Raw genomic sequence first — 72089 nt, 5'->3', positions numbered from 1 at the left:
TTTCTGACTACAAAGGAATTAATTTAGAAAGCAAGGCCACAAGGTTTTACTGGTGAAATCTTCAAAATATTTAATTAAGAATAATGTCAAGTTTATACAAAGAAAACTGAATAAGTAAAAACTTCTTTACTCATTCTGTGATTCCAACATTACCTTGATATGAAAACTAGTCAAAGACATTACACAAAATAATCTATCAATTAATATTCTTTATAAATGAGTATATAAAATTCTTAATAAAATTTAACCAAATTAAGTTCAATGTACATAAAAATGATTATACAATGTTGGGGACCACCCTGCCTGGTCTCAGGAAGCTGTAAACCCCCATGACTTAGGCTGAGTGAAAGACCTCCGGACCAGGAGCCACTGAAGGAGACAAAACTTATTCCCCTGGCATGAATGCTGCCTGTTCTGTGCCGAAACCTCCTAGCTTGATCAGTTAGCCAATGACGGGTAAGATTTCCCAGGGAGGGAATCGCCTAAGACAGGCATGATCATGTGGAGGCTTCTGGGAAGAAACTCACGGGGCTGTGGATATGAAGGAGTGATCGACATCAACCCCTGCCCCCTTGGCTTTGTCAAAGCCTGAGTCTTTGTTCTTGGATGTGAGAAATCCAAGTCTCCTGGCTGCCTTTGTCTTCTCTGTTAACTCAGGCCTGCAGGGGCAGCCCAGATCAGAAATGGCGGACCCCCGGGGTGATCAGGCCTGGGACATAGAATATGCAAGATCCTGTGAGATCTGTTTGCTGGAGGATGTTGTTAACTTGGAATTTAAAAGCACAGGCAGGAAACTTTTGGAACCTGTAGCCCTTTCATATGTTAAAGACCACAACCCTTGCCCAGAATTTCAGCAGGAGTTCTGTCCCCGCCTTTGTAAGTTGCCTACATCTTTTGATCTTTCCAGACTGTGAATCCACAAACTAAGTCTGTTTTCTCAATAAAAATCTGCTTGGGTATGGACATGGGGCACCCTCCAGGAGAGAGGGTGGCCAAAGGTGCCCTCCAGGAGAGAGAGTGGCAAGGCATCCCCACATGAGAAGTGGCCCTTCTGTTTCTATTCCCCCACAGGACCTGATTGTCTCTGTGCATGTTTTTCTCATGTTTCGACGAGCATCCGCAGCTGAGATGGATACTGCTGAACGGTACCATCCACAGCACAACATGATCAAGAGGTATGGATTCCAGGAATATAAGTTAGGTTCAACATTCCAAACTAAAGCAATATATTTCACTATAGTAACAAAATTTTTTAAAAAGGGGAAACTACATGATCATCTCAATAAATGCAGAAAATTTATTTGAAAAATTCAAATATCCACCTAATAAAAACTCTCAGCTAACTAGAAATAGAGGGATTATTTTCAACTTATTAGAAAGAAAACAAAAACAAACAACTCACACCTAACATCATACCTACTAGTAAAAAACTGCATATTTTCCCAAGATTAGAAACAAGAGAAGAATGTCCATCTTACCACTGCTGTTCAACACTGTACCAGAGTTTCTAGACAGGATGATTAAGCAAGGAACAAAATAAAAGGCATCGAGATTATAAAAGGGAAATAAACTGTCTGTATTTGTAAACAAAATTACTGTTGTGTGTGATGTTCCTACACAGTGACATTCCCACATATATTTGAAGTGCCATCCTTTGCCTGATACCCCTACTCTGTGGTCAAGTTCCTGGACTAATTCTATCTATTGTGCGTCCTGCAGATGTCATATGCTGTGTGACTCACACTAGCACCAGCTAACTCCTTGCTCACTGGGCTTGTGTTTCCTCCTATTTGGCATCTTATTTAATGACATCATTGCCCACTGTTCTCTTTGGCTGGACCCTGGATTTCTCTTTTAACTTGTGTCTCACTAAATCCTTCAGCTTCTATCCGTTTTTCTAATCTGGCCACATCTTTATATCTTTACTGTCATTACCTATTAAAATTTAAGAAACACAAATCTTTCAGTCCAGGAATCCTACACCTAAGGATCTATTGCATATAAGTAAAAGCATCAACATGTAAGAATATGATAACATAAGTTGTTGTGGTGTTCTTCCTATTACACTCATGGTCTTTCTGCTTCACCCAAGGGTCAAGGGTCAAACAAATCAAAAAATATTATGGCAGCTTGCAGCCCTAATAGCCCACTGGCCCTCCTCCAGAAGAGGTGCAGGTTGAGGACTCATTCCCATGCCAACGGAAATGTTGACTGTGGACACTTGCAGTCCCCAAGGCAAAGGAATTCTCTGAGGCAGCCTGCATTGTGTGACAAACTAAACAATCTTGCTCCATTCAGGATGACTCCAAAGGGCCATCCCAGATTCAGGGCTTTCAGTGGTGTTAGCCAACATTTCTTGTGTTGCAACTGCATCTCAGTTTAACTTCTGCTCTTAAGTGTTGAAGTCTCAACTTCAGGAAATCTGCTCTGCTTGATTCCCTGAAACATTTAACAGGTGTGGTACCTGGGTATACTTCCCAGTAACTCCCCACATACAAATCTCTGCCTCAGTATCTCCTTCCCAGAAAATCCAAATTACTGCTATGGTAATTGTTTATGTGTCATTTGTTTTGTGCTGGGAACACTGTTAAGGGCTTTACATCTCTAAATTCATTTAATCCTTACAAAATCCTTATGTACTAGGAAACATTATTATCTTTAAGATGAGAAAGCTGTTTAGTGGTTGAACCAGGATTTAAAATCAGAATCCTGAGCCAATTTCATTAACCAAAACATCTCCTTTGTAATATTAAATATATTAATAATTGTTTTTAAAATTAAAAAGATAAATAAAACATAATAAGATGAATATAGAGGTCTGAAAAACACCATAACGTATCTGAGACAATGAGAGAAACCCAGAAATCGCAGATACTGCAAAGTCGACAGAAAGAAGTTTGGAGATGGCTTTCATCTTAGTTCAGGAAAAGTTTTCTGACTCTGAGTTACTGCATTCCATGGTTTCCTGTCCAAGGAATCCAAAAATGTTACTCTGCCTAGACACAAAGGCAATTTTGACAAATAATTGCCTATGCCTTATAAGTGATATTGGACTGCCTGATTTGGTGTATCAGTGCATTTCTTTTGGTGTCAAGAGACTGGCTGCTTTCCTAGATGCCTGCCTACCTGATTAAACTGCTTTAGGTTTTCCAGATGAGGAACAAAGTTTCTCTAAAACATCTTGGGTTTGGGGACTTCCAACCAAGATGGAGGCATAGGTAGATACATTTTACCTACTCTAACAATGAAAAGAAGGACAATCACAAATTCAAAAACAAAAAACAAACAGAAGTGCCAAAAAATTGAACTGTATGGAAGCCTAACAACCAAGGCGCTAAAGAAGAAACATTCACCCAGACTGGTAGCAGGGATGGAGACAGAAAGCTGAGATGGAGAGGATGCACAGTAAGGCAGCAGCTGGCAGTCCCACATTTGCATGAGGATAAACTGAGAGGAACAACTGGGGAGCAAGACAGATCATGCAACTCAGGGATCCAACATAGAAAACTAAAGCCTCAAAACCTCTGACTATAAAAACCTGCGGGAATTGCAGTGGTGGCAGAAACTCCCAGCCTCACAGGAGAGTTCATTGGAAAACCCCACAGCGTCCTAGAACATACATAAACCCACCTACTGGGGAATCAGCACCAGACGGGCCAAATTTGCTTGTGGGTAGTTGGGGAAGTGACTGAAAGCCAGCCAAGAGTCAAGCAAGTGGCATTGTTCCCTCTAGGACCTCTCCCCCACAGACAGCACTGCGATGCAGCAACCTGGGTTGCCCCATCCTGGCAAATACCTAAGGCTCCACCCCTTACAACATAACAGGTGAACTGAGACAAAGAAATATGCCCAAATGTAAGAACAGAGCAAAATTCCAGGAAAAGAACTAAGCGACAAGGAGATAGCAAACCTATCAAATGCAGAGTTCAAAACACTGGGTAGCAGGATGCTCACAGAAATGGTTGTGTATGGTCGCAAAATAGAGGAAAAAGGGAAGTCTATGAAAAGTGAAATAAAGAAAAATATATAGGAAGTCAACAATGAAGGGAAGGAAACCAGGACTCAAATTAACAATTTGAAACAGAAGCAAGAAATAAACATTCAATCAGAACAGAATGAAGAAATAAGAATTCAAAAAAATGAGGAGAGGCTTTAGAACCTCTGGGACAACTTTAAACATTCCAACATCTGAGTCATAGGGGTGCCAGAAGGAGAAGAGGAAGAGCAAGAAGTTTAAAACTTGCTTGAAAACACAGTGAAAGAGAACTTCCCTGATCTGGCTAAGGAAATAGACTTCCAGGAAGTCCAGGAAGCTCAGAGAATCCCAAAGAAATTGGACCCAAGGAGGAATACACCAAGGCACATCATCGTTAAGCTACCCAAGATTAAAGATAAGGAGAGAATCTTCAAAGCAGCAGGAAAAAAGGAGACAGTTACCTACAAAGGAGCTCCCATAAGACTGTCAACTGCAAAAGACATATTGCAGGCAAGAAAGGGCTGGAAAGAAGTATTTGAAGTCATGAAAGGCAAGGACCTACACCCAAGATTATTCTATCCAGCAAAGCTATAATTTAGAATGGAAGGGCAGATAAAGTGTTTCCCAGAGATGGTAAAGGTAAAGGAGTTCATCATCACCAAGCCCTTATAATATGAAATGTTAAAGGGACTTATCTAAGAAAAAGACCATAACTATGAACAGTAAAATTACAATGAGCATACAACACAATTATCAGCAACTGATCCTAAACAAAAACAAAACAAAACAAAAAAGCTAAAACAAAAATGAACTAAGCAAACAACTAGGACAGGAAGAGAACCCTAGAAATGGAGATCACATAAGGGTTATCAGCAGGGAGGGGTGAAGAGAAGAATTGGGGAAAAGGTACAGGGAATGAGAAGCATAATTGGTAGGTACAAAATAGACAGGGGAAGGTTAAGGATAGTATAGGAAATGGAGAAGCCAAAGAACTTATATGTATGATCCATGGACATGAACTAAGGGCGGGAGGGATGCTGGTGGGAGGAGGAGTGCTGGGTGTAGGGGAATAAAGGGGAGAAAAAAATAAGACAACTATAATAGCATAATCAATAAAATATACTTTAAAAAAAACATCCTGGGTTTTGAATGGTCATTCCCTTTTGTGATGCTGCTAGCTGACTACTCATTTCAGCGGTCTGAATTCCTTCTACTCTTCACTGATCCCTACCTATCAACTAGTCTTGGAACATGTAATTCTGTCTCTAAAATTAGGCCTCTTAAGTCTTGCACATTTAGCTTCTTTCAAGGCCTCTAGCTATCTATGTATCTGATAGTTCTCTTTATATGTGATATCGTATCTCCCTTTATATTTGATAGCTTTTCCAGGACCTTCCACTACAGCAAACCCCAGGGTCAAGGGTCAGGCCCACAGATGATTCCATGGCAGTTGGCAGCTCAGACAGCCGTGTGGCCCAGATAGAAGCATGGGGAGGAGTGGTACTTATCTTCTCTTTTACATAGGCTACTTCAGCTCCTGCCACTGCCAGTGCCTTAGCAATCACTGAAAGTCTAGATTTCCCTTCTTCCTGTGACTACGCAAATCAGAGAAAGGACATGGGAGATATGGGTGGTGGGTGGTCTCAGCTTGGCATCTCCACTCCAATGGTGCAGGTATCAACCAGGAACATCCAGGCCCTCAACATGCTCTTCTCCTCCTGGGCCTTAGTCTTCTTATCATTCGGAATTATGGTCGATGAATGGGTTACACTGAATTTTGAAACAAAAACAAATATGCAAAGCCACAGTCCATGGATACACACCACTATTTGGCCAAAAGGTAAGAACCATACCGTGGAAAGATGGGTGGGGAGGGAGGGCTCATCTTTCCTTCTGTTTGCCTTACCAGCTGACTCATTATTCTCTGGTGCAGTTTCCTCAGGTTGCAGTGTGCCCACTTCCATAATCAACACAGCCAACCAAGGCAGAATCCAAAACCCCACCATTTCTGTTTTGGTGAAAAGTTTAGATGTTTGCAGACTTACTTGCTGGACAGTTGAGAAGCCTTGGCAGGAGGGTGACCAGCACAGCAGGAACATAAGGGTATAAAAGAAAGAGAACTGCCAACAAGGAAAGCAGGTTATATAGGCATCAGAGATGAACAGGATAAATTGAGAAATGAATTCTGATAAAAGGAAAAAGGAGAAAGAAGCTTACAGAGATATCAAGACAGAGAACGGTTTCTTTTGGCCCTCTCTCACATTCAGCTTATGGTTCTCTGCTTCGTTATTTCTGCCCCATTTCTCTTCATTGTTTAATCAAATATTTCTCCCCATTTTCATTTTTACTTAGAGATTTGTGGCCCTTGGCCCTTGGGTGGAAATGAGCCTACAAGAAACATCTGACCTCTCAATATAGCTTCTGCTTCCCAACAGATGACCTGAAAGTGGTCAGGATCATGATGATTTTGGTGATCAGCTTTTCCTTCTTCCATAACTTATTCCTGGGATTGGAATTCACCTTTATGATTCCTCAAACTAAATGTATCTTCCTCATCACTGTATTCCTCAGTTTCTTCACAGGTAACATCCTAGCTCCCCTAACATGAGCTTGAGGGTAAATTTGGTTTGTGGTCCAGCCTGTGGTTTTTGACTCATGTTGCCTTCTCAGATTTCTGGCTCAGATATACAGCTTCTGAGTTGGATCAACCACTGAAGTGGGACTGGTTCTTGGATAAGGTGCCTTTGTATGGTGTGGAGGCTTAGAGTTATGCATATCTGAGATTAAGATGAATGAATGGAAGAGTTGAGGTTCCCCAGAAGGGGCTTTTTCTCCTTTTGTTTGGACTTTAGGCATCCTTCTGTTCTGTGCACTCCTGCTGTATCACCTGAAGCTGAGGCGAGGGCAATCCGTGTACTATTCCGGGTACAAAATCACCTGGATCATTTCCACTGCCTACTTAAGTGTTTTCTTCCTTTTTGCCTCTGGTGAGTGTCTTCAGGGCCTTTGATGGGTTATAAGAACAAATTCACACCTGATAGAAGGGAAAGTGAAAGGACAGGAAACAATGAAGTAAAAGGTGCCAACCCTTGGATGTTAAAGGGCTAGAGTTCAACTGGACTCACTCCCTGGTGACAATTCTTGTAAGGAGAGAGCTGGATATTAGGACTGCATGAGTGGTTCAGTGTGCTTGCCTCAGAGGGCAGCTCCTTATTTCTGCCTTTTCTATTGTCTTTCATGCCCTCCCCATTTCTAGGAAGAGATAACCATCAAAGTCAAGACTAAGGAGAGGGCTAATATGGAATGCTCACTCCTGTGGAGAGGGGCAGTAACCCTGGGTAGGCAGTGTAGTGCCAAGGCAGCTTTAGATCAGAGCAGAGCAATATCTAATATTAAATGTCCAGGCACCAACACCAGAGACTGTTCTTTAAAATAGAAAGGTTTAAATTTTTATTTAGAAATTTCTAACATGTAAGCATGTCCTTTTTCAAAAAGAATCCTCAATTTTGTTAAGAAGCATTTAAGCTATTCTGCATACTTTGGTCTCTTACACTAAAGCACCCACCTTCCAAATGGCTTGGGAGACAGTTCAAAAGAAATCCACTGGACTTGGGGTCAGGGACTCCCTGCCAACACAGAGGGATATGTTTTTGTGACTATTGTTCCTTCATTGCCCTCCCCTGGCTTCTCTTTTCCCCAGGAATCCTGTGTCTTCTACAGTACAAGCAATACATGAATTCTGCCAAAGAAAGTCATAATACACAGCAATCTGGGAACTCTATTGAAGTGATTTCATTGCAAAAACTCGCTGTAATGCCTCGTAGTATTGTCCGCGTACACCCCAAAAACTTAGACCAAGATTCTCTAAGGAAACCACAAAGCCAAAAACGTCGTGTAACCTGGGCTCTGTGATTTGATACGATATAGCTTGAATACGCTCATGTGAATGAAAACAGTTTCATGTGCATCTCCAGTGGTGTCGTCTGTGTGTGGCATTATGCAAATGACTGGTTGGGTCCATAAGTAGGTCCAGAATATGATTTTTTAAAATCCCTGTCTGCTAAACAGTTTCTTCTATTTGTTCTCACCATTTAATCACATTTGTTAAAATATAATAAATGTCTTAAAACTAATATAATAAAATTTAGAGTACTATATAATACCATTCATTTCTTTTGTTTATTTTATTGTACAATATTTCCAACATTCACAAGAAATACAAAATAATATAATAAACACCTGTGTACACATCACCCAACTTTATGAAATGTTAACATTATGCCCTATTTGCTTTATTTTCTTTTGTTTTTTTCAATTATCGTTGACATTCAGTATTATTTTATATTAGTTCAGGTATACAGCATAGTGGTTAGACATTTATATAATTTGAAATATTATGAAATATTATGAAATATTCCCCATGATAGGTCTTGTGTAACCACCTGGCACCATACATAGTTATTACAATATTAATAACCATATTCCCTGTGCCATATTTTACATCCCCATGAGTATTTTATAACTACAGAATTGTAGTTCTTTATTTATTAAGTATATTTTATTGGTTATGCTATTACAGTTGTCCCATTTTTTCTCCCCTATATGCCCTTCCTCCCTGCACCCTCTTTCCACCAGCATTCCCTCGCCCTTTAGTTCATGTTCATGGGTCATACATATAAGTTCTTTGGCTTCTCCATTTCCCATACTATTCTTAACCTCCCCCTGTCTATTTTGTACTTAGCATTTATGCTTCTTATTACCTGTATCTTTTCCCCCATTCTTTCCCCTCCCCCTCCCCACAGATAACCCTCCAGGTAATCTCCATTTCTGTGATTCTCTTCCTGTTCTAGTTGTTTGCTTAGTTTGTTTTTGTTTTAGTTTAGGTTCAGTTGTTGATAGTTGTGAGTTTGTTGTCATTTTACTGTTCAGAGTTTTGATCTTCTTTTTTTTCTTAGATAAGTCCCTTTAACATTTCATATAATAAAGGCTTGGTGATGATGAACTCCTTTAACTTGACCTTATCTGGGAAGTACTTTATCTGTCCTTCCGTTCTACATGATAGCTTTGCTGAATTTCTTTAAAATAGTAAATTTTACACTAAATTTTCTATACTAGATTTTTGTATGGTTATGTGCATTTTATATACCAAAGGTAGAATTTTTCAAACTACATTTATTTCTCCCCACAGAATATGAAAAGTACTTTATCTAGTCTACCTCCACCTGATTTAGGTTTTAAATGCTTCATCACAATGTACCACCCCATCTGTACATAAAAATGAGTGTATACCTACATCACAGCACTTATTTGCCCTGCAAAAATGATGCTTTGTCTGGAAGCCTGAGCCACGCTTCTTCCCTTCCCTGTTCCTCCAGTGCACACCACAGGGCTTAGACACGGGGTCAGCAAGTGGTGGAAAACTGCCACGGCCCTGCCCTCGCACGCTTGGAATCGGCCTCAAGTAAATGGAAACACAGGGAACAAAAAACAAAGGGGAGGCGCAGGTCCGAGAGGCTCTGTGTCTGCCCTCTGAGGAGCAGGTGTTCTGGATGGCGCAGACGTGAACACATGGAACAAGTCTAGTGTGCGGAAGCAGCTGGAGGGCACTCCTGGGACGCTGAGGAAGGCCACGGTCAGAGGGCAGGGGTGTCTGCACAGGCCAGTTTGAGGATGAGCGATGCTCAATCCGGCTGCATCCACAGCAGGATAGACAGAACATCAGTTTCTCTGGACAGCAGACTGCAGAGAGCCCCTGAGCCACGTGCTTATGGCCAGGAGGGCACATGTCCTCCCTGCGTCAGGTCGGCCATACCTGCACTGGTAAGCGATGGCCTGGCCGCGGTCCTAGGACATGACTCGGTGCTTCTCAGAGAGTGCAGGAGGTAGAGCTGGGCCACACAGCTGTGAAGGGAGCTAGTTCTGCTTCCCTGGGGAGACCAAGGTCTTCAGCGTTTTGGGGACAGGGACCCAGAAGAGCCACGTGTCAAAGAAGAACAGGTTGGTCAGGAGGCAGGGCATGGGGTTGTGAAGGTGGGGATACACTGTGATCACTAGCAGGGTGAGGAGGGTCCCTACTGCTGTGAGTACATAAATCAAGAAGGTTCCAAAGAGAAGGGGGTGTCCAGCGCCGGTGCCTGGGGGAGGTTTGTCTTTTCTCCAGAACTTTGGTCCCTTTCCCTATGAGAATATAAAGAACACTCTCCATGTGCCACCTGCGCCATCTGTGGTAGATTACTCCAGACTTAGTCCTGACTTTACTTACTACAAAACTTTACTTATTACATCTTTAGAAAAGATGATGGAGTGACTTCATCATCATCATCATCATTCTCTTCTCACACACAACAAACACAAAAGAGGCTCCCACACATATATACAAAAGGAGGTAGAAGAAATCCTTTGCATTTGTTTATACTGGTGTATCATAAACTACCACAAATTTAGCAGCATAAAGCAATGCGAATTTACTATTTGGAGGTTTTTGAGTCAATGAGTTGGGTCCTCTGCTCAAGGTTTCACCAAGTTGAAACCAACTTGTCACCTGGGTCTGTAATCTCATCTGAAGCTTGGGATCCTCTACCAAGGTTATTGAGGTTGGTTGCACAGTTCAGGCCTTTGCAGTTTTAAGATTAAGGTCCTTGGTGTTTTGTTTTGTTTTGTTTTGTTTTACTGACTGCTGGCAGGGAACATCACTTTAGGCTTCCAGAGACCACCTTCAAGTCCTAGCCACCTGGTCATCTGATAACATGGCAGCTTACTTCTTCAAAGCTACCAGGAAAATCTCTCTCTAGCCTGCTATGACGACGACGCTTTATATAACAGAATGTAATCACGAGGGTGACACCCCATTATATTCACAGGTTCCACCCACACTCAAGGGGAGCAATTTAACGGGGGGTATATACCAGGGAGTAGGGATCTTAGGGGCTATTTGGAATTCTATTTTCTCTCCAGAGTTCACAGGGAAGTTAAAGAAGCAAGAATTTAATCATTTGTTATGTGAGAGAAACAAAGATCTTTGCTCTTAGCTCAGACAAAAATGTGTCTTATCTCCAGGCAGTGTGGCTTGAGCTATATTAAAGTTACATTTTTCAAATAAGAGAATAAATAGCAGAGACAGAATTACCCTAAATACCTACATGAATATCAGAATTCAAAAATGAGACACATATAACTCTGAAATTTTTACTGCATCAACAGAATCCCATCATCAGTATAATATCCCATTCAAATTAAATAAACTATGAAAATTTTAGTCACTTGAATCGCAAGACAGCCTGAGACTTAATGCAGGAGTTCCAGTCTGCACCTGAATTCTCTGCCGTGCTGCAGTAACTTAGCTCCGAAGTGAGTGTGTGTGTCTGTGTAGTCATGCACCACTGGATGATGAGACCCACTCTAAGAGATCCATCCTTAGGCAATTCTGTCATTGTGCGAACATCATAGCATGCACTTACACAAACCCAGATGGTCTAGCCTACTACACATCTAAGCTGTGTGGTAGAGCCTATTGCTCTAAGATTACAAACAAGCCTGTACAGCATGCCACTGTCCTGAATACTGTAAATACTTTTAAACAACAGGGAGGTATGTATGCATCTAAACATGTCTAGACATCAAAAGGTACAGTAAAAGTATGGTACAGTAAAAATAAAAGATAAAAAGTGGTGCACCTGTATAGGGCACTCACCAAAAATGGATGACAGGACTGGAAGTCGCTCTGGGGGAGTGACTGAGTGAGTGGAGAGTGAATGTGAAGGCCTAGGACATTATAAGATATTATAACACTGTAGCCTTCATACATGCTGCAAACTTAGGCTACACTAGATGTATAAAACAACATAGATTGAATCAAGCACAAGAGGAAATGATGCAGTCAGAGTAAACACAAAATCTATGAGTATGCTGGCACAACATGGCTTACTGTTTAACAGCAAACTTTTTTCTAAGTAGAGTGTGCACTCAAAAAAATTAAAAAATATGTAGTCAATACATAAGCCACAGGGTAGTAAATACATAGTATAGTAAATACATAAAATATATATTATCATCACCAAGTTTTATGTACATAACTGCATGCTCTGTACTCTTTGTATGAATGGCAGTGTGTGGATTTATTTATACCAGCCACACCCAAACGCAGGGGGAATATGTGGCTGTACATGTTACAAGACCTAATATATTTTGGGGGGTAGGAACTAGAGAACCAACTGTGGAAGGAAGTGTAACAAACCCAAATGTCTTATCTCTGAATAGAAATTTAAGAGGAAAGCAGGTGGAAATAATAGAATTCTAGCTTTCTAAGAACTGACCTTACATTATGTGAATAATTTCAGTAATACAACTCATCTGTGTTTTGTTTCCTGAATCTTTCGCTTTCAATGTGCTATGATGAAGCACTACTTTGCAAGTAATTACTCAAAAGCATAGACACACCTGTCATTTTTGATGAGCAAGGGTGGTTCATGTGGAGAGCCAAGCAGGATAATGCATGCCAAGGGGGTTGGAAGCAGGCCTCGGGTTCAGCACAACTGCCCTAGGCCACAGAAGACTGCCTGATAGATTGTTGTAAGAAAATAATGACTTGGATGTTTGCTATATGAGCATACCAAGAAGGAGCAGCAAATGTTCTTAAAAAACAAAATGTACCTAGCCTTGCAGTTTTTCTTTCTGACACTCTGCTTCAAAGCTTACTCAATACATACATCCTGACTTCACCAATAAACAGTTCCCTCCTCCGCATCCCAGAGAAGGGACTCCACCTGACCCCACTTTGACTCTCTCTCTTTATTTCTCAGTCCCTGGTCCCCTTCTCTCGGGACCTGACCAATCTAGCCACGTCGCTGCAGTTCATTTCTATTCAAAGACCCAAGTAGTTTAAGTTCAGGAAGTGGAAACTGTCAGAGCTAGCTACATAAGCCCTTCACTTAAATTAGTGTCTCAGAGGACAGGGTTATTCTTGGGTCTTCAGGTTCCCTTGATGAGCAGAAAAATAACAGGAAGAGACTAACTGAAAGTTTTTAATAATCATGCATGTATTTTTCTATGTGTTTGGTATTTGAACTCTCCTGAAGATTTCATGTCTTTCTGAAACGAGTAATTATACCTAAGAGAGAAGAAGGAGGACTCAGTTCACTGTTTCCACATCACTGATGTGGGTAGACTCATGACTTAGCGTTGTCCAGAATCCATCAACAACCATCACCTGCTTGCACTCTCCGTCTCGATATCATTCTTTCACAAGTTTAAGGCAGTTTAAAACATTTATATTTCCCAACTTTTTTTTTTTTGCTTTTTAAAGGTTTAGAGTGTCTTTTTCTAAAGAAATACCTAAGGATACACAATTATTTCCCATTTATATAAGTAATAATTAGATTCCATTGCTATTACAACTTTTATTGCTTTTATAAGTAACACATAATATTTCATAATGTATCTTATTTTATAAATTAGCTTTTCATAAACTTTATTATTTCTTTTAATGTAATGCTCATTTCTTATTGATATGTGTGAACTTTTATAAATTGACAATACTAATTCAAGTTGCTAATATCAGAATCTATTGTGGGCTTTATCTCACATATTATTGGAGTAAGTGTATATAGTTCTCTTTGGGGGAAAGCAATACAACAATATTTATTAAATTTTACACACACACACACACACACACACACACACACACACATATATATATATATATACACGGAGGGACAAAAAAAAAAAGGAATTAAAGGAATTATCTTCTGGAGAACAGGCCCCTTGTAGCACAGGCTTCCCCTGCAAGGTGAGTGTTCTAGGAACCCATCTGTATCAGTGTACCAGCTGGCATTGTTGTGAGGGGTGGTGTTAAGATTCAGTGAATTTTTTTCGAAGACTATTTCAACACATTTGCCCATTTCGTGATGGGTGATTTACGAGCATCCCTGCCCACACTGCACTGAGTGTTCAGCAGTTTGACCAAAAACAACACGACCCCTGTGTCCCACACTCCCTGTTCACGTGATTTCTTCTGGGGCGATTTTTTTTGTTGTTTCCCCAGATGAAAACAGTCTTCAAAGAGAAATGTTTTGTCTATGTGGAAGAGGTGAAACAAATAACAGCAGAGGTACTAAAAAGCATCAAAATCGATGAGTTCAAAACTATTTTGAGCAGTGGAAAAAACATCTTGATAGGTGTATTGTATCAAATTGTGAGTACTTTGAAGGTGACCGAAGTTTAAACGTAAGAATAAATACACCATGTAAGGATAATTGCACCATTTTTTAAAATAAATTCCAGGGGGGTTTTGGTGCCCCTGCATGTGTATGTGTGTGTATATTTTTAAATCCAGTGACTTCACTTTAGGAGTCTATCTCATGAAAATAAAAGCATAAGTATATTTATTCAAATGTGTGTTGATACATGGTTTATAGTGACAAAAAACTGAAAGCCAAGTGAATATTTCTAAAAAAGAAATGTTGAGTTAATCATGGTACCCTTACATCATGAAATATTAAGCAACTAGTTTAAAAAGTTGAGTTATAACTACAATAATTAAGTAGTTAACTTGGAGTAGTTTTATGAGATACCTTCATGGGCAGAAACACGATGCATGGAAGTGTGGTTGGCATTGAGACACTTTTTGTAAAATGAACAATGGCAACTGTATAGTACAGAAGAATAGAGAAACAAGCAGAACATAAAGGAAGTTAGTTTGGGTTGAGGGGTGGTGGTGATAAAAAAAACTAACAAATATTTTAAAAGGTGAAAATAAAGTAGCATACATGATATAATCTAATTACTTTTAAAAATATACACATTATGTATGCATAGAGAAACCAGAAAAAATAAAGGAATTGAATATTGATCTACTGACCTATAGGGATGTCCATAATACATATTTTCAGTGGAAAAGCAAGTTAAACAAAAATGTATATTTTAGTTAAAACATACACACCCTGCACACTCAAACAACCCAGAACAGCCAAACCATCAAACTTGCAAAAGGCACAGGAAATGTGAGGCCAGGCAGAATGACTGAAAAACTAGGCGTAATCAGTATCTCGTGTGCTCGTCCACCGCTGTTTCCATGGAATCCACAGAGGGACCTCCCGCTAGGACAGACAGGAGCCCCTTAGAGCACCACTGGTGTGTTGGTGGCCTTGCACTTCAACACTCTGCTGCTGGCATAGCCACAGGAGGACACAGACAAGTTCGTCCTCCCATGTATGTGCCTTTTGCTGCTGCTTGCATCTAATCTAAAGGCTAAATTGATATACTCGTATTGTAACAGTCCAGCCTAGATCCCATGTTCCTGTTACATATTTGCCAGAGTGAGTCTCAGCCTCTATAGCAGAAGTCAGCCCCCTTTACAAAAGGAGAGTTTAAAAGATACACAGCCAAATACATGATTAAGTAAATATACCAGTAAAGACCCATGACAGTGTACCACATCAACCACACATCATTTGCATACATCCTTCCCCCTTATTTACACACACAATGTCAGTGCCTAATGCAGTGCAACATTATTCCTCTCTCCCTTCAAGAGACAGCCATTCCAATACATCAGTATCACCATTTATTTCATCCAGAAGTAGACCTGAGTGATTTCGATTACACCTCTGGTTCTGAGATAATTCCAAGTATCATGTTACCTATGGGCAAAATCATAAAGGTACCATTAATGTTACAGTAGGAAGCTGGTTAAATATTCACAAAAAAGAAGGGAGCCAGGCATCTAAGTAAGCAGATTTGATAAGGGGGCTCAAGACTTCGAAAATTTTAACTTAAGGTAAAAAGTCTAGCAAGTAATGTGTATGTTAAAGCTTTTGTTTCAGAAAGTACAGATAAGGCCCATCCTGGCTCCTGGGAAAACAGCCAGCCTCCTGGGGCACTACTACAAGATTACCACCTGAGGACAAGTGGAGGTACCCAGGCCTTTGTGCTCCAGGGAAAGACAGATGACCACTGCCCCTGGGAACAGCTAACTGCCCAGGACAGGAATGTTGTGGCTTCTATCACCTAATCCTCCCCGAATCTCAGAGCCCTCACTGCACCTTGTTTATTCCCTGTCTGGCCTGGAAAGAAAAGGCAAGATGGACTGTTAGCGTATGAACCCGCCATCTTCTCAGGTTGACTGCCACCTGAATAAAACACCCATAAAGATTCAATGGCTGCCATTGCTTATTGGGTTTGGTAGTGACAGGCAGCCCGAATGCCGATCAGTCTTTTCCAGTTTCAGATTGATTAGGAAAGGGGCAGTGTCACAGACCCTCCAGAGGACAGCAGCATCCTCTGCCACACTGACACGGATGCTAGTCCCCCGGTGGGCAGAAAAGGCCCGCTTTCCAATCTCCCTGGGGGAAAAACTGACACATTCCCCCCTGTTAAGGAGGGGGATGGGGGGGGGAGAAATAGTGAGGAGAACATCCTTCCCTGAGACATACGCACTAGGAGCAAGAAATGGCCACCAGAAAGAGGGGAGGTTGTCCTGGGAAAAGGAACTCTGGGCCGCACTGGCATGGCCTGGGGAGATGCAGGAAAGGAACTGGATAGTTTTAAAGAAAGCCTGCTCTTGCCCAAACCCAAGGAATATAATCAAAGCTTAACAAAGGCCTAAGGCATTCACTCTCCCTCTCACATCAGCAGCAGTGGGGGCCAAAGTGCAGCACTGATGGCAAGCGGAAGGGAACAGAGAATGTACTGAATTCCCGGGGCCTCAGGTGCTGGGCGATGGCCCTCCTCCTGGGCTCAGTGCAGACAAGCTCAGACCTGCAGCCCCAGAGGCTGGACTTCCTCCACAGCTAGAGTTGCTGAGCCCCCTGGCCTGGATGGGCCATCGCCTAAGCCCTTCCTTTGTTTTTGCTCTGATAAATCTTGCCACTATAACTCGAATTCTCTTCTGTGTGTATCTCTGAAATGCATTTCCTATGTTACTGAGGAAGAATCCTATTTCCTTCAGCTACATTAATACATCTTATACCTAACAACAGAGTGCATGAAGGAGAGAGAATTAAAACTTGCACATACATATATGCCAAAGCAATGCAGAAAATACACATAAACTTAAAATAATTATTTTGCAGTGGCTATGAGGTAATAGCTAACATTCATTTCTGTCTTAACACATTTTCTTATCAGGAAGCACATCAATATTGACAAATGGAGTGAATCAAACCATTATTTTTGCAAGATACAGACATGTTTGAATCTTGCCAGTTTAGGTTGCAGCCATTTATTTTTACCTCTGGATATAGTTGTACTCATGCAATGGAATTACCTAGATTCACTGTCTGAGTAGAGGACAAATGAGCAAAATTATGGCCTTATACATTAGGACAAATATTTTGTTCAGTAGGGAGATAAAGGCCAATAATTCCACAATTTCGTGTTGACATGACAGGCCAGATATTTCTCACTGAGCAGTGTGCTGAGAAGATGAAAGCTTGGTGACCCGTCCCTGTGAAAAGAGGAAGGCCGCCAGAAGTCAGCAGCTCCTTGTCCTCCAAGCACCTCAAAGATCCCAGAACACGCACCTGGCGCTCCAGGGGCACCATGACGTGCAAGACCCTTCAGCACCACGCAGGCTGCTGTCCTTCAACATAGTGAAAACTGAACTAGACTTGGGGACCAGCCTAACTCGCCTCGAGGTGATTAGATTACCAGATATGTCATGGAGGTGACAGTTTCTTCATTTCCATAGGCTTTTCTCCCACAACTGGGTACAGATATGCATTTGCAAGGCATCTGAGATACTTTAAGTGTTCTGTGTATCAAGTCCTATTGGTGTGATGTTACCAATACAGTCAACCAACATATTACCCTCTGTTAGTGAGTGGAAAAGTTACTACCAATTGACTTGTTACTGAACAACCAATGTCCAAAATACTGCCTGTAATAAAGGCAAGAGGTAGTGAAAGATTACTCTTTAAAAGACAAAGAAAAGCAAATAGAAACTCTTTGTTTTAATATGGTTGAAGTATCAAAGGCATCATAAAGAGAAAAGATTGTTATACATAAGATATTTACTCCACATACACTAAAGAGAAAATAAAAATTAGTATTTTAATATAGAAAAATATTTAAATCAAGAAGTAAAATAAAAAATAAAGTCACTCTGCAAAAGTCACACGCAGACTTTTCGGAGAATGGAAAACAAGAAAGGCTGAAGACCAATGAAAGCATGATCAACCTCATGAGTAATCATGGAGCTGTATATTAAAACTACAATAAGATGTAATTTCATACTTTTGATATTAGTGAAATAAAATTTTAAAATCTGAACATACCAAGTACTAGCAAAAATGTGAACCAAAAGAGTTCTCTTACACTCTTAGTTAATGTGAAAATTAATACAAACACTAGACCTTCAATATGATTATAGACTTGTATACCCTATGGTCCAACAGCCCCTTTCCTGGAATCTACATAAGTTTTGTACATGTGCATTTCCTATCATGTATGAAAAATATTTATAGCAGCTCTGCTTGCATAGAGCAAAAACAGTTAAAAATTCAAGAAAAAGAAGATGTAAAAAGATAGAGAGAGACGAAAGAAAAATGTGTCTTATTCATAAAACAGATACCACATAGGTAAAAAAGTGAATAAACTACAGCCATCAAAATCAGTGAGTTTCAAAAACATAACTTTTAGGTAAGAATACTTCTACTGATTCCATATATACAAAGTTCAGATAGGAATAAACTCATAAGTGGTATACTTATAAAAGAAAGTCAAAAGAAGCATTAGCAGAAATTTCAAAACAGATATCATCTCTCATAGGGAGAGAAGAGGATGCTGCAGGAGTGAAGTACAAGCATGCTGTAGAGTTTCTTGTAGCATTTTGTTCTTGCACTGGGTTTTGGTTACACATATTTTGTTATGACATTATTTATATGTGTGTATGTATGTATTTCATACATGGAAATTTTTACCTACAATAGTTGTATTGTCTCTGAAAACTTTTCCAAATTCAAATCATTTATCAGTTGGAGATTGCTATACTAATGGTTGTACTGTTATATTCTATTAAGAACACATCTAAATCAAGATATTAGTCACAACCTCATCAAACTTACAGTTCTTTTTCATTTGCACCTGTCCTACTTTATTGGAAACCTCCCTGCCTGGTTTCAGAAGCTGTAACCCCTAATGGCTAAGGCTGAGTAAAAAGACTTTGGGACCATAAGCCACTAAGGAGACAAAGCTTATCTTCCTGGTAGGGGCACCACCTCTGTCCCCTTTTACTTCACCCTGCTTGGCCCAGGGAGGATGACTGGTTAGCCAATGATGGGTCAGATTCCTCAAGGGGGGAATGACCTAAGACAGGCATGGTCTCAAAGGGGACCTCGGGTAAGGACTTGGGAGGCTATAGAAAAAGGGGGCTATAGAAAAAGGGAGGCTATAGAAAAAGGACCCTTACCCCTTGGCTTTGACATAGCCTGAGTCCTCATTCTATCTGTAAGAAGTCTCCTAATCTCTTGGCTGCTCACATCCCCCAACTGACTTAAGTCTGAAACAATGCCAGAGGTGGGTGCAGCCCTGTGCTGGAAGGGACAGGTTCCCTGGGGCCATCAGGCCTAAGAAAGAATGCATAAAATCCTGTGAAACCTGCTTTGCTAAGAATACCCTCAACTTAAATTATAAGGGTCCAAGCACAGAATGAGTTTGTTTCCCCAAAGTTTTATGGCCCTTTAGCTAACTGACCAGGACTCAGAAGAAGCCAGTCATAGTTCTTTGAATGTTATCTATTGTTTGATCCTTACTGCCTGACAATGACTGGTGCACTTTACCTGTATTCCTGTGCAAATTGAACCCAATAAAAGCTCATTGAAGAAAAGGCTACTGGTCCTTCTCCTTTGAGAGATCGGCCACCTTTCTTCCCAAAGCAGATCAGATCTTGGTAGGCTTATTCTCATTTATGGTGAACAGGGGTAGGGGGGTCTGCAGGCACACTACTACTACTGCACTACTACTACTACTGCTGCTGCTGCTGCACTACTGCACACTACTGCAGAGTTAAATGGGATGTGGTAAAAAAATTTTCATCCTGAGTCTTTTAAATCTCTGATAGTAGTATGAATATCTGTGAGCCTCCCCAAAGACACAGAAGTTCTTATGACTCTTTTATCGGAAGTAGGAAGACCGAGGATTTCCACACGGCTCTTCTATCAAAACAGTCTCTACTTTCTCCTGGGTCAGGACAACGGTGTGGAGATTCCCAGTTGGTGAGAACATCAATTTCAGCTCCACACTCATGACAGAGGAAATAATTGCAGGGTAATTTGACACTCTGCCAAAATGGACTTGATTCAGAGCCCCATTTACCACCTGACAAAGCCAGAGTTTAATAAATTAAAAGTGGCCTGGATATTTTCCTTGACTAGGTACTCTATGGTAGGAGCACACGCCCATTTGGGGAAGACTAGGAAGAATATGCACAGGACATGCTTCTGACATTGCTGTAGGGTAAAACCCTGTCCTTCCCTTCTCTAAAGTGGCACGGAAGCAGTGAACCGACTCAAGCAGGAACTGGCTAAGGGCGATGGGCCTCATGGTGGCTCACTTGGGGCCTCTAGTTATGAGACCTGGTAGAATTTTGTTATAATAACCATGAAGGAAGCACTTTCTGGTTTGGCAAATTCATTTGCTAACTGGCCCATTTTAGACAACCACATTGCTCTGGCTACTCACCCTGATAACCTTTCCCAGCTCTTGTTTGGCAGTTAAGGCCTTACTCATAATTGTTAAAATATTGTAAAAATTAGAAGCTCATTTCATCAGAATCAGTTCCAACTACTATTCTTGGCTCTTTATGGCGACCTTTCTCAACAATTCTTAGAGCCTCAGTGAAGGTAATAATCGGCTCCCTCAGGGCACATGCTTTGCCCATGAGTGGTCAGGCTGCACATTTATGATAAATCCTCTCCACATTTCCAGTTTCTCAAGTCATTCCATTCCTTTCCCTATGTCTTGGTTCAGCAAAACCCACTGTTGAGTCCAAGTGTCAGTCACCCAATCAGTAAGTAAGCAGAGTGAGGCTACTACCATCTGACCAGCTAGCACACTGAGTGCAGAACTTCTGAAAAGGGCACATTGATAACTTATTCAAATAGCTAATTACATTCTTTTCTCCTTGGTCAAACTCCTTTGCAATTCTCTTTCATCTGACTAAAGCTAATGAGGGGGTGGGTCATGGAATGAAGAGGAAGGAAGGAGGCTTGAGGGGAGTCACTGAGGAGAACTCTCCCTCTTTGAAGGAGAGGCCTTTTGGATCCCCAAGCAAGACAAGAACAGCCTCAGCAGACAGGGCAAGAGGGGTCATTTTTTCCTGAGTAGACAGATTCAGTGTGGGGTTGGGGACTCAGGCACAAACAATATCACCCACATCTTGCCACTAATCCCTATTCCATTTCTTAGAGCTCTGGGGGTTTTTTTCTTTCTTTTTTTTCTTTTTTTTTGTTTTTTTTTTGTTTTTTGTTTGTTGTTGTTGTTTTTATTTCAATCATTGTTCAAGTACAGTTGGTTTTTTTCCTAATAATTTTCTAATTTATATGAGAGTACTAGCAAAAGAAGAAGTTTATCTGATATTATAACTTAATAATCCACATTCAAAATATGTGTTTTGTTTTGTGCTATTTTAGCCCTGTTGCTACAACAAAATAAGACATTATTTTATCATAGTCATAGAATTTCCCTAGGCTTCAGTATGTCTTTATTTGAAAATGTGCAGATTTCAGATTCCCAGACCATGCCTGTAAGTTTTTACTTGCATTAGAAATTGCCATCCCCTCCCACAGACCTTCCATGACCCCATCCACAGAGAAAACCCAATGGAAAGCACAGGAAGGTCTAGAGTGAAAAGACAGCCACTTAGCCTCCCTTATATGGATGAAAGGTTTTTTCTAACTTCCCCAGGCCAAGGATCAGCATTGGAATTCGGAACCAAAGCCACAGTTTGTAACCGGGTGTTCTTTTGCTTCATATTATTCTGGGCAAATATGTATTCCCATCAGGAATATCACAGAACTGGAAAGCCTCCTGTGATTGGGGAAGATTAGGTGTTTAAAGTCTTAAGTTTCTTCCATTTCTCTTTCTACATGTAAAATTACCTCTTATCAGAACCTTAAATCTGACTTAAATTTAATATCATGGAAAGTATTTAAAAACTAGGAACCCATGTCCATGTAATAGGTAAATGCACTAATAACCACAGACTGAAACACTCTGTGCTGACTCTGTATGATTCCTCACATGGAAAGTGGCACATTCAAAAACAGACTGAGTTCAATGGTGTCACTCACAATATACTACCTGAAAATTGCACACCAACAATGGTTCAAAGTAAATAAGTAAAATATTAAAAGACAAGAATTGTTTTAACAAATATTTATCTACAATTTTCCCAGCACTGTCTTACAGCTACAACTTCCTTTAATCTCATAACTGGGTAATTTCAAATCATATGTCTATAGACTTGTATGAGACTTTGTCTACACAAGTTCAATCTTGCACCTTTGGAAAAGTCCTTATTCTCTTTAGAACTTTTTTTTATCAGCTATAAAATGGGGGTATGCTCTAGATCATTTTTCTAAAGCCTTGAAGCTCTAATCTACATGTGTTTGACTTTTAAGGGATTGACAAGTTTTTCATACTCCCTCTAGCTTAGTCTTCTATTTATATAGTTGTATATCTAGACAGCTCTGCTTAAAATAATGTTGCCTGTTCTGATGCAACGTCCTAATAATTTGCTCTTCAAATATGATTTAAATTATTTTTTATTGTTGTTCAAGTACAGTTGTCTCCATTTTCCCACCACCACTTTCCCTCACCCCACCCACCCCCACCTACCACCCTCAATCCTACCCCACTTTGGCTTTGTTCATGGGTCCTTCATACATATTCCTTGACTACCCTGCCCCTTCTTCCTCCTGTTATCTCCCTCTCTTCCCCCTCAGGTTACTGTCAGTGTGTTCTTTATTTCAATGTCCCTGATTATATTTTGTTTGCTTGTTTGTTTTGCTAATTAGGTTCTACTTATAGGTGAGATCATATGGTATTTGTCTTTTACCACCTGGCTTATTTCACTTAGCATAATGTTCTCCAGATCCATTCAAACTGTCACAAAGGGTAGGAGCTCCTTCTTTCTTTCTGCTGCATAGTATTGCATTATATAAATGTACTATAGTTTTTTGATCCACTCATCTACTGATGGGTACTTAGGATGCTTCTAGCACTTGGCTATTGTAAATTGTGCTGCTATGAATGTTGGGGTACTTACATCAAATATGACTTAAATTAAAAGAGCACATTTTAACTTTATTTTTATTATTGACCCTATTCCAGATGTCCCGATCCCCACTTTGCCCACTTCCACCCCGCTCCCACTCCAAAGTAATGACCATATGATATCCACGTAGAATTTTTGGCTTTAAACTTCTTTCAAATTCCATCTTTATACCTTTATGGGATAAGAGGATAAAAAAATATTATCTTCACTTAACAGATGAGAAAACCAAAACCCAGAGAAGTGGAAGGAGTCATCCTTCTTGACTCCTTCCTGATCAAGTGTATGCTCTTAGCAGGATCCCATGCTATAGGATCATCAAAAGCAACTAAGTAAACTTCCTAGAATAGCTGTAGTTCATGTTTTGCTGTTAACAAAGCCCATGCAATGTATTTCCCACTGCAGTGTATTTCCCACTGCAGTGTATTTCCCTGCAAATTAATTGCTCCCACAGGGTGAAGAAGTGATGTCAGCCCCCTGCTCCCACTCCATGGGGACTCAAAAGAGGAAGAAGCTACTTGCTAGAACACAAAACTCGGGAGGCCAAAACCTAGGAAAATTGCTGTCAATACTTTCAAAAAGGCTAATGGAGGAGGAATGAGCCAGAGAAGTGTACAGGAAGAGCACAGTGACGAAGTCAAGAAGGGGCATGTCACAGGAGGAGACCGAGGGGTCTCCACAAGAAACAGCAAGAGCACAAGGACACTGGAGCAAGCAGCAGGCCATTGCCTCACCGCAGATTTACACCCAGGTGGTGGCCACAAGCAGGAGCGACTCCAGAGGGAAGTACAGGGGCAGTGATGGAAATTCTCTTGAAGTATATATTTACTAAAAGTATGTTAGAAACATTGAAAACACAGGAGACAGCTGAGATCTCCTAATAGTATTATGCTTTATAAATAAGTTTAAGGGGGAGACAAAAACATTTGTAATCTACCCAACAAAGGCCAATTTATCTCTCTGTTTTCTGCCCCAGGTAAGTTTCAGAGTGAACCTTAAGCCCAGTTCAGTTCACACAGCATGTGAAATGGGCAGATAAAGCTAGTATATGGGTAGAACTAATGCCCTTTCCCCAAAACTGCTTGTAGAAACTGCTTCTTTCCCTGTTCCACAGATGAATATATGATATGCTGATAATAAAATGTGGTACTGACTAAATTGTATACACTGTACCTGGAGCAGTTTTAGTTGTTAATGAGTAAACCAGGGGCATTTGTTTTGCCTTCCCAGAAAAAAGAAATGATTATTTCTATGCAAAAAGAGTAATAAATTATAAAAATGAATGAGGACTGAGAATTAAGGCAGGTGGGAGACAAGAGGAAAAGTATAGTACAAAAAGGAACTGGGATGAGAAGGAGATGGACTTTCTGTGTGTAAGAACAAAATTTAAAATGTAACTTGATATGGCAGCAGAAGAAATTTATATTTCTTTTTTGGAATCTACACCAACTCCTCCCACATCCTTTTTTATTTTTTTTTTTTTACAAATGAGAAATTGACAAAATAAGACTAAAATTTTTAAAGAGACTTATTCAAAAGAATGTAGCTAATTAGTAAATTAGTAGTAACAGTCTCAGCATTGAAATTCTCGTGATTTTAGGAGCTAGATTATAAGATCTAACTGACATTAGCCTGAACTCAAAGTCTAAATAACAGGGACATCCTTACAAATGGGAATGCATTTATTCAGTTAGATTTAAGAATCTTTCTGTGCAAGTTATGCTGCAAACTTGGGATGAAAAGAAAAATGAGACAAAGTCCCTGTAGGAGCTCACAGTCTAACAGGGGAAATCAGGCATATGGGGTATAACTGCAACATGCTTAGTAATCCTGTAGCAACATGAGTGAAGTAATGTGGAAGCTATGAAACACAAGTGACCACTGGGAGGAAAGGCTTTACTTAGGAGATCACATGAAAGTGTTATCTTGAATCAGGCATCAAAGGAGCAAAGCCATTCCATATTAAAATGACTAACACCCAGCAATAGTGTCCAACCTGTGACCTGTGGGATGGCTATGAATTTGGCCCAACACAAAATCGTAAATTTATTTTAAAACTTTGTTTTGCTCATTAGTTTTCATTATTGTTTGGGTATTTAATGTGTGGCCCAAGACAACTCTTCTTCTTCCAGTGTGGCCCAGAGATGCCAAAAGGCTGGATACTCCTGGATATGGAAACAGCAAAGAATGTTTGGCTAGAGCACAAATTTATGGCATAGAGTTCAGAGAGAGGGAAGGCTAGGGAAGTAGGTCAACACCAGATTTGAGGCTCTCTATTCCTACATGTTGTGCCAATAAGTTTGGACTTTCCCTTTGGGTACTATAATGCCAAGGTTGATAATCAAGGAAGTGTCTAGGAAATCTCTAAGAATTTTCTCAGAAATTGTTTAAGAATATATTCTGTAGCTACATGTTGAGAGATTATTTAGTTCCTATGTGGTTTAGACCCTTACTTATGGTGATCACCTAACTCAATTTGCCCTGGACTCTCCTAGATTTAACAAGAAAATAGCTAAGTCTCCAGAAAATTTGTTTTCACTGATAAAAGTCATCCTTGTGGATGTGAAGATTAAGAGGGATAAGAACATGGATATACAGTGATTCATGGTGTAGAAATAGTGGAAGTGGTAAGATGGCAGTTGTAGTTGTAATCTTGGGTCTTTTGCCCACTAGGAATCTAGGTGGAAACCAAATTTTATTCCATACCACCTGAAGCCTTCTGCATGATTCTGAGTGACACTCATGTCCTCAGCAAGATGACACGCCACTTTGGATATTTGTCCCCATTGGTAAACAGACTATTAGAGCAAAGATTTGTGGAAAGAAGGTATCACTAGGAAGAGTATGCCTCGCATGACCCCTTAGGGTCTGGAAGACTTGTGTCACCCCCCTAGACATTTCCTGATTTTTTCCTCACCCTGTGCCTGACGCTGGCCACCAATAGTCCCAGGAGAAAAGGGCTCTGTAACACTGCTTCACATTTGAGGACTCAGATCTGCTTTTTGACAGCTCACTGGAAGCTACAGGTTCACTTCAGGCATGAGGCATAAATATAATGAGTAGAGTTTCTAACAATACAGGACCACAACACATGGTTGGTGAGAAATAATAGCTAATATTTATTGCATGCTTCTCTGAATTATTTGAATTAATTTATTTAACCCTTACAACAGTCTCAGGAGGTAGGCACTATGATTGTTTCTACTTATAGATATAGAAAAAGACAAGTGAAATGGCTTTTCCAAGATCACCAATGAGTGTAGGTGGAAGAGCTAGGATATTTACATTTTAGGCCATGCTCTCAAAATACAATATATGCTACTGTACTAAGAAGACAGATGGATGAACGAATAAATAGATGGACTTCACTGATCCAGCAGCAGAGAGAAGTGACAACAGATGCCCTAGGGCTGAGATTTTGTGTTCTTCACTATCCCGAATATTTTAAAGAACATGTGTATTTTTAAAATAGAATTTATTAAAATAGATATTTTAGCCATAACTCCAAGCATTCTGAATATTTTATGTTCATTGTATACCCCAGATAATACATTTTCAAAAATCTACATAGGTTTTTATTGGGTACACTTACACTAGAAAATATAATTCTCTCATTTAAAAAAAAAAGTAAGCTGTAAACCTAACTCTCTGGTATGTAGATCATAGATCAAACAAGGAAAATGATAGACCAGTCTGTTCTTTATAGATTCATATAGGTTTTATATGATTATACTTCTTCCTGAAATAAAAAGCTCTGTGTATGGTCTTTCCTTTGCTCTTCTGAGTTATATACACATAATCTGTTACATAGGTTTTAACCTTGAAGGGAACAATTTTTCCTTGGAACCAGGATGAACTCAGAATAAGGACTTGTGGGAAATGTGAGGAGAAAAAAATGGCTAAGAAAAACAGCTAGAGCCAGAGCGAGATCTCTCTTTTTGAGATCACTTTCTTGGATCCTTTCTGTTCATATTTGGGAAGGACACAGAAAAACATATGTTATGCCCAGAGTATTTGGAGACCATTTCAGACTTCTCTTCTGCTCCTTCTTTTTGCAGATGTAAACAGCAAGGAAATGCAAAGTGGAAACCACACTTCTGTGTCCTACTTTATTTTGGTGGGCCTGCACTACCCACCACCACTGGGGGTACCACTCTTCCTAGCTTTCTTTGCCATCTATGCCCTCACTGTCTGTGGCAATGGGCTCATTATTCTCACAGTCTTGGTGGACACCAAGCTCCACCGCCCCATGTACTGGTTCCTATGCCACCTCTCCTTCTTGGACATGACCATTTCCTATGCTATTGTCCCCAAGATGTTATCTGGTTTTCTCTTGGAGAGCAGTGTTATCTCCTTTGGGGGCTGTGTAATCCAACTTTTTTCTTTCCATTTCCTGGGCTGCACTGAATGCTTCCTTTACACACTCATGGCTTACGATCGTTTCCTGGCCATTTGTAAGCCTTTACATTATGCCACTATCATGACTCACAGCATCTGTAACTACTTGGCTCTAGGGACCTGGCTGGGAGGCACACTCCACTCACTTTTCCAAACAAGCTTCATATTCCGCCTGCCCTTCTGTGGTCCAAACAGGGTCGACTATTTCTTCTGTGACATTCCTGCCATACTATGTCTAGCTTGTGCTGACACCACCATCAATGAACTGGTCACCTTTGTGGACATTGGTTTCCTAGCCCTCACCTGCTTTGTGCTTATCCTCACTTCCTATGGCTGCATAGTGGCTGCCATCCTGCGAATCCAGTCTGTCGATGGACGCCGCAATGCTTTCTCCACCTGTGCTGCCCACCTCACTGTCGTCATTGTTTACTATGTGCCTTGCACCTTCATTTACCTTCGTCCTGGCTCACAGGAGCCCCTGGATGCAGTGGTGGCTGTTTTCTACACTGTCATCACTCCCTTACTTAACCCTGTCATCTATACACTGCGCAACAAAGAAATGAAGGCAGCGATATGGAGGCTGGGAGCGGGGAAGGATTTGCAGCCTCATTGACTCTGGACATCCCAGACATACAGTAGATACCAAAATTTAAAGCACCAATGGGACACCCAATAGTTGGGAAGATTTAAGACAGAAAGAGAGGGAAGGATTCATGTAGAGTAAAGGACTTCTAGGTACAGAGGTGAGAACACTTGTAAGTTCCACATTGGACCTGCTTTCAAACATGGTACTCTGTATTTCTTTCCTCTGTACCAACGGAAATCAAGCAAAGCACCTCAGCAAGGATGAAACTTTGCAGGAAATATCCAAGATAAGTAAAATATTCACATCAAAGCTCTGTTTGTGACATCTACCTACATGTATATTACTGCTTCTAATCCCTGTATTGATACCCATATAGTTTTTTACAGGTCACAGATAAACTTTACGCAAACCAACTGACTTGACTTGGACAACAGTTATGTGAGGTAGGTATTATTCTTCTCAGGTAACTGTGGGGAAACTAAAGTTCAGAAAATAGGTGCCTTTTCCAAACTCCCTACTCTCTGTCTTTTACTTTGACAAAAAAAAAAAAAAAAAAAAGGTAGAGGAGCCCTGACCTGTGTGGCTCAGTTGGTTGGGCATCACCCCACAAAGCTAAAGGTCACCAATTTGATTCTCAGTCAGGGCACATGCCTGGGTTGTGGGTTTGGTCTCTGGTTGGGACCTGTGCCAGAGGCAACTAATTGATGTTTCTCTCTCATATCAATGTTTCTCTCCCTCTCTTTCTCCCTCCCTTCTCTTTCCTCTAAAAATAAATAAATAAAAATCTTTTAAAAAACTGATACAGGAACATAAGCTTGAGGGGGCAATTTTACCACAATGTGAGGGAGCCATTACATGTGCCCTGCATTGTGACCTGAGTAGTTCTAGCCTTCTGAGCTTGCATGGGACTCCACTTCCATAAAGTTGATATAGGTCTGTCAAGGATAAGCTTCTTTGCTCCACAAGCATAGACTAAGTGCCCATGATGTTTCCATGGATATTAATGAAATAGATAATATAAGATGGTAAAAGAATGTATGCATTATCCCATTCTTATATTTTTCCACAACTGTTGAGTATGAAATATGGAGCAGGATGGGATGGAGCACATATCTGGTTGCAAGCAGATGACCCAAAACCTGTTCTAAGTGGTCTTTCTTGTGAAAGCCTTTCTTGTAAAAATATGCATTTCAACGCAACAAAAATGTATTCGTTATAACTCCAAAATGATGACATTGTTATCTATTCTAAATGAGTTTATAATCTTATGAATAGAAAATGCATTTATGTATGAGGCATGGAGATATATTATATAACTAGTAGATGAATAAGAAATACTTGCTATAATTCAGTGTACAATAAGTATTGTAGTAATTCAGGGAAAGGAGAAAGAAATAAATTATTAAGCTTGGAATTTGTAAAGCTGGCATTCTGAAAAGGGAGGGCAATCTACGGTTAGAAGGTCTTTAAAACCTAGTCAGTCAGAGAAAAGGAGTAGACTGAATTTTTATGTGACAGGAACAACAGAAGCCATTCAAAATAATTCTAGCATAATGCTCTAGAGAAATCTAATTACCTTAGGAGGAGCATCCCTGGAGCTGGCATAAGGCAATTACAAATTCTATCTGGCAAACATACAAAATTGTGGCGCCATGAGCCTCTAAACATTCCATGGCACAAAGGGACGCAAAACTTAGTTGATATGCTTCTTGGGCCAGAGCAGAGACCACCTGGAAGTAGGGTTAAAGAAAACATGAGGACCTCTTTCTCATCACAGCCACTGACATATCACACACAAAAATAAAGGGTCACATAGAAATAATTAAGTTGGACTTCCGGCCAAGATGGAGGCATAGGTAGACACACTGTGCTTCCTTGCTCAACCAAAAGAAGGACAACAACAATTTTGAAACAAAAACTAGAACTAATAGAAAATTGAACTGTATGGAAGTCCAACAACCAAGGAGTTAAAGAGGAAACATTCATCCAGACTGGTAGGAGGGATGAAGACAGGCAGCTGAGGAGGAGAGGACTCGTGTGGCAAGGCAGTGGCTGGAGAACCAGGGTGGGCAAGGTGACAGCTGGCAAACAGGGTGGTCCCATGCTTGCATACAGATAAACTTGGAGGAACAACTGGTGAGCGAAACAGACTGAGCAACCCAGGGTTCCAATATGAGGACATAAAGCCTCAAAGTCTCTAAATAAAAACACTTATGGGGGTTGAGGCAGCAGTGGGAGAAACTCCCAGCCTCACAGGAAAGTTTGTTGGAGAGACCCACAAGGACCCACAAGGTCCTAGATTGTACACATACCCAACCACCCAGGGAAGCAGCACCAGAAGGGCCCATTTTGATTGTGGGTAGCAAAGGAAAAGACTGAAAACCAGAGAGCAGAACAAGAGGCAGTGTTCCTACTCAGACCCCTCCCTGACATACGGCATCACAATGCAGCAATGTGGGTTGCCCTCTCCTGGTGAACACCTAAGGCTCTGCCCCTGACTACATAACAGGTGAACTGAGAAAAAAAAAAAAAGGCTCAAATGAAAGATCAGATCAAAACTCCAGAAAAAATACAACCAAGTGACGAAGAGATAGCCACTCTCTCAGATGCACAGTTCAAAACACTGGTAATCAGGATGCTCAAAGAACTGGTTAAATAAGGTTGCAAACTAGAGGGAAAAAATGAAGACTGTGAATAGTGAATAAAGAAAAATATACAGGGAACCAACAGTGATGGGAAGGAAAGTGGGACTCGGATCAACAGTTTGGAGCACAAGGAAGAAATAAACATTCAACCAGAACAGAATGAAGAAATAAGAATTTAGAAAAATGAGGAGAGGCTTCAGAACCTCTGGGACAACTTTAAACATTCCAACATCTGAGTCATAGGGGTGCCAGAAGGAGAAGAGGAAGAGCAAGAAATTTAAAACTTGCTTGAAAACATAATGGAGAACTTCCCCAATCTGGCAAAGGAAATAGACTTCCAGGAAGTCCAGGAGGCTCAGAAAGTCCCAAAGAAATTGGACCCAAGGAGGAACACACCAAGGCACATCATCATTAAGTTATCCAAAATTAAAGATAAGGAGAGAATCTTCAAAGCAGCAGTAGACAAGGAGACAGTTACCTACAAAGGAGTTCCCATAGACTGTCAGCTGGTTTCTCAAAAGAAACCATGCAGCAAGAAGGGGCTGGAAAGAAGTATTCCAAGTCATGAAAGGCAAGGACCTACATCCAAGATTACTCTACCCAGTAAAGGTATCATTTAGAATAGAAGGGCAGATAAAGTGCTTCCCAGATAAGGTCAAGTTAAAGGAGTTCATCATCACCTTATTATAGGAAATATTAAAGGAACTTATCTAAGAAAAATAAGATAAAAATATGAACAGTAAAACGACAACAAACTCACAGCTATTAACAACTGAGCCTAAAAAAAATAAACAAAAAACAAAAACAAACTAAGCAAACAACTAGAACAGGAACAGAATCACAGAAATGGAGATCACATGGAGGGTTAACAGTGAAGCAGTGGGAAGAGGAAGAGGGAAAGATACAGAGAATAAGTAGCATAAATGGTAGGTAGAAAATAGACAGGGGGAGGTTGAGTAGTATAGAAAATGTGGAAGCCAAAGAACTTATTTGTACAACCCATGGACATGAACTAAAGGGAGGGAATGCAGGTGGGAGGGGGTGTGCAGGGCCGAGGGGAGTAAAGGGGGTAAAATGGGACAACTGTGATAGCATAATCAATAAAATACACTTTTAAAGTAAAATAAATAAATAAATAGAAAAATATACTTAATTTGTTATTTAACTTTTTTCCTTTTTATTGAGTTTATTGGGGTTACACTGGTTAACAAAATTCTACAGATATCAGGTGTACAATTCTACAATACATCATCTGTACACTGTATTGTGTGTTTTGTTTAGCTTTTAAAAGAGAAATATAAAATATCACATCATTTTAAATTAAGAAACTTACCTCATAAAAACAAAAAATATCTATTACTTTATCTTTTATCCACAAATAAAACAGCAACAGAGCTGATATGTAAACCTAAGCTTGAGCCTAGAATTTGAACTCTCCACTAGAAAGAACCATATAAAAGTCATAATTTTATGGAACTTCATCTCTTAACATGGTATTTTGTTTTCAAGATGTTTTGAGGTTACCTAACCCTGAGAAAGAGAAAAAATAAAACAGAAGAGAAAAAGTAATTAGCCTGAATATTTCTCCAGTTTCAAAAATAGTAACTAAGAACAAACTACTTAATGAATATTAAATATTCTTTGGCTTATTTCTATGCTTGGGCTTCATATTTTTAAATTCAAGTAGTTCCCTGGCTTCATATTTTAAAACAGATAATTTATCCAACTAGAATTTTCTATTAGAAAAAGAAGCAAATTGGAAAATTATATTAATTTTTATTTCCCATATGGCCAGCCAATTGGCACATTACACTTATTAATATCTGTCACACATACACACGCACATGCTTAACATACTACCTTTTAAATACATCAAATTCTTATATGTACTTAACCTTATTTCGGATTATTCTTTTATATACATATGTACATATATACATATATATGAGAGGGAATACAAAAAAAAATGAATTATCTTCTGGAGGACAGGCGTCTTGTAGTACATACAGGCTTCCCCTGCTAGGTGAGTGTTCTAGGAACCCATCTGTATCCATGTACCAACGGGCATTGTTGTGAGAGGCTGTATATGACTTCAGTAAATTAATTTTTAATTTAATCTTTTATTGTATTTTTTTTTGCATTACCATTTAGTACCCTTACAACCCCCTCCTCCCAGCAACACCACTTTGTTGTCCATGAGTCCTCTTTCCTTTTTACTCAATCCCTCCACCCCCTAACTTCTCCTCACCCTGACTAGCTGTCATCTGCTCCTCATCTATAAGTCTGTCTCTGTTTTGCTTGTTAGTTCAGTATGTTCATTAGACTCCACATGAGTGAAATCACATGGTGTCTTTCTCTGACTGTCTTATTTCACTTATCATAATGTTCTCCAGGTCCATCCATACTGTTGCAAAGGGTAAAGATTTCTTCTTTTTACAGCTGAATACAATTCCATTGTATACATTTCCCATAGTTGTTCTATCCATTCATCTATGGACGGACATTAGGGCTGCTTCTACATCTTGGCGATTGTAAATAATGCTGCAATGAACATAGGGGTGCTTATGTTCTTTTAAATTAGTGTTTTGGGTGCCTTTGAATATATTCCCAGAAGTGGGATTGTTACAGAACACAACAAGGGGGGCCTGGGATGATATACTATTATTGAAAGAAGGCCCCGGGTCCATTATGTCCACCGCCAGAGGAAAGACGTCTCTCAATACCAGAGATTTGTGAAAAGGAAAGGAAATGTTTATTTAATGCTATACTAACTTAAAGTAGTGACCTAATGTCTTTACCAAAATCCCAAAGTCCCTTAAAACACCCACAAACAGACAGTCCTTCCTTCCTTCCCCCTTTGCCCAGTCCAGAGTACCATATCTCAGGAAAGGAAATAGAAGTCCATGGCTCAGGCAGTCCTCTGGTTCTTCCCAGCTAGAACTCCATCTCGACTGAGAGACCTCCCTGGGTTCCTGGCACCCTCAGCTGAGTCGCTGGGATCTCTGCTAAAACCAGGTGGTGGTTCCCCCTTCTAAAGCTGTGGGGGTTCCCACTCTGCCAGGCCACGTGGTTCCCTCTCTCTGGGATGCGGGAGTCTCCACTCTGCTAAAGACGCGTGGTTCTCCTTCTCTCAGGGCTGCAGGAGTCTCCACTCCGTCAAGTCCGTGTGGCTCTCCTCTCAGGGCTGCGCATGGCTCTCCTCCTCTCAGGGCTTCACATGGTTCTTCTCTCTCTGGGCTGTGCATGGCTCTCCTTCCTAAAGCAGCATGGTTCTCCTCCACAATGGCCGCCAAGTCTGGGTTTTAAATCCCCGCGGCCAATCTTCCTCTGCAACCCTATTTCCGACTCCTCCCACACTCGGCTTCACATGCCAGAACTCGTATCCTTCCAGCTTTACTGGGCTGCCATCATGAGTCTGGGCAGGTGTGGCCCCATGTCCTGGAGCCAATCCTCTCTGAGCTCCCACGCAGGTGCTGTAACTCAGGGGACCCGCCCCCCCCGCCCAGTTACATCTGGGTGGGGAAGTTACTTCCATTCCCCTGGTTTAGAGCTGATCACAGCTACTTAACATATCTATGCAACCAGTCAAAGGTTATAGATATGCCAAACGACCACGCCAGAGCTTAGCTGCAAGGCTGTTGCCATGCTAAACAGCTCTCAATGGCCCTGCTCCATTTGTCCCTTCCCCCAACCCACACCCTGTGGGGGGGGGGGGCAGTGAAGACAGCCTAAAATCTCCTAGACACCTTGAGTTCTGGATCCCATTTTAAAATGCCCATTTGGGGTCCCCCTCTTGGCTGCACCCTGTAACAGGATCACTAGGTCAAAAGATAGATCCATTTTTAATCTTTTGAGGTATCTCCATACTATTTTCCGTAGTGCCTACACCAATGTGCATTCCCATCAACAGTGCAAAAGGGTTCCCTTTTCTTCATGTCCTCACCAGCACTTGTTGTTTGTTGATTTATTGATGATAGCCATTCTGACAGGTGTGAGGTTTTATTTTCATTTTTCTAATGATTAGTGACATTGGACATCTTTTCATATGTCTACTGGACATATGTATGTCCTCTTTGGAGAAGTGTCTATTCAGGTCCTTTGCCTGTTTTTTAATTGAGTTGTTTGTTTTTCTGGTGTTTAGTTTTGTAAGCACTTCATAAATTATGGATATTAACCCCTTAACAGATGTATGGGCAAATACGCTCTCCCATTCTATCTTTTTATTTTGTTGATGATTTCCTTTGCTGTGAAAATTTTTTTTACTTTGATGAAGTCCAATTAATTTATTTTTTCTTTTGTTTCCCTCACCTGGGGAGACATAGCCAATACAAAAACTGTTATAAGCAATGTACAAGATTGTGTTGCTTAAGTGTTCTTCTAAGATTTTTATGGTTTTGGATCTGACATTTAAGTCTTTGATGCATTTTAAATTTAAACTTATGCGTGCTGTAACAAGTTGGTTCAGTTTCATTTTACTGATGTATCTGTCCAATTTTCCCAACACCATTTATTAAATAAACTATCTTTAGTCCATTATATGTGCTTGCTTCCTCTGTCAAATATTATTGATGCGTGGGTCACCGGCCAGCAGTGATCACGGAATGCTGCAGATGGCTCGACGAAAACACGCGAGAAAAGCATGCACAGAGACAGACTAGTTTCTGTGGAGAAGTAGGGACAAAATGGCCACCCCCTGTAGGGGGAGCGTGCCGATTTACCGTCCATACCTGTTTTTTTGGGGCTCGTTTTTGCATAATAATTCAGGTAAAGTACAGTACTCATTAGGGGGAAGTAAGGAACAATAGATAACAAGGAACTCTGCCGGTCTATTTTGAGTCTGGGTCAAAGAGCTGAAATACTTTGAGCAACAAACTAACTTCCTCCTTGGACCCTTCTCATTCAACTGAGAGCATTCTAAACAAAGCAGGCTTCACAGTAATTTACATATTCTTTCTTAGGCCTGATCACCCGGGGAATCTGCCCTTTTCAGCACAGAGCTGCACCACCCTGTCATTGTTTCAGGCTTAGGTGGAGCATGGGAACTAAGGCAACCAAGAGATAAGGAGATTTTCTCCCAGACAATGAGAACTCAGGCTATGTCAAAGCCAAGGAGCGAGGGTCCATCACCCCCTTTTGCTGCAGCCCCCAAAGTCCTTCTTTTGGGGGGCCTCCCAAGTGATTGTGCCTGTCTTAGGTCATTCCCCCCTTGGGGAATCTTACCCGTCTTTGGCTAACCGACCAAGCTTTGGGGTTCAGTTATGAATGAAGCAGCAGAAACAGCACTCCTGCCAGGGAGATAAGCTTTTGTCTCCTCGCTGGCTTACGGTTCCAAGGGTGTTCCCTTAGCCTTAGCCTAGGCGGGGGTTTCAGCTTTTGATACCAGGCAGGGCAGTTCCCAACATATTATATGACTATAAATGTGTGGGTTTACTTCTGGGCTCTCTATTCTATTCCATTGATCTATGTGTCTGCTTATATGCCAGTACCATGATGTTTTGATTACTATAGCATAGTTTGATATCAGGTAGTACAATTCCTTCAACTTTGTTCTTCTTTCAGAGCATCACTGTTGCTATGTAGGGCCTTTTGTGGTTGCAGATAAATTTTTGAAATATTTGTTTTAGTTCTGTGAAATACATCATTGGAATCTTGAAAGGAATTGCATTAATCTATAGATTGCTTTAGGTAGCATGGACATTTTAATTATGTTAATTATTCCTATCCATGAACACAGTATGTGCTTCCACTGATTTGTATCTTCTTCGCTTTCTTTCTTCAGTATCTTATAATTTTCTCTGTACAGGTCTTTTTCATTTTTGGTTAGGTTTATTGCTAGGTAACTTATTATTTTTGAAGCAATTGTGAATGGGATTGTTTTCTTAATTCCCTTACTGTTAGTTCATTATAGGCATACAAAATACAACTGATTTCTGTGTATTAATTTCACATCCTGCTACTTTGCTGAATTCATTTACCAGTTCTAGTAGTTTCTTGGTGGAATCTTTGGGGTTCTCTATGTACAGTATCATATCATCTGCAAATAAAGACAGTTTTACTTCTTCCTTTACAATTTGGATGCCTTGTATTTCTTTTTCTTGTCTGATTGCTGTGTTTAGGACATCCAGAACTATGTTGAATAAGCGAAGTCAAAACAGACATCCATGTCTTGTTCCCAGTCTTAAGAGGAAAGCTTGTAGATTTTTCCTGCTGAGTATGATGCTGGCAGTTGGTTTGTCATATATGGCCTTTATTACACTTAGGTATGTTCCCTCTATTTCCACTTCACTGAGAGTTTTTATTATAAATGGATGCTGGATTTTATCAAGTGCTTTTTCTACACCTATTGATAGGATCGTGTGGTCTTTGTCCTTCATTTTGTTTATGTGGTGAATAACATTTATTGATTTGCAAATATTGTACCAGTCTTGCATTCCCAGAATAAAACCCACTTGATTATTGTGTATGATCTTTTTTATACATTGCTGTATTCAGGTTGCTAGTATTTTGTTGAGGATTTTAGCATCTCTGTTCATCAGAGATATTGGCCTATAATTTTCTTTCTTTGTAGTGTCTTAATCTGGTTTTTGAATTAGGATAACTCAGGCCTTGCAAAATGAGTTTGGGAGCCTTCCCTCCTCTTGAATTTTATGAAACAGTCTGAGAAGGAAAGGTGGTAGTTCTTCTCATAATGGTTGATAAAAGTCACCTGTGAAGCCATCTGGTTCAGGGCTTTTGTTTCTTGGGAGATTTTTTTTTTTAATTCCTGCTTCAATTTCACTAAGTGTAATCTGTCTATTCAGATTCTCTGATTCTCCCTGATTTCATTTTGGATGATTGCATATTTCTAAGAATTTAACCATTTCTTCTAGATTGTCCATTTTGTTGGCATATAGTTGTCCATAATATTTTGATATTTACAATCCTTTGTATTTCTCTAGTGTCAGTTGTTATTTCTCCTGTTTCATTTCTGATTTTATTTATTTGGGTCCTCTCTCTTTTTTTCTTGATGAGTCTGGTTAAAGGTTTTTCTAGCTTTTTGTCTTTTCAAAGAATCATCTCTTAGTTTCATTGATCTTTTGAAACATGTTTTTAGTCTCTATTTTGTTTATTTCTGCTCTGATCTTTATGAATTCTTTCCTTGTACTCACTTTGGCTTTGTTTGTTGTTCTTTTTCAAGTTCGTTTAAGTGTAAATTTAGATTGTTTATTTGAGCTTTCTGTCTGTCTCTCTCTCTCTCTCTTTTTTTTTTTTTTTTTTTTTTTTTTTGAGGTAGGCCTGTAATGCTATGAATTTCCCTCTTAGGACTGCTTTCCCAGTGTCCCACAGATTTTGAAATGCTGTGACCTCATTATCATTTTTTTCAAGGTATCTTTTCATTTCTTCCTTGAGCTCATTGTTGACCCATTCATTGTTTAATAGCATGTTGTTTAGCTTCCATGTCTTTGCATGTTTTTCAGTGTTCTTCTTGTGATTGATTTCTAGTTTCATAGCATTGTGGTCAGAGAAGATGCTTGATATTTCAATCCTCTTAAATTTGTTGAGACTTGTTTTGTGTCTATCCTAGAAAACATTCCATGTGCACTTAAAAAGTATATATATTCTGCTACTTTGGGGTGAAATGTTCTAAAGGTATCAATTAAATCCATATGATCTAGTTGTTGTTTAAGGCTGCTGTCTCCTTTTTGATTTTCTGTCTGGAAGATTTATCTATTAAAGTCAAATGAGTGCTAAAATTCCCAACTATGACTGTACTTCTGTCAATGTCTCCCTTTATATCTATCAAGATTTGCTTTACATACTTAGGTGCTCCTATGTTGGGTGCATAAAGGTTTACTGGGGTTATAGCCTCTTGTTGGATTGTTCTGTTTATTATGTAGTGTCCTATGTCTCTTACTATAGCCTTAGTTTTAAAGTCTATTTTGTTGGAATTAGTACTGCTACCCCAGCTTTTTCTCTCTTTTCCATTTGCATGAAATATCTTTTTCATACCTTTACTTTTAGTCTGTATATATCTTTCTATCTAAGATTGGTCTTTGGAGGCAGCATATATATGGGTCTTGTTTTCTTATGCATTCAGCTAACCATCTGTCTTTTGGAGCATTTCAGCCATTTACATTTAAGGTGATTATAGATAGATATATATGTAGTGCCATTTTATTATTAGACTGTTTTCCTCTGTTTTCTTTCTTTTCTTCTTCTTCTTCTTCTTCTTCTTCTTCTTCTTCTTCTTCAAGCAAGCCCTTTAATATTTGTTACAGTACTTGTTTGGTATTAGTTAAGACACCCTTTTAGTTTTTTCTTGTCTGGGAAGTTCCTTATTTCTCCTTCAATTTTAAAAGATAGACTTGCTGGGTAAAGCAGCCTTCATTGTAGGTCCTTGTTTTTCATCACCTTGAGTATTTCACACCACTCCCTTCTGGCCTGAAATGTTTCTGTTGAGTAATCAGATGTCAGTCTGATTGGTGCTCCCTTGTAGGTAACTACCTGCTTTTCTCTTGTGGCTTTTAGGATTCTCTCATCTTTAAGCCTTGTCATTTTAATTATTCTACCATGTCTTGGTGCAGGTCTCTTTGAGTTCAACTTGTTCGGGACACTCTTAGTTTCCTGGACTTGTGTGTCTTTTTCCTTCACCATATTAGGGACATTTCCAGTCATTATTTCTTCAGATACATTCTTGATCCCTTGCTCACTCTCTTTACCTTCTATTATTCCCGTGATGCAGATGTTGTTATGCTTCATGTTGTCCAAAAGGTTTCTTATGCTCTCCTCATTTTTTTAAATTCTTCTTTCTTTATGTTTCTCTGCCTGGGTGTTTTTTTTTCCTACCTTGTCTTCCAAAACACTGATTTGATCCTCTCCTTCATCTAACCTACTGTTTATTCCTTCCAGTGTATTATTTATTTCAGATATTGCATTCTTTATTTCTGACTGGTCCTTTTTTATGGTTTCTATGTCTTTTTTCATGCTGTTGAGTATCCTTATAATGATTACTCTAAACTCTATCTGATAAATTGCTTGCTTCCATTTCATCTAGTTATTCTTCTGGAGAATTCTCTTGTTCTTTCATTTGGTGGCTGCTTCTGTGCATTTTCCACCTTAGTTGTTAAACTAATCAATTGTTAAGCTGATCAACTATTAAATTAATCCAGCTGTAATCACTAGCCAGGCAGCAGAGTAATTCCTGTAGGTGTGGTTATTGCTTCCCCTCAGGCTGACGCAATTCAGAGAGGAGTGCTCTGCCTGAGAGAGATGGCTCCTGCAGTATGGGGAATGACTCAGCACAAAGATCCTGACAGCTATTCATTCCGTTCTCTCCCCACAGCCACCAACCCCAGACTCTCCTCAAGAAGCATCTCTAGGTCACTCTGTCTTCCCTCTGCCAGAGCCCATGGTGACTGCAAACAAAATTTTATGCATTAGCCCTTTGAGAGGCTCTCTGAGTCTCCAGCCATCTCTGCCAGTCAGATAAGAAAAGAAACCCTGCTGCTTTTCAGAGCTGGGTGTTATCTGGGTTCCTCTCTGGCTTTGGTGCTGTAGGCCAGGGGGAGGGGGGGTTGCTGGGCTTGGGTTTTAGACCACACACTTCTCGGGGGAACCCCCCAACTCCTGAAATAAAACCCCAGCACTTCAGCTGCCACCCATAGGAGCCCATCTTGCTCTCTCATGTCTTCTCTGCACTCCCTACCAGACTCACTGTGGTGAAGTGGTTTCTGGTATCTGTCCTTGGTTATAAAGCTTCTTTCCAGCTAGTGTTCCATTGGTTATTCAGGATGATTTCTCTACAATTTAGTTGTAATTCCAGATTGGTCCTGGTAGGAAGTTAGTGTAGCTTTCACTTAGTCCTCCTCCTCCTGGGTCATTTTTTAAATAGGAGCCACATGGGAAAGCATCAGCATCAGTCAGAGGTACAAGGCAGAGGAGGAAGGAGAAAATTTTTTTGAAGACTCAACACATTTGTCCATTTCATGAAGGATGATTTACAAGCACACCTGCCTACACTGCACTGAGTGTTCAGAAGTTTTGGACCAAAACAACATGACCCCCAAGTCCCACCCTCCCTGTCCACCCTGTCTTTCTCTGTGAAACATGGGGGATTTTGTTTGTTTGTTTGTTTGTTTCTCTGGATAGAAAGTCTTCAAAGGGAACTATTTTGCCAATGTGGAAGAGGTGAAACAAAAAAACAGCAAACACTAAAATGCATCAAAATTGATGAGTTCAAAAACTGTTTTGAGCAGTGTAAAAAACATCTTAATAGGTGTATTGCATCAAATGAAGAGTACCTTGGCAGTGACTGAAGTTTAAACATGTAAGAATAAATGCACAATTTAAAAAAAAATAAACCCCAGGTTTTTGAGGTCCCCTCTTATACATAATATACAAATTCTATTAAATAGCTGAAGCTTTAAAATACTCTTAAATACCCAGTAGGACTACTTACTTACACTTATATTCATGTCATGTTCAGATAATTTCCACCTATTTTCTCATTTTTATTTGTTAGTTTTCAAATATTTTGCCAAGTAGTAAACAATCAGTAAATATGCTAGCATCTTAATTAAACTTAGAGTAAATTTAGAAGTTATTCTTAAAATAATTATCATCCACATTTGATTCAATCTTGCTACCTCAAAAGAAGATATGCCCATTCTTTTGCTCAAGTGACTTAGTATATACCTACCAAGAGTGTCTTGTTTTTGGTTAATATACCCTGTGTATACAGCTGATGTAAAGGACTTTATAATATATTGACCCAACATTGGAATGAACTTTCTTGTGAAACAGAGATTACTGCATTTGTTTAAGCAAAAGGTATTTATTATTTTGTCTGGGGCATCATAGAAAATATCACCGCATTGAATAAAATAATAATATTAAGAAATTTAAGGTTACATGCTATGAGTCCTGCTCTATCTGAAATAAAACAATAGCTATTACAAATTATGATATCCTCATTTTAAATTTGATGACTTGGAGGAAAAGAGAAATTCAGCACCATGGTCCCTCTCTTTCAGCTATTAAGTAGTTGACCACAGATTTAAACTTATGTTTATATGAATCCAAATAAATGTGGCCCCTTGTGATTTCTACTGCTCTATCCCAAAAATGTTGATAGGAAACTAGGGGAATCATTTGATATTTTCCCTGTGTTCCTCTTAGGAAGTCATGAAAAATGCACAAGGAACACTAAGTTGTCCAGGGTAGCACATGCTAAGATAGTTATCATAATTACCATATATACCATAAGTTTCAGGAAGGAAAAAATCACTGTGAGGTAAAACATTTATAAAGGGCATGTAAAGAAATTAATGTTCAAACTTAACCATAGAGAGCAGATGTATGATGGTAGAGTAAAGGAATCCATTCCTTTCCAAAAATGGAATCAGAGAGAGATTATGGCAAACTGAGATCAGACAAACAACATCCTAGATAAGAGGAGTTTCTTCAGAAAGATAAAGATTTTGTGATAATAATGGAAGCAGTATACACATAATTTTATCTATCAGACAATTTATGCCTTAGGTAGTGGGGAACAGTAAGGGGGAGAGATAAATTAAACCTGTTGTTTTAAGGAGACTGACAAAGAAACTGAATACAGAATCATTTGACATATTAAAAAAAGCACATGAGTGATGGAACATAAAACACCACTGTGAAAATCTAGTCATAAAATATGCAGAGGCAGGGTTAAGCAAAATTCATGGGAATTGAAGATAAAACATAAATTAGCAGTTTTTAAAAATTCACCTGCCCTGGCTGGTGTAGCTCAGTAGATTGAGTGGGAGCTGCGAACCAAAGTGTCACAGGTTCGATTCCCAGTCAGGGTACATGCCTGGGCTGCAGGCCATGACCCCCAGCAACTGCACATTGATGTTCTCTCTCTCTCTCTATCTCCCTCCCTTCCCTCTCTAAAAATGGATAAATAAAATCTTGAGAAAAAAAATTCACCTAATGCAACCTCTAATTAGGTTCAGGAGGTGAAGGATGAAAAGAGTTAAAGAAAACTTTTAATTATCAATTCACACTCAAGAATAAAGGCATAGGGAAAAATTTCCCAAAAGGCTTGGAATAAAGCTTTGCAGGAAGAGTATGAAAGGTACTGAATAATTTGTCCTGATAGTTATTCAGTCAAATCTCTCGGGCTTCATCATCATACACCTGAGAGTTGGTTGTGGGCTGCTACAATCCCGAGAAACTCCCTCTGGGTGAAAGGTGGATGGGACTGCTGTGCTCCTGGCTGACGTAATGGCACCTAAACTCTGGGCAATTCTCCCCAGGTGATGGCATGTAACTCCTGATGACACATGGCAATATGCACTTGCTTATCCACATCTGCAGTATGACAGAAGGAATTAGGACAGCAGAGTCATACAATTCTGTAATATTTGCAAAATAAATATGCTCCATGTGAGCAGGATTTAATCCACATTTGTATGGTCATCATTTAAGAATTTGATTTCTCCAAATAATCTTTACAGTCTTTTGTGTGTCTCCAAAAGATTGTGGCTCCCACATTGAAAGATTCACTTTGAAAGAGCAGCAAGAAAACATTGGAACAGGCTTCAATGTGAATTGAACTTACATATGTTTCATTTATGGACAAGACCAAGATGGCACAATCTAACGGCTAATGGCATTTCAGGACACGGCAATGGCTACTTACTATGCCTGCTGATGTCACTGTTGTTGCAGAGGGAAGAACTGGCTGCTCTGGGTGTGTGACAGTCATGGCGACAGAAGACTCCAACCAGACTGTGGTAAGCCACTTCTTCCTGGAGGGTCTGATGTACACAACTGAACACCCCAGCTTCTTCTTCCTCCTTTTCCTCCTCATCTACACCATCACCTTGACTGGGAATCTTCTCATTCTCATAACTGTGGCCTCTGACCCTCATCTCTCCTCCCCTATGTACCACTTCCTGGGACACCTCTCCTTCTTGGATGCAAGTTTGTCTACAGTGACAGTGCCCAAGGTCATGGCCGGCCTCCTGTCGCTGGATGGAAAGGTGATCTCCCTCCAGAGCTGTGCGGTGCAGCTTTACTGCTTCCACTTCCTAGCCAGTACTGAGTGTTTCCTATACACAGTCATGGCCTATGACCGCTACCTAGCTATCTGCCAACCCCTGCACTACCCAGTTGCCATGGACAGGCGGAAGTGTGCAGGGCTGGCTGGAGTCACTTGGGCCCTCGGTGCTGTACACTCTGCCATCCATACCTCCCTCACCTTCCGGTTGCTCTACTGTGGCCCTAATCATGTTGCTTACTTCTTCTGTGACATCCCGCCTGTGCTGAAGCTGGCCTGTGCAGACACGGCCATCAATGAGCTTGCCATGCTTGCCAGCATTGGTATCGTGGCAGTAGCTTGCCTGATCATCATCATCTTTTCCTACGGCTTCATCGCCGTGGCGGTGCTGCAGATCCGCAGCCCCGAGGGCCGACAACGTGCCTTCTCCACCTGCACTTCCCACCTCACGGTGGTGTGTCTGTACTACATACCGCCTGTCTGCATCTACCTGCAGCCTCACTCCAGCGGGGCAGGAGCCGGTGCCCCAGCGGTCTTCTACACAATAGTCACACCAGCGCTCAACCCTTTCATTTACACTCTGCGGAACAAGGCAATGAAGCAGGCTCTGCGGAGACTTCTGGGCCAAGGGTCTGCCGCAGGCAGCCCACCCCACCAGCCTGTGCTGGGACTCCCCTGATGGTCTCTCCAGGAAATCAACTGTTCTCATAGCGAAATGAAGGCACATCATTCAAACGGAAATAAGAATAAGACTTTCAGCTCAGCCACGAACTTTCCCCCTCCCTTTGGCCCAGACACATGTCTCAAGACTTCAGCCACAAACTTCATCTATGAAATGGATTAGGTGATGTCTAGAATATTTCCAAGATCTATGGAAATAGCTATCTATGTTCAGTGGTTCAGAGGTATGTGAATGCTATTCCTATCCTCTTTTATTTTGCTAAATGATTATTCTTATTTTGCGTGAAATAATTTCATTAAATATACTGTACATTAAAAAATGCTGCTAACAAAAATATGTTTCAACAACAAATGAAACTGCACATGTATCACCTTGCTGAAGAAGAAAAAAAAAACACATTTCCAAGATAATAAAATACAACTACAAGGAGAAAAGTGACTTGCCCCAGGTGACTTAGCAAGTGTCATTGTCTAGAAATGTCATGGATTTTGAAGTCAGTTGTACCTGCCAGTCACATGGTCTGAGCTGATCTGACCAGTCACTAGATGTATAATCTGGTGCAAATTTTGTATTACTTGGTGTTTCAGTGTCCTTTTTAATAGTGAGGTTAAAAATAACTACTTTGGAGCATCTTATAAAAACTCTGTTAAGGGCCTGGTGCAAAATAGGTAATCTGTTTCTTACAAAGCAGCTTAAAGAAGTCAAAGAGGGCTCATTATAGAAGCTAAGATTTGAACAGTCTCTGAAGAACTGGAAGAGTTGTGATACCCTCACTGAACATGGAAAGAGCAACTACCAAAAAAAGATATTTCTAGACTCCGAGGTGGCAAAAGATAACTCAAGATTAAAATTAAAGCACCTTGCCATACAGTTGGGTTCATCGTACTATATTGTGGGGGGCTCTGCCCACGGAGTGCCCCCTCCCCACCATCAGCCACAAATGAGAATAAGTGTACCAAGACAGGATCTACTTTGGGAGGAAAGGGGGCCAATCTCTCAAAAGAGAAGGGCCAGGAGCCTTTTCTTCAAATGGACTTTTACGGGGTTCAGTTTGCATAGGAATACAGGTAAAGCTCATCAATCATTGTCAAGCAGTAAGGATCAAACAATAGATAACATTCAAAGAACTATGACTGGCTTCTTCTAAAGGGCCATAAAACTTTGGGGAAACAAACTCTTTCTATGCTTCGACCCTTATCATTTAAATTGAAGGTATTCTTAGCAAAGCAGGTTTCACAGGATTTTATGCATTCTTTCTTAGGCCTGATGGCCCCAGGGAACCTGTCCCTTCCAGCACAGGGTTGCACCCACCTCTGGCATTGTTTCAGGCTTAAGTCAGTTGGGGGATGTGAGCAGCCAAGAGATTAGGAGACTTCTCAAAGACAGAATGAGGACTCAGGCTATGTCAAAGCCAAGGGGCGAGGGTCCATCACCCCCTTTTTCTGTAGCCCTCCAAGTCCTTCCCTGAGGGTCCCTTTGTGACCATGCTTGTCTTAGGTCATCCCTCCCTTGAGGAATCTTATCCATCATTGGCTAACCAGTCATCCCCCCTGGGCCAAGCAGGGTGAAGTAAAAGAGGGCAGAGGTGGTGCCCCTGACAGGAAGATGAGCTTTGTCTCCTTAGTGGCTTATGGTCCCAAGGTCTTTTTACTCACCTTAGCTACAGGGGATTACAGCTTCTGAAACCAGGCAGGGTGGTTCCCAACACTGTATTTTTTAAAAAGTGATTGAATGACCTTAAACTACTCCATGGACAAAAGGGCCTTTTAAAGGCCAGAGTAAAAAATTTGGGTTTTTCAGTGGGTATTATGCCTCTTTATTTCTCTCCTTCTTCTTCTTCTCTTCTTCCTCCCATGCTTGCCTTCCTTTTCTTTCAACTATCAAAATAAGAAGCCATATCCCTTAAATACTAAATCATGGGATAAATGAGAAGAGAGAGTAAAAACAAGGCAAGTATTTGAATGACCAGTTAACAGACTATTATAACATTTTGGACATGAGAGAAAACATTGTTTAACTTGGGTGATGACATTGAAAATAGATATTTTATGAAATTATGTTATAGGTATTTTAAAGAAAAAAGAGAAGAAGGGGAAAATTCAAAGATTGTTAAAACTGAAATAATAAACAATCATTTTGGCTCACATATGTGTAAGGCACTGTGTCAGTTACTTTCTCTATATTATTCCTCCTTAGATCTGTATTTTAAGACAATGTTATTTTCATTATACAGATAAGAAATCCAAGTCTACGAGAACTGAAGTAATTTTTCCAAGGTCATGCAACCAGTAATATTTGAAGCCAGGATTTCCATTCAAATCTGTATGGCTTCAGAGACCACACATTTTGATCATACAGGAATACATTAGAGAGACTCAAATTACCCCCACTGTTTATGAACTCCCAATTACATTATAGGTCTCAAGAGTCAAGAATTCCCTGATCTTTAAACAGTGCCTAGTTCTCTATAAGTGCAGTTCTGAATCTGGCATTCCTGTAAAGACAAATCCCAGAGAAAAGAAAAGAAAAGAAAAGAAAAGAAAAGAAAAGAAAAGAAAAGAAAAGAAAAGAAAAGAAAAGGAAAGGAAAGGAAAGGAAAGGAAAGGAAAGGAAAGGAAAGGAAAGGAAAGGAAAGGAAAGAGGGGAGGGGAGGGGAGGGGAGGGGAGGGGAGGGGAGGAGAGGGGAGGGGGGAAGGGAGGAAGGAAGGAAAGGAGGAAGGCAAAAGAAAGAAGCAGTGAAGATGCAGCATTGATTCAAAACTCAGATATAATCTTCTTTGTACTAGTATCTTGGAGAAACCAATATATCTATAGGAAGTAAACAGAAGTAACCCAAGCAAACTTGATCTTGCTGTCAGAGCAGGCTTTAAGCACAGGCAGAATATATGGAAAGCCAAATACAGGAGAGATAGTGCTACAACAAGCTATAGTCCTGTCCTAAAGTATTATTCTATCTTGTCAAATGGTTGCTTTCTTGAAATGATAGGATAAATTAGGGAAGAATATTTTGTCTATGCAAACTCCAGTCTCATGCAACTCCCCTTCTTCTCAACTTTGGCCTTAAAACTTTTGTATCTGTCTACTCAGTAACAATCCTTTACTGTCAAACTCTGCTCCTACATCTTTATATTTGATTCAGACAGCATGGATTCTTTATTGAATTTGTGGACCTTCATAATGGCACTGAAGGTATCCTGCCTTGTATTTTTATGGAACATTTTATGTGCATAGCTACACTGTAAGAACTTAAAAAACACACACTATTTATATATAGTATGTGTTTCAAACAAAGGCTAATTCAGTAAAATATTTGTTCATCACAGTATTCAAGATTGGAAAATAAAATAATATACATACATATTCTTCACAATACATTTCTCAAGTCTCAAATTTGCCTTTAATCCAATAAGGGAAGAAGACAAATTGTTAATCCCTATTGTTTTCTCATTTTAGATATTTCTATCTTTGGGTTTGATTTTTTTTTTTAATGGTTTTTAAAAGATTTTATTTATTTATTTTCAGAGAGGTTAAGGGAGGGAGAAAGAGAGAGAGAGAAACATCAATGTGTGGTTGCTGGGGGTCATGGCCTGCAACCCAGGCATGTACCCTAACTGGGAATCGAACCTGAGACACTTTGGTTCACAGCCCATGCTCAATCCACTGAGCTACACCATCCAGGGCTGGGTTTGATTCTTAAACTTAAGAGATTTGGTATATTTATCGTATCACAGGTTCACTTGAAATTGTTAAAGGAATGGTACTATAGAATTAAATAGTATTGATTAAAATAAAAAGAAATACATGAGAAAAGGAAGACAACTGAATAAGGCTATTATTTTTCCAGTCTCCTTACAATGCAAATAGGACATAAAATGATATTTCCTTTATAATGAATTTGTCAAATTGTCAGGAAACAAAACCGTTATTTGGACAGGATAGTTTCAGGGCAGAACATGCTACAAGAGTGACTAACTAAGCATTCTTACTTAGCATTCTTATTGGTCATCCAAAGCATGAAGCTTCTGAGGGAGAAGTTTACCAGTACTCCTGAAGGTAGAGTATACAAAGGAAATTAAGATACATCCAATCTGGTGGATGAAATATTCTCATGGGATGAAGGAATTTCATAATAGCAATGGCATTCAAATAATAAATATGCAAGTGATTTATGATTTCAGGCTATTGTTTAAATAATATAAAGATCTTCAAACTATGTAGTTGTGCCTCCCCTCACTGCCAATGCTAGAATTTAATAAAGTAGCATTTTGTATTGATTATGCTATTACAGTTGTGCCAGTTTTTCCCCCTTTGCCCCCTTCCACCCAGCACCCACCACTCCCTCAGGTAATTCCCACACCATTGTTCATGTCCATGGGTCACGCATATAAGTTCTTTGGCTATTCCATTTTCCATACTGTACTTTACATCCCCATGGCTATTCTGTAACTACCTATTTGTACTTCTTAATCCCCTCACCTCTTCACCTATTCCCCCACACTCTCTTCCCATCTGTCAACCATCAAAATGCTCTCTCTACCCATGATTCTGTCTCTGTTCTTCTTGTTTGCTTAGTTTGTTTGTTTTTTTATTCAATTGTCAACAGGCATGTATTTATTGCCATTTTATTGTTCATAATTTTGATCTTTGTAATCTTAAATAAGTCCCTTTAACATTTCTTATAATAATGGTTTGGTGATAATGAACTCCTTTAGTTTTTCTTGTCTGGGAAGCTCTTTTTCTTTCTTTTGATTCTAAATGATATCTTTGCTGGATAGAGCAATCTACCCAGGTCCCTACTTGTCATGACTTTGAATACGTCTTGTCAGTCCTTTCTTGCCTGCAAAGTTTCTTTTGAGAAATCTGCTGACAGTCTTATAGGGATTTCCTCTAGATAACTTGCTGCTTTTAAGGTTCTCTGTTTATCTTTAACCTTTGGCATTTTAATTAGGATGTGTCCTGGAGTGGGCCTCTTTGCATCCATCTTGTTAGGGACTCTCTGTGCTTTCTGGACTTGCATGTCTATTTCCTTCACCAAATTAGGGAAGTTTTCTTTCATTATTTTTTCCAATAAATTTCCAATTTCTTGCTCTTTCTCTTCTCCTTATGGCACCCCTATGATGTGCATGTTGGAACACTTGAGGTTGCAAGACTAGATTGTTGTGAAGATGTGTGAGCTTTGGAGTCAGATGACCAAAATCTAGTTTTACCACTCTTTATTCAAGGGAACTTCTCTTTGAAATTGAACTCCCCAAACTTTGAATAGGAGTCCTCAAACTTAGATTATCCTCCATATTGACCTACAAGTGACCAATAGGGCCATTACAAAGTCATTATAATAAATTTACATTGAAGTTTTGGAACCTCTCTGCTGCATGAATCACCATGACAGTTCTGGGAAGACCAAAATAAAATGGTATGTGGAGAGGAGGGATGAGGACAAGCCACATCAGCAGTCACTCCACCAGCATCAGAAGCCAAGGACCACCCTACCCCCACCCAACCTTCTACCCCCACCCCAACCAGCCATCTAGTTCTTTGAGTTTGCCTGCACTCCCTTGTTGAGTGCATATTATCTATTTGATAAATTCAGTGTGCTCTGCCAAACATTTCTGTCTCATCCTCAAGTTCCTGTGTAGTTATGAGGACCAAGACACTGCAATCAGGTTGAGGCCTCACTTGGCTGCCCCAGGGTGCACTCCAGCATCATTTCCAAATAATTTACCTATGGTTCTTAATATTCAAATCCCTCATACATCTTATAATGACTGAAGCGCTTCTACAATGGTTTAGAAAGAAACTCCAATTGTCATAATCAATTTTTTTTCAGAACTCTAGAAGTTAATTAAGGTCTTGAAACAATCTAAGGACCACTAGAGATAAATAGCTACATATCAGGAAGAACACAAAAGTGTGTGGCATTAATTTGTCCCATCACCATCCTCATTGCCCTGCAGCCTAACCAAAGAAGCAGAATGGGTTTGAAACTCCCACAAAAGCTTACTTTCACAGAATTGTTATTATTTGACACACTTGGCAACTAACTAGAAACCCCCACTTGCAGGGTGCATGTTTAGTCAACTTCACTTAGAACTTTCTCACTGGAAACAGCATTTCCCCAGGGTGTTCGCTTCAGTCAGTGGCAAGTGTTTAATGTTGAAACTGCCTGAGGTGGTCGTAACAGTTGGGTCAAACAAGAAGTGACCAAAAATGTAAAAGAAAAGGCTGTGGAATGAAAGATACACTAGGGACTTTGGAAATGTCTGAATATTCCTGGAGATCTAAAGGTATCTATTAAAGAGACTTATCTCAATGGAATATTTATTTAACTAAAATTCATGAAAATGTGGCAGCATTACAAGGTGACTATTTAGTTCTAATATCACCAGGAAAACTTTTTGGAAATGTGTGTCTGTTGGGACTATCTACAACTGTCAAGAAAACTCTTCAAACACCGAGTGAACCATCCAGAGAGTGAAATACCTTATTCAATTAAAACTGTGATTTTTATATTATGGCATTACTGGGGGAAGTGATAAAAAATGGGACTTTTTCTACACTAATTAAATTTCTACACTAATAACACAAAGAAGAAAGGATTCACCTTTATTATGCAGTGAACTTCAGTAAAGACTCGCAGATACCTAACAGATATATGCAGTATGCCACCACTATATCTGCTTTCAATTTCCATGAAACAAATACAATTGAATTTGTACAAGGATTTGAAATTGGTTGATACATCACAAATGTCTTTTTAGGCAACAATTGAAAAGCTATTAGTGAATGGTTCATTGATTAAGAGGGCCTTATCAATTTCTTAAATTTCCTGTGATCTCTAAACCTTGGGGATAAATGGTATTTCCATTTTTGCTTAAATTATTAAATATATCCCTCCTTTCGAGGGACCCACTTTTCACTGACAACTGGAGAGTTGGAATATAAATCACAATTATTTACATACGTTCCCTTGTTCCAGGAGATTTCAGAGATTGCAGCCTCACAGGTTGTCTGTTAGTTTCTGTTCTCTCTCCTGAGACTTGTAACAGAAGCTCCACCTCCTGCTTGCTCAAGTTTGATGTGCCTGGTATGGCCAGGCCTGTGAAGCCATCTCCCCTCTTGCTTCTATAACCATATTGCCCACGGTCATTCACTCCAGCTACAGGCCTCAACTTTTTTCTTCTGTCACTTTCTGCTGAACAACATAGCAGCGGTTTGGGACTTAAAATGTTGAGAGAACAGCTGCTTTAAGAACTGTGTCATGATTTGACTGAGGACCAAAATTGTAATCACCGTTTCTTCTGATGGTGACACATTCTCCATTTCTTCTGATGCACTCTGGGCCCTGAGGATGACACAGGTTCACAGTTACTTCCAGGCTTAGTGTTTAGCAGTGCCTGGCACTTCATGTGCAGTTGTGTTAAAGATTCTATGTATTATTGTATCTCAGGGTGACATGGTGCCTGTCAGCAACAGGCCATGTCCACCCTGAGGACAAACCAGACACTTTCTCATATAGCAGAGATTCAAATCACCTGGAGTGGCTAAATATACTAAAGACTACCAAACTCTTTAAAATCACGATCTGCCAGAACAGGGCAGGAAATCTGCACCTTTCACTAGTTCTCCAGGTGGCTCTGGTATAGTTTAACATGGAACCAGTTCACACCAGATTAAAATATGATCTAAGGCTATATTGCTTAATATGATAGCCACTAGCTAACATGTAGATATTTAAATTTAAATAAAATTTAAAATTCAGTTCCTTTGTTGCACTAGTCCTATTTTAAGTGTTCAGTGTGGCCAGTAGCTACTGTATTAGACAGCTTAGATATCAAACATTTCCATCAGTGCAAAAAATTCAACTGGACCACACTGATGTCAGTGGCAAGGCAGCCCACAGCTCAGATTTTGCTCTCTTCTTACACCATCACAGTACATGTAACATTAAGCCCTTAAAATGGTGCTTTAGCAACCCATGGAAAAGATTGCTGTTAATTTAAGGAACTTTAAATGTGTTTTAATTTTTATTTCTCAGAATTTTTTTCTACATTTAGAGAACAGGAACATGTTGAGAATACTCTAAAAAGTCCATTGTCTAGCAATTTGTTAGGTGAACTACATAACTGTATTAAATAAGAGTAGAAAAAAATTAACTCTAAGTGGGTCTTATAATAATCCCAAAGAAGTTCCTAGAATTATGAATGCATGAACTTCTAATCATGGCTTGAATATTTTTCTTTTATAGACAAAATGCTATGCTCATAAAGTAGATGCCTATTCTACTTATAATAAATTCATCTCAATTCACTCCTCTTGCACATTAGTATCTGATATAAAAAGTCTTTCAGATTAATGTGCTTTCTACATACAACATACGTTGATGATTCAATTTATATTCAACAATCCTGCTGAATTTTGCATGTGACTTTGTTTACATAGACAATAATAATTATATAAATTGTTAGAAGAAAACAAACAACAACTTAAAATTATTAATTAAAATGTGACATCACTCCCTGGCTGGTGTGGTTCAGTGGATTGAGTGCTGGCCTGTGAGTCAAAGGGTCATGGTTTGATTCCCAGTTGGGGTACATGCCTGGGTTGTAGGCCAGGTCCCTAGTAGGGGGCACACAGGAGGCAACCACACACTGATGTTTCTCTCCCTCTCTTTTTCCCTCCCTTCTTCTTTCTCTAAAAATAAATGAACAAAACCTTAAAAAAATAAAATGTGAAATCACTAAAAAACATAGAAACCATTTTAAAAACAGCTACTAATGAAGAATACAATATCTGAAATGATGAATACACTGGAAGGAATCAATAGAAGATTAGATGAAGCAGAGGATAGAATCAGCGATTTGCGAGATAAAGTAGCAGAAAACACCCAATCAGAGCAGCAAAAAAGTAAAAGAATTAAAAAAAAAAAGGAAGCACATAGTTATGGGATCTCTGGGACAACAGGAAGCATAACAACATCTGCATCATAGGGGTACCAGCAAGACAGCAAGGAATTGAGAACCTATTTGGAGAAATGATAACTCTCTAGATGATATATTCTACCTGAATGAATTCAAATCCAGTCTCTCTATGCAATTCTGATTGAAATCAAAATCATTCATTTTTAAAGTTTCCTGAAATTTTACCAGTCTGGTCCCCATTTAGGCTAACCTTTTTTTTTTTTTTTTTTTTTTTTTTGGATACTAGTAACTGGGAGTGTAATCACATTGTCTGTAATCCACCCCTTTTTTGTATATATTTTATGGCAATGACAAATGACAGTAAATTTAGATAGAAAAAGGATAGGAGCATTCCACAAGAGTATTTACATAGCTACTAAATTATGTTGTTTCTTAGAAGGAGGATAATCAGATATAAGAATGAAACTAGAAGTTATCAAAGATAACCTTCACGTAGTTCAAAATATATTTTCATTTCAGGCAATATCTCATAGAATAATTAATGTTATACAGTAGTTACTGAGCTAACTCAGTTAATCAACTTGATGCTTTAGTTTTTGTTGGCCCCTTATACCAATCTTACTGCAGACTGATAGCCCACCTTTATTTTAAGGTCAAATATTGTCACAAAAGGGCATTTTTTCTCAGAATGAATATAGATATCATCAGATATATTATTGAACAACCCATATAAACTGATTTCTTGGTTTTTGGCCTGTTTATATAGAGAAGATTTTAGAGTCAGAAGGGCAGCAAAACATCATCCTCTTAATAAGATCACTGTCATCATTTATAGAAATCCCTCTCTAATTAAAATTTATATCAGTAACGTTCAGTGAAAGAAACAAATAATGCTCAGAATTTTAAGCAAAGGGGACAATGACAGGGTAAAAAGTGCTTACAAAACTCACCAGATATGCTTAGGAATTGGATTCCAGGCAGGGACTCTAGAACTGACTCCAGGTCCTTTACAGATGTGTTCATGAGGGGTGTAGAGTACAGCGGGAAGAGCTTAGCCACACTAACTACCACAGTGTTCAACACTCTTGGGACGACACACTGTATCTAATTCCTGAAAACTGGGGCAGGGCTGGCTCCTCACTGACCCAGCTTTTCCATATTAAAAGTGGAGTTTTTAATGACCTCCCCATTCTATCTAATTCAATGAGACATCACTTGAGAATGTTAGAATGTTTAAAATTGTTTTCCTTAGATAGGTAATTCTGAACAGTATTAAATTATTTCTTATCTACTACAGATTTTAATACATAATTTCTTTAGCATATAAACCCCTAAGAGTATTACAGAATAGCTTTTTGTTTTTAAGGAAAAAAGGAAAAAACATAATTTACTATGAATAAAAATTGCCATTACACAATTTGACATGACTTCATATTTTCTAATTTCATCCAAGTTTAGACAACCATCCATAAAACTTTTAAAGATAGCCTTTGAATTCTATTGGCTCTCTATAAGCAAATGTTATTTGAAATCCACTTCACACTCCACTGTGTGCAAATCTTTCAGTAGACTATACCTAGAAATGCATAGGTTCTAAGTGTTCATGGTATTGCTTTTTAAAACATTTTATTGTTTATGCCATTACAGTTGTTCCCAAATTTCCCCCTTTGCCACCCTTTCCCCAGCCCCCCACTTCCATAGTCAATCTCCTCACTGTTGTCCATGTCCATGGGCCATGCATATATGTTCTTTGACTAACCCTTTCTCCTTCTTTCAGTCAGTCCCTGCCTCCCCCTACTGCTCTTACAGCTGTCAGTCTGTTCCATGATTCCATGACTCTGGTTCTGTTTTGCTCATTAGTTTATTTTGTTCATTAGATTCTTCTTATAAGTGATGTCATATGGTTCATAGTATTGTTTTAATGACCTTCAAATTCTGCATTTATTAGGGGAAAGGGAGCATGAACTAGGTAGAGAAAAATGGATACTTTGAGATTATAGAATTTATTATAAGAAAAAATTTAAAGATTTTATTTACTTTTAGAGATAGGGTAAGAGGGGGAGAAAGAGAGGGAGAGAAACATCACCGTATGGGAGAGACACTAGTTGGTTGCCCCTCACATGCCCCCACCTAGGGACCTAGCCCACAACACAGGCATGTACCCTGGCCAGGAATCAAACTGGTGACCTTTCACTTTGTAAGATGAAGCCCAGGCCACCCGAGCCATGCCAGTCAGGGCTAGAAGAAAATTTTTAATCTTCTTGATGATGAGTAAAATTCAAATGACCTTTTTATTCTCCTTTGATCACCTTGGTGCATACTATACATGTCATTTTCTTGACAGCCTTGTGAAACCCATTTTGCCAATGAAGAAACTAAAGCTCAGAGAATTTAAGTAATGTGCCAAGGTCATGCAACTAGTATATGCCATAACTAGTGTGTGACCCAACATCTAGTATGCATTGAAAACAAGTTTTGTTTTAGATATATATAATACAATATTATATGCTGATAAAACAGAATAAAACCCTGCCATTTGTGATAACATGGACAGTATTAATCTAAGTGAAATGTCAGCCAGAGAAAGACAAGTACCATATGGCTTCATTTATATGTAGAATCTAAAAACAAAACGCACAAAACTAAACAAAAACAGACTCACAGAAACAGAGACCAGAGATATCCTTACCAGAAGGGAGGGTTAGGGGATGTGTGAAAAGGAGAAGGAGAATACAGTCAACAATATTGTGATAAGTTTACATGGTGACAGATGATTACTGAGATTAGTGAGGTCACCACAGTGCAGGGTATAAAAATGTTGACTCACTATAATATACATATGAAACTAATATAATCAACACAAGATTATATAAAAACTATAATTAAAAATAAATTTAAAAAGAAAATAAGTTTTGTTTGTTATTAGTGCTGATAATATACATATGTGTATATAAGATGTAACATGTTTGTGTACATATATATAAAATATGTATAATGTCATTACATTGTTAAGATACCTAGGCCTCACTGAATCACTACATTGCTTAAGAGAAATTCCCAAAATTTGAATGCAGTAGCAAATTTTCATCTACCTTTGTTCTCAAGAAATATCTGGTTTTTGCCACTCTATGACAAGTCTCAAACTCATTCCCTATAGCCTCAAAGGACTTAATTACATTCTTTTTTTTTTTAGGAAAGTTAAGTCAATCTTGCCCCCTTTGGGGATTTCAAAGCAAGTTTATAGCAAGTTAATATAAATCTTAAGTGATTGGGTATGAAAAGAAATATTCATCCTAAGTTATAGAAAATTCTTTTCAACACTGCAAAGGGGTTTTGCTTGATACCACATGAAGCAAAAAGACCTGCTGATGCAGGAAGCCTTCAGTGTGCTCCACTGACCATAAACAGAAGCCAAACAAGTCCTCTGTGTTCCCGTTGTGCAACCTGGCCAGGTGAAGAAGCCCAAAAGATTGAATACTGGAACAGGTACAAGAACCAATTTATATCATCCCCCTATCTCAGGACACTTGGTATTCTTATTCCTGACTCAGGACTCAACTTAGAATTAAGTCTTGTTTATGCATACCTCTAAAGCATATAGATTTAGACTAGAAAGATGTGGCACATTTCATTGCACAGAGCACTGTTTATTTCTCTGAGGGAAAATAAGAATTAGGACCTTCTGTTCCTCGCATCAACTGTTGAGTTCTATGTACAAAGACCAACACCTGGGCTAGGAAAGGGTAGTTTTGAGTTTTAGGTTTTAATACCCAAATGAGACTAACAACTTCCTCTTTTATTAAGACCTGGAGTACTGAGTCCCAGTTTTTAAAAACTTTATTCTTACCCTGGCTGGTGTAGCTCAGTGGATTGAGTGCAGGCTATGAACCAAAGTGTTGCGGGTTCGATTCCCAGCCAGGGTACATGCGTGGGTTGCAGGCCATGACCCCCAGCAACCACACATTGATGTCTCTCTCTCTCTCTCTCTCTCTCTCTCTATCTCTATCTCTATCTCTATCTCTATCTCCCTCCCTTCCCTCTCTAAAAATAAATAAATAAAATCTTTAAAAAAAACCTTTATTCTTCTCATTAAAGTTTCATGTAAAGGTCAAGTTTTGCATGCAGGAGAATAACTGGTAATATATTATACTTGAGAGAGTACAAGACAAGGCTCCCAACCCCAAAATTGCACTATTACAGGGAAAATATTTATTTCACAATTAACTGTATTAGTCATTATTTCTTAAAGCCTTTAGGATCAAAATTATTTCTATTAAGAGGCAAATAATTAAAAAACATTCACATCTATTTTTTAATTAACATAAGATTACTTGACAATTACCTAAAAGTAAGAATACCACATAATAGGTATATTATGGCACCCGTAGCAAAGATGAGAAAGATCTAAAGATGAGGTTTAAATTTGTTTCAAGAGCCAACTCAGCTTATGCTCCTTTGAGGCTTTAAACCCATCAGGTTTAAATCATTATTTCATTCAATAATAGTATGCTCTGGTCTTGCTACCTTAAAAGCAGAATATATTTATATGATAACTATGAGTGTATTTTAAGCAATCATTTGATGAAAAAATTGAATTCTCTTTATAATATCATTTTCCTATTGAGAAACTCAAAAATGTTGGTACTTTTAGGTTACTTTAAACCTAGAAGACTCACATCCCTTCTGGAACTCCAAAAATCCATCTTTAAATGCTCACTTAAATTTTATAAACCTTAGGAAGTATTCCATGCTGCCCCCAGACAAAGTTTGTAGCTTTTCTTTCTCCTCCTCCACAAGACTTTGATTTTACTTTAATTGTGGCCTTCATTTAATTCTAATGGAATTTATCACTTGCATATATCTAACCCTTACTACGCTACCAGCAGTTTATTCAACTCTGTATGTCTAGTACCTAGTACCTGACACGTAGTAAATGCCCACAATTTAATCTAATCTCACCTAAGAAAACTAATCTCTGTATATCTATGGGCATATTGGAACTTGAAACAGCAGGCATCAGGGTGTTATGAGAATTCAGGAGCCTGGATTTATTGTTGCTCTGGGTCAGATGTAAAGTTAGCTCTAACACCACATTAAAAAGTTGGTGACATTTGTAGTTTAGAAAACTAGACCTCTCATATCTGGGTTCTTCTGTATCCTGCCTACAACCTAGCCCTTTTTTATGCTTCAGTCATTTTTCCTAACCATATTCCAACCTGCCCAGTATGCTTTTTTTCTTCCTAAATCCAACACTTTGCAAACTTTAAGTTAATTAAAAATAACCTAGATAAATTGTTTAAAAATTTATATTATATATTCCTTAGCCCTAACCCCAGAGAATGTTCCATGTTTTCAAGAAGCAAACTAAACAATTCCAATGCATGCTCTTAGGAAATAATTAACAACATTCAAACAACACTAACAATTTGAACAACATTAACAATTTCTGACTGTGTGGCTTTAGACAAGTCTTCCTAGACCTCAAATAGGCCAGTCAACAAATTAATATAGTATAAAATTTAGTGAAACTTCAAGATGTTGGGAGTGTATCTCTAAAAGAGGAAAAGAGAAGCAAAGCAAACCAGTGTGTTCCTAGTAGAATGAGAAGGGTCTGGCCAGGAGGACCATGAGAGGAGCACTGCATGAGAGGTGAGGAGGCTTCAGGGACTGAACTTGCATAGGAACGCACCTCGGCTGGCCCAGGAGCAATTTACAAACCAAATGCCTCATGTGGATGAAAAGAACTAGAAAAGGTCTGATAAGCACAAGTCAAAGATAAGGCCTGGCAGGAGCATCCCATCTTCTAGAAGGGAGATAGGAGGGCTTCGTCGATTCCAGGCAGATTTGGGATCCTAAGCCAAATGTGTAATGCCAAGAGAGAACACTTACTGGGATTGATAAAATAGGTAGATAGTATCTGTGATTCTATGTCTAGACCAATTCCAGTAGAATACTTCACTTTCTGCATGATAGAGACCTGCATTCCCTGTGATAAAATTTGCAGAATAAGTTTCTTTAGTGTGTTCAAGTAAGGTAGTTCTACTTCGGGGGTGGGGACTGGTGATGGGCCAGAACACCTGCCTTCCATGCTCTGAAGGAGGAGCTGAGGGCCATGGGCATAAGACCCAGTCTAGCACACATCCTGAGCGGAGTTTCATTTTTTCAGGATCACAGCTGCAAACTACTGCATTGACTTTCACATGCAGAATTTCTATCACTAGGAAATAAAGTAAGGTATCACTTGAAAATTGATATCACAATGTGTAGTCACAGACACGCTCATCTAAGACATTATGGCTAAGTAGTTAAAAGTGGGGGTTCTGAAGTTACTTTCTATAATTCCGATCTCTAACTTCACTACTCACTAGATATGAGTCCTTAATATCTCTAACTCAATTCCCTTACCTATACAATGAAAGTAACATTTACCTTGTATAGTTGCTAAGAAATTTAACAATGAAATGAATAAAAAGTTCCTGGCACATTGTAACTACTCAATAAATGATAGTTGTATTATTACAGGTCATTATAATATGTGGCATTCCAAATCAATGCCCTTTCTTCCCCTGGTACATTTAAGTTTCAAATTCAAATAATCATATTTCCTAGTGCCACAGTCAGGCAAGCATAAGCATGCATCTTAATTCTCCCTCGGAGGTTTTTTAAACTTGCTGTGCTTCAGTTGGCTCAACTGTAAAGTAGACAAAAATAATAGCTATTTTGTTGTGTAAATTAAGTCATTGTGTAGATCACATAAAAAATGTGTATGTGTGTGTCCCTCAAAGATCTAATTCCCTTGGCCAAGCTGTATTTTTAGTGCAAAATGCATAGGAATGAGAAATCATTTCGAACAACATTAACAATTTCTGACCATGTGGCTTTAGACAAGTCTTCCTAGACATCAAATAGGCCAGTCAACAAGATTATTTTGAGATTAAAAGTGACAAAATTTTAAACATGTATACACAAGGATTATATTGTTATTATCTAGAGTAATAAAAGAGACAGCTAGACAACTAAAAAAGTTACTTGGGAGCTTGTAACAAATTATTCAGGTGAACTGCCCATGGAATACTCAGTAACAGACGTTAGTGTGTATTTTATAACAGTAGCTTAGGGTAATATTGAATGCTTGACAGGTAGGCTTTTTAAGATACTTTAAATTATAATACTTACCGAATACTTTGTAAAGGGACACAGTTAACATATTTCCTTTATTTAAAATGATTATGTTATCCTGCCCTAGCTGGTGTGGCTCAGTGGATGGAGCACTGGCCAGATCCCCCACTGGGACCGTACGAGAGGCAACCAATTGACATTTCTCTCTCACATAGATGTTTCCCTCCTTCTTTTCCTCCTTTCTTCTCTCTCTAAAAATAAATAAAATCTTTTTTAAAAAATAAGTAAATACAATAAGATGATTATATTATCCTGAAATAGTGCTCTAGCACCCTTTTCTGGATTTATCTACTGAGGTATTTCTTTGATTTTGGACATATCTTGCAGATTAAAGCTTTATTTTCAGACAGCTACTTAAATCTCAGGACATATTCCTGCTAAAATGGACTAAAGCAGGGCGTATCCTGATTGCCTATCTCCTTCGGCCTTAGAACCAGGATTTCTGACCTCTGGAATATTTGCTGATAGTATTTGCAAAGGTGTCTTCACACAGAATTGAAAAATTACACGCATATCCCATCTTTCATGCTGAAAGTCTGGAGTAATACATGAGCCTAGATTACACTTCATCAAAGTTCTCAACACTGCATTTCCTGTCAATTAAACAAAGTAGCTTGATGACCATTGGCATTCTTTTGTCTTAGAATGGTTTCCAACATTTTCACTAATTGACAGGTAGGATCTTTGTAATTCTGAATATTTGGCGCTGAATTTGAGAAAGGGATTTTAGAAACAAGATACCTAGTGAAATTCAATACTTCAAAATTTATAAATGAATTTCATGAGATGCCAAAAGCTCCAAGGAAAATGAACATATCTCCAAATGAAGACAAAAGATGCAGAAGCAAGTCAATGTATCCTGTCTCTTTTCATAACATTTCCTCCCACTCTCCATAATCATGCCATAAGAATACTGGGAGAGCTGACATTGAGAGGAGGCTAGGAAATATTACCCTAGGAACAAGAATCTCTTGTACTCTGTAAAAGGAAGTCTTGATAAAAAAACAACAACACCGTATGACAGGTCTAGACCTCTGCACAGTCCAGTCCCAACTGGCTCACTGGCTGATTAAGAAAAATAAAATCTTAAAGATTCAACACCCCAGATTTTTACTCTTAGTTTAAGCTAAGCCAGAACACAGAAAGGCCACAAACATGGAGAGTTCTTGATACTTATAACAATTTTGCCCACAGTGCATTTATTCTGCAAGGTCTTCTCCAACCCCTCATGCTTCTGTGTTCCCCTAAGGCCACACTGCTCGTGTGGTACCCAGCCTACACGGAGCAGGGGATGCAGTGTGAGTATAGGAGCCACAGAGGCTGGCATGAAATCCTGCCTGTACCACTTGCTCCCTATTTAATCATAGAAGAGTTCTTTACTTCTTCAGTCATTCTTCCTTTATCTATAAGAACAGAAATGCTACCCTTAAGGGTAGCAGCAAGGGGAGATAGTGCATATAAATTTCCTTACACGTATTTGATATTCAATATTATCCATTATCTATGTTATTTTTGGTATACTGCTTGTTATTATCATGTTGTAAGATTACTCCTTGTAAGTCATTTGCAGGCACAAAAATAGATTAATATATTCTCAGAATATAAGAAAGTGTTGGGTGCTTATTATTTCATTGATTAAATGATGATTGGTGATTATGGACCCCATTAAAAATTTTTATTTTATTTTATTTTATTTTATTTTATTTTATTTTCAGGTGACTGGAAATGAATCCTGAAAACTGGACTCAGGTAACAGTGTTTGTCCTTCTGGGTTTCCCCAGTAGCCATGTCCTGCAGTCCCTGCTGTTCCTGGGGTTGATGGTGACCTATATTGTAACAGCCACAGGCAACCTACTGATTATTGGGCTCAGCTGGATGGACCGACGCCTACACACACAGATGTACTTCTTCCTGAGGAACCTGTCCTTCCTGGAGCTGTTGCTCGTGTCTGTTGTGGTTCCCAAGATGCTTGTCATCATCCTCACAGGGGATTGCTCTATCTCATTTGCCAGTTGCATCATCCAGTCCTACTTCTACTTCCTCCTAGGAACCACTGACTTCTTCCTCTTAGCTGTCATGTCTCTGGACCGTTACCTGGCAATCTGCCGACCACTCCACTACGAGATCCTGATGAGTGGTCGTGTCTGTTCCCAGCTAGTGCTGGCCTCCTGGCTAGCTGGATTCCTCTGGGTCCTTTGCCCTACCATCCTCATGGCTAGCTTACCTTTCTGTGGCCCCAATGGCATTGACCACTTCTTTTGCGACAGTTGGCCCTTGCTAAGGCTCTCCTGTGGGGACACTCGCCTGCTGGAGCTGGTGGCTTTTGTGCTCTCCACATCAGTATTATTGGGCTCACTGGCACTGACCTCAGTCTCCTATGCCTGCATCCTTGCCACTGTCCTCAGGGCCCCCACAGCTGCCGAGCGGAAGAAAGCATTCTCCACTTGTGCCTCCCACCTTACAGTGGTGATCACTGTCTATGGCAGCTCCATTTTTCTCTACATTCGTTTGTCAGAGTCTCAATCCATGCTGCTCAACAAAGGAGCCTCAGTCTTGAGCTGTATCATCACACCCCTCCTAAATCCATTCATCTTCAGTCTCCGCAATGATAAGGTGAAGCAGGCCCTGAGAGATGCACTGAGGTGGCACAAGCCCATGGGTGGGAGAAAATCTGAGGGCCACATGTGAAAGGAAATATTCCTACTAAGTTGCAAAATTAAAATTTTATTTGATTTTTAAATGTATTTTGAGCTATTTATCAAGATAATAGTAGCTATATTTGGCTGTTAGCTGAGAAAAAAGGATTTTTTTATTTCCCTTTATAACCCCTTAACACATCAAGATTTAGGCCTGAGAAACTCACTAGAACAAAGGGTTTTAACTAAAGGAAATACTGGTCACACAGGGAAAAAAAGAGGAGATACTAAGAGGAAACAAAGGAATACTCAAGCAGAGGGAACAGATGATCAGAGGTATGTCTCCATATTCCATTACTACACTGCCTCTGAGGGTAAACTGAGGGGAAAGCCCAGAGCAGAAGGCCTCTTCCTAGTTTACAGTTAGCCTCTTGTGAATGAGCTAGCCCCACAGTCTGTCCACAAAACAATCTGACAGGTGGCCACATCAAATTATCTAAAAGAAATGGGATGGTGAGACAAAGAATGGGCTGAGACATCAGCTTTCCAAGCATCCTTAGTTTCCATGTGACATAGATGGAACTCCAGATTTGGTATACTCCTGAAAAGAAATACAGGTAGAGTCTGAGTTGGTAGTTAGTAGATGATCTTGGTATTCATAGTGGCCAGGGGTGAGATGATTAAGCCTCTGAGGTGAAAACTTGGTCTAGGAATAGATGGGAGGAGAGTAAGAGACTCAATTAAACATATAACCCAAACCAAATGAACAAACAAGCAAAACAGAGTTAGATTCACCTTTGATTTTAAATGACAGACTTTCTGGATAGAGTGGTCTTTGTTGAAGGTCCTTCCTTTTCTTCACTTTGCATATTTCGCACCAATCCCTTTGGCCTGAAATGTTTCTGTTAAAAAGTCTGCTGACAGTCTTATGGGAGCTCTTTTGTAGGTAACTAACTGTCTTCCTCTTGCTGTTGTTCAGATTTTCTGTTTGTCTTTAACTTTTGCTATCTTAATAATAATGTGTCTTGGTATGGGCCTCTCTGAGTTTATCTTGTTTGGGACTCTCTGTGCTTCCTGGACTTCTTTGCCTTTTTCTTTCGCCAGGTTAGGGAAGTTTTCAGTCATTATTTCTTCAAGTATGTTCTCAATCCCTTGCTTTCTTTCTTCCCATTTTGGTATCTCTATGATGTGGGTGTTGTTATGCTTGATGTTGTTCCACATGTCTCTTAGACTATTATCATTAATATTTTTTTTGTTGCTGCTTTAATTGGTTGTTACATGCTTTATGTTTTATGTGTTCCAAATTCCTGATTCAGTCCTCTGCTTCATCTAATCTGTTGTTGAATTTGTTAGTGTACTCTTCATTGTCATTCTGTGTTCTTCATTTCTGACTCTGTCATTTTTATGCTGCTATCACTTTGTTAAAGTTCTCATCAAGTTCTTTGAGCATATTTATAACCATTGTTTTGAATTCTGCATCTGGTAGCTTGTTTGCCTTCATTTCATTTATTTATTTTACTGAGAATTTATTGTGTTCTTTTATTTGAAACATGTTACATTGTCTCATTTTGGCTGCTTCTCTTTACTTGTTTTATGTATCAGGTAGATCTCCTCTCCAGGTCCATTCATACTGTTGCGAAGGGTAAAGACTCATACATAAACAGAAGGCTGACAGCTGTCAAACAGGGTAGGGGATTGGGAGCCTGGCAGGGGTGGGGGCGGGTGTGAAGGGATTCAACAAAAAAGAAAAAAAGATAAACAAACAAACAAATAAACAAAATTGAAGGCAAGTGAAATAAAGAGCTTCCCAGACAAGAAAATGCTAAAGGAGTTCAATACCACCAATCTAGTATCACTAAAAATTTTTAAAAGACTGCTTTAAAAAAATAATTACAAATAATAAATATGCACCTATCAATAATTACTTTAAATGTAAATGGATCAAATGCTCTAATCAAAAGACATGGGGTAGCTAAATGAATAATATAACAAACCCCATATATATGCTGTCTAAAGGAGACCCACCTCAGAACAAAAGACACAAAGAGACCAATGCCAACCTTTCTGTACAGAGTCCTACTATCATCTGGCCAAATCTTGGTCTCTTTGGGCCTGATGAACACTGTTGGTGTCACCCTGGTGAATCATTGAGACCCTGCCCAAACACAAAGGTCCATGGGCACACAGCAAGTGGCAGCTAAACTCGGTGTACCCAGAGACTGTGGCCAAGTGGCATCTAACCCAGCATTGATGCCCAATTTGAATCTCTTATCAATCTGGTGGACACCACTCGCCTATTCCAGGTGACTCACTGAAAGCCTCCCTCATGTAACTCATTTACCAACAAAAGCTCTTTCAGAAACCAAGTCTAACAGGCAGCTAACAGGTGAGGGCAAATCTCAGGGAGCCTTGTGCCTTTGCTGACCTACCTTTGAGCATGGTGATGTTAGAAACTGGTCTTGGTATGCAAATAGGTCCATCCCATGCACAACCAGGCCCATCAGAGATAGCCACAAAGTGTGGATTTCTTTGTAAGCTCAAAATATGTAGCCCAGGGCCCATGGCTGGCAGTGCCTGGCATTACTCTACACTGGATGACCTTCCAAGAGGCACCAGCACCAACGCAACCCTTGGTTTGGACCACATCAGAGCACAACCCAATTAGCTCGACAAGCTATACACAAAAAGGGAGATCTTGGAAGACACTAGACCTTGTTGGGGTGAATTCAGCTTGGTGGGCAAGCCCTCACACAGCAACTCATACATTGCTCTCAGGGTCAACCTTCATAGCCAGCCAGAGGGACACCCCTACCAATGGGCCAACAATAATCAAAACTCAAATACAACAGGAAGGCTCACACAACACACAAAAAAGACATTCCTAGTTTAAGCAATCAGAAAAACTGCCTCCAAGCACCACAAGACACATACTACATAAGACCACCATTCAAGGTATAGCATATCAAAGTAATACACAGAAACAAATATGGAGAAACAGTCAAAATAATGAGACAAGGAAACCTCAAATGAAAGAACAGGAGAAATCCACCCCCCCCCCCAAAAAAAAGAACTAAATAAAATGGAGGCAAGCAAGCTACTAAGTACAAAGTTCATGATACTGGCTATAAGGATGCTCAGGAAACTTAGTGATAACATTGATAACATCAACAGCATAAAAAGGACATTGAAATCTTAAAAAGGAACCTGTCAGAAATGAAGACTGCAATACCTGCAATAAACAATACACTAGATGTAGTCAACAGCAGGCTAAATAAAGCAAAGGACTAAATCATCAATTTAAAATTATGCTTCAAAAGAAAAAACACACACAATCACAGCAGCAAAACAAAAAGTTAAAAAGAAAAATAAGGGTAGTCTAAGGAACTTCTGGCACAGCATGAAGTATAACAACATCCTCATCATAGGGGTACCAAAAAAGAGAGAGAGAGAGAGAGAGAGGGAGAGAGAGAGCAAGGAATAGAGAGCCTATTTGAAGAAATAATGGCTGAAGACTTCCCTAACATGGTGAAACAAAAAGACACACAAGATTATGAAGATTTTTATGTTAAGTAAAATAAGCCAGGCAGCGAAAGACAAATACCATGTGATCTCACCTGTAAGTGGAACCTAATCAACAAAATAAGCAAATGAGCAAAAAACAACCAGAAACATGGAAATAAAGAACTAACTGACAGGGACCAGAGGGGAGATGAGAGGAGAATAGTGGTGGAAAGAAGAGGAACATGTACAAAAGACCATGGACAAGGACAATGGGGAGGGAATTGTCTTTGGTAGTGGGGGTTGGGCATGGCTGATGAGAGCAATGGGAGAAAATGGGGACAACTGTAACAGAACAACAATTAAAAAAAAAAAAAGACACACAGGTTCAGGAAGCCTACATAGTCCCAAACAAGATGAGTGCAAAGGGGCACACACTAAGACACATCATAATCAAAATGACAAAGGTAAAAAACAAAGAAAGAATCTTAAAAGCAGCAAAAGAAAGACAGGTAGTTACCTACACAGGAACTCCTATAAGACTATGAGCTGATTTTTCAACATAAACATTTCAGGCCAGAAAAAATTAACACAAAATATTCAAAGTGATGAATGCCAAAGGCTGGCAACCAAGACTACTTTACCCAGCAAGGCTTTCATTTAAAATTGAAAAAGAAATTAAAAGCTACCTAGACAAGAAAAAGCTAAAAGGCATTCATTATGACCAAACCAACATTAAAATAAATGTTAAGGAATTTTCATTATGAAGAAGAAAAAAAAAAACAGAAACATAGTTAGAGAGAACAAAGTGGCAAGAAATACATACCTCTCAATAATCACTTTCAATGTAAATGACTTTAATGCTCTAAACTTTTATGTGGAACCACAAAAGACACAAAAGGGTAGCTAAATGGATAAGAAAACAAACAGGGTAAAGCAAAACAGGTTTAGAGTTGTTTGTATAAAAATAACACAATAATACATAAAATACAAGAACAAACTCTGTGTTTTGTGTACTCGCAACTGTAAACATAGTTTTGCCTGAACATGTATGCTGGTATAAGAGAACCACCTCAGAACATAAGACACAACGTAAAGACACAATCTTCCACAACTAAATTTTAAAAAAGCTGAAAATCTGAACAGACTGATAATAAATAATGAAATCAAGGCAGTAATAACAAAAACTCCCAGAAAACAAAAGTCCTGGACTGAACATCTTCATGGGCGAATTTTACTAATATTAAGATAAGAAGGAGGCCCCAGCTGGCATAGCTCAGTGGATTGAGCGCGGGCTTCGAATCAAAGTGTCTCGGGTTCGAGAAGTCAGGGCACACGCCTGGGTTGCAGACCACGGCCCCCAGCAACCGCACATTGATGTTTCTTTCTCTCTCTCTTTCTCCATTCCCCTCCCTCTCTAAAAAATAAATAAATAAAATCTTAAAAAAAAAAGACAAGAAGGAATACCCTCCTGGTCAAACTATTCCAAAAACTTCATAAAGAAGGAAAATTACAAAGCTCATTTTAGGAAGCCAGCATTATCCTAATTCAAAACCATGTAACAACATTACACCAAAAATAAAGACATTATGCCAATAACTCTAATCAACATAAAGGCAAAAATACTCAATGAAATATTACCAAACTGAACCAAACAATACATTATAAGAATCATATACCTTGATCAAGTGAGAATTATTTTGGGGATGCAAGATTGATATATTTGCAAATCAATTAATGTGATACACCACATAAATAAAATGAAGAATTAAAATCACATGATGATATCAATAAATGCAGAAAAAGTATTTGACAATATCCAGCACCCTTTTATGACAAAATCTCTCACAAAAGAAAGGTACGCAGGAAACATACCACAACATAATAAAGACCATATATGACAAACCTACAGCTAATATCATATTCAGTGGGGAAACATTAAAAGTGTTTTATTTAAGATTAGGAACAAGCCAAGGATGTCCACAGTCACCACTCTTATTCAACATAGTGCTAGAAGTCCTAAAGACTGTAATCAGACAAGAAGAAGAAATAGAAGGCATCCAAGCTGAAAAGGTAGAAGTAAAACTCTCATTGTTTGCAGATGCCATGATAGAGTATACAGAGAACACGTGAGTCCACCAAAACCTACTGTAACTGATTAATTAATTCAGTAATGTAGCAGGATACAAAATTAACATTCAGAAATTGGTTGAATTTTTATTCATCAATAATGAGCTCTCAGAAAGGAAAACTATAAAATAATACCATTTATAATTGCATCAAAAATAAAATACCTAGGAATAAATTTAACCAAGCAGGTAAAAGACCTATGTTTAGAAAGTTATAACACACTGAAGAAACAAATCAAAAAAGATATAAATAAATCAAAGCATATACCATGTTCATGGATAGGAAAACTTAACATCATTGGATCTATACTACCCAAAGCAATATAAAGATTTAATGCAATTTCTGTCAAAAGCCTAATGGTATATGTTACAGAACTAGAAGAAATGATCCAAACTTATATATGGAACCACAAAAAAATTCAAATAACCTTAGCAATCTTAAGAGTGTAGAACACAGTTGAAAGTATCATGTGACCTGATATAAAACTACAAGAACTAGTAATCAAAACAGCATGATACTGGCACAAAAATGACATATATAGACTGATTCAAGCAAGCAGTGTCCATGGCATTGTGGATGAGATGTGAGACAAATTCACATGGACTACCAAGTTCTGTGGAGGAAAAGAGATGGCATGGCCACTCTCTCAAGGGGAGAGCATACTGACCCTTGCCTTGACAAGCTTTTATTGCTTTTCTGGGCACATTACATAATGGTCCTCATTTACTATGTACAGGTTCTCTTTAGGTGGTTATCTTTTACAGAAAACAAAGGAGAGGATGCCACTAATTATTTCAAAAAGAAGGATGTTGCAGATCAAGGGGAAAAGTGGTTGAACTGGTTACACTCCATACTGGAGAGGTTTAGCACAGACTTTAGAAAGTTACAGTAAGCACTTGCTGTCTCAATTCAGGGTGAGGGAGTTTTAACAAAAAGCAAGTCTCAAAGCAGCCTAGGTACAATTCAGGTCTGATTCCCCACAGGAGAACCTATCCATGGGCATGGGTCCTGTGTATAGGACCTCGCTTTTCACTGGGAGCTGGATCCATACCACACAGAATGGTCTCCTATATTTCCCCCCTTGTTTTTAGTTAGGACCACTATAGATCCCACAAGGCTTGCTACTTGCTGGTCTCTCACACAACCCTTGGAAAATAATTTGCAAATGCATCCAAGTACACAGAACGTTATTATAATCAGTAAGCAACCAGCAGTTCCAAAGACCCACATTCTCAGATTAAGCCCATCCATCATTGTCAGGCACTAAGGATCAAACAATACATAGCATTCAAAGAACTATAAGGGCTTATTTTGAGTTAGGGTCAGATAGCTAAAGGGCCATAAAACTTTGGGGAAACAAACTCATTCTATGCTTGGACCCTTATCATTTAAATTGAGGGTATTCTTAGCAAAGCAGGTTTCACAGAATTTTATGCATTCTTTCTTAGGCCTGATCACCCTGGGGAACCCGCCCTTTCCAGCACAGGGTGGCACCCACCTCTGGCATTGTTTCAAGCTTAGGTCAAGCAGGGGAAATAAGGCAGCCATGAAATTAGGAGACTTCTCACAGACAGAATGAGGACTCAGGCTATGTCAAAGCCAAGAGAAGAAGGTCCATCACCCCCTTTTTCTATAGCCCCCCAAGTCCTTCCCTGAGGGCCTCCTCGTGATTGTGCCTGTCTTAGATTCCATCCCTTGGGGAATCTTACCCATCATTGGCTAACCGATCATGCGCTGGGGGCCAGGCAGGTTGAAAATAGGCAGAGGTGGTGCTCCTGCCAGGGGAACAAGCTTCGTCTCCTTAGTGGCTTAGGATCCCAAGGTCTTTCATTCAGCCTTAACCATGAGGGGGTTATAGCTTCTGAAACCAGGCCAGGCAGTTCCCAACATCATCTCTCCCCGTTTTTTGTTTGTGAATGCAATTGTAGTTGTTAAGCCTTTGAAACCTACTATTTGCTGTTCCCAAATGCAATCGAGCAAACAACCTCCATATGCATCTTAAAGCACAAATAAGGATTAAGACAGGAGGCATCCAAGAGCTGCCATGATCTAAACTTGTAAATTCAGTCCATTGAACCAGTTTTTACGGTTCGGCTATTATAGATTATTGTGGAGGGTCTAGAATACTTTTTGTTCAGTAAGGCCTTTGCTCGAGCATTAAGAACCTTGATGTCTCCCCATGTGGTGGGGACATGCCTAAAGAGAACATTATGGGTCACTGGGAGATTGTTGCCTGCCCTCTGTGGGTGGCACTTGAGACTCGGCCCCTGTCATTGGGGCAGGCCCCTTCCTCCTCCATTGGCAACCCAGGCCTGTGAGTGATGGTGCTGGTATCTGTTTTCCTTCTGGTTGTTCAGGGTCAGCTGGGCCATTTGGCCTGCTAGTTGATCAGTTCTCACCTCCAGGTAGCGGAGCTTGGTATCTATTTCGCTCATGATAAGGCTTTACTCTTTTGGCTGGTAGCCAGGCAGGACCTGTAGGGATGGAAACACATGCATACCCTCTTCCCCATGTTAAGAGATCTACAGGGCCCTGCCAAGATCCACCTCCCAGCGGATCTCTATATAAAACCTGAGGATAAGATGACTTTGGCTCTTTCTTCTGAAAATATTTCTCAATTGGAGTACAAAGTGATTCATCACAATTTAGAAAATTATATGTAAACATGGCTAACATAATCAAATTTTGGGGGGAGGAATCATGACTATGACTCCCCCTCTTTTGTTTTTAAGAAGATTTTTAAAAGTGTGATGAACCCATTCTACAATTGCCTGACCAGTTGGATTGTAAGGCTTTATGTTGAATATTCCAATGCTGAAGAAAAACCTGAGTAGAATAGGCAAGGTATCCAGTGCCACTATCAGTTTCAATTTGCTGAGGCTGTCCTAAATAACTGAAGACTTCAAACCAATGGGCTTATATATTTTAGCAGATTCTCCTGTTAAAGCAGATGCATGTAGGGCACCAAAGTAAGTATCAATAGAAATATGAACATATTTGAATTTTCCAAAGGGAGCATAATGAGTGACATCTGTTTGCCAAATTATTCGAGAACTTAGTCCTCAAGGATTAACTCCTGTAGATGGGGGTGCCTTGTTAAGGGCTTGGCAATCAGGACATTCTTTAATAAGTTGCTTAGCTGGGAAACACAGG

At 39.4% G+C, this 72089-nt stretch overlaps 4 protein-coding genes across 4 annotated transcripts; all 4 read left to right on the top strand.

Annotated features, from left to right (window-relative positions):
- Positions 1–5626: 5626 nt before the first annotated feature.
- TMEM225 (transmembrane protein 225) lies at positions 5627–7956 on the top strand. Its single transcript, XM_028527246.2, has 4 exons — positions 5627–5816; positions 6412–6558; positions 6829–6963; positions 7677–7956. Exons 1-4 carry the CDS (start codon positions 5642–5644, stop codon positions 7886–7888), a joined length of 669 nt encoding a protein of 222 aa, XP_028383047.1. The 5' UTR covers positions 5627–5641; the 3' UTR covers positions 7889–7956.
- A 17997-nt stretch (positions 7957–25953) lies between these two features.
- Positions 25954–28860, top strand: LOC114510421 (olfactory receptor 10G6). Its single transcript, XM_036013832.1, has one exon. The coding sequence runs from the start codon at positions 27319–27321 to the stop codon at positions 28252–28254; it is 936 nt and encodes a 311-aa protein (XP_035869725.1). The 5' UTR covers positions 25954–27318; the 3' UTR covers positions 28255–28860.
- A 13967-nt stretch (positions 28861–42827) lies between these two features.
- LOC114510241 (olfactory receptor 10S1) lies at positions 42828–45041 on the top strand. Its single transcript, XM_028528901.2, has one exon. It carries the CDS (start codon positions 43535–43537, stop codon positions 44570–44572), a length of 1038 nt encoding a protein of 345 aa, XP_028384702.2. The 5' UTR covers positions 42828–43534; the 3' UTR covers positions 44573–45041.
- A 16481-nt stretch (positions 45042–61522) lies between these two features.
- On the top strand, positions 61523–64191 carry LOC114509133 (olfactory receptor 6T1). The gene has a single exon (XM_028527264.2). The coding sequence runs from the start codon at positions 62398–62400 to the stop codon at positions 63358–63360; it is 963 nt and encodes a 320-aa protein (XP_028383065.1). The 5' UTR covers positions 61523–62397; the 3' UTR covers positions 63361–64191.
- The last annotated feature ends 7898 nt before the right edge of the window (positions 64192–72089 follow it).

Source organism: Phyllostomus discolor, chromosome 13 (assembly GCF_004126475.2).
Source record: "Phyllostomus discolor isolate MPI-MPIP mPhyDis1 chromosome 13, mPhyDis1.pri.v3, whole genome shotgun sequence".
NCBI classification, from domain to species: domain Eukaryota; kingdom Metazoa; phylum Chordata; class Mammalia; order Chiroptera; family Phyllostomidae; genus Phyllostomus; species Phyllostomus discolor.
Note: the sequence above shows the minus strand (reverse complement) of the source record. Positions and strands in the feature narration are given on the sequence as shown.

Bases quoted from the DNA above. Each gene is read 5' to 3' on its own strand.
- LOC114510421 (XM_036013832.1), top strand. From the start codon at position 27,319: ATGCAAAGTGGAAACCACACTTCTGTGTCCTACTTTATTTTGGTGGGC.
- TMEM225 (XM_028527246.2), top strand. From the start codon at position 5,642: ATGGTGCAGGTATCAACCAGGAACATCCAGGCCCTCAACATGCTCTTC. The intron at 5,817-6,411 runs GTAAGAACCATA...GCTTCCCAACAG, and splicing joins CACCACTATTTGGCCAAAAG to ATGACCTGAAAGTGGTCAGG. The intron at 6,964-7,676 runs GTGAGTGTCTTC...TCTTTTCCCCAG, and splicing joins TTTCTTCCTTTTTGCCTCTG to GAATCCTGTGTCTTCTACAG.
- LOC114510241 (XM_028528901.2), top strand. From the start codon at position 43,535: ATGCCTGCTGATGTCACTGTTGTTGCAGAGGGAAGAACTGGCTGCTCT.
- LOC114509133 (XM_028527264.2), top strand. From the start codon at position 62,398: ATGAATCCTGAAAACTGGACTCAGGTAACAGTGTTTGTCCTTCTGGGT.